We start from the raw sequence: 72,089 nt of genomic DNA, 5'->3' as shown, positions 1-72,089 counted from the left end.
CATTTAGCACTGATAAGTTGTCACACTCTTGCTTAATATGTTAACATTCTGTCTGTAAACTGTATATGCATAGCTACCTTTTTGAAGCAATATTGAGATTTACTTAAGAACGTGGGGCCCAATAAATACCATCAATGGTGCCCAGTCCAAGAGATAGTGGATCCTATAGGTAAACACCACCTCATCATGCACTAAAACTTACTAAAAAAAAAAAAGATGTGAAGTTCACACATATAGAAAATGGACATTTTGTGAATACATATTACACGTATTGTAAAATAGATAGAGCTCATATGTAGAGTTTGTTTGATAAACTTTCCTACTACTTTGTCTAAATTAGAAGCAAATTGGTTGAACATTACTTCTACCTAAAATGGCAGAAAACGCACCTATCTTGGTGATGGACAGGACAGCTAGAGGGGATATGGAGGAGGCTGTTATTTTTTTTTTAATAGGTGTACTTTCACCAATTTGCTGATAATTCATTGAAAGTAGATGATCGGTACAATTGCTGCCAATGCATTTTTTAAAGCTGTATTGTCATGAGTCAAATTTGATCATGTTAGGTTCTTGCATAGGTCCTATAGCATTGATAAGTTTCCACCCTCTTTCCTACATACACACATCTCTCCTGCATACACACAACTCTACTACTATCACACACGCAATTTTCCGAAATACACACACAACTCTCCTCCATACACAAACACAGTTCTAACACATATAGCTTTTCTACAGCTTTGAAGTATGCATTCACACCTCTGTTACATACACGCACTGTTTTGCTACATACTTGTACACAGCTTTCTTACATACACCAACAGCTCTCTTATATACTCATGCAGCTCCACACACACAAACACTTATATATATATATATATATATATATATATATATGTACACTCATCCATCGTATACATTACCACATCCTGAAATTCCTTCCAGGAATGTGACTGATCACATGACCTGAAAGGTTCAATGGCTAATCAACAACTTTGTTTGATTGGGACCCTATCCATGCCACCTCACATATCAGGAGTGTCGTTCTTCTTTTCATAAAGAGGTCCAAGGGCTAGTCTTGCAGAAGTTTTTTCAGCTACACAGGATGCGCAACATCCGTGCAAGTCCTGGTGACTTTCTCCCCTGCACTGCACCGATCAGATAGATCAGTGTGGGGCAGGAGAAAGGAGAACAGTTCTTTCAGTGATCATGAAGGATGCTGTCAGTGTTTTCCTCCATCAGAATAAGCAGCCTCTAGACTGTAAGAAACACACACATTTTAACATCATTTTGATTGTCTAAAATTTACTGCAGCTAAAAATTACATTTGGTTTACAATGCATTTTGCCAGATATGTTGTCACTTGTCAAAGCTAAGAATTTTACATGCTGGGTTTTTTTATGGCACATTTAGCACTGATAAGTTGTCACACTCTTGCTTAATATGTTAACATTCTGTCTGTAAACTGTATATGCATAGCTACCTTTTTGAAGCAATATTGAGATTTACTTAAGAACGTGGGGCCCAATAAATACCATCAATGGTGCCCAGTCCAAGAGATGGTGGATCCTATAGGTAAACACCACCTCATCATGCACTAAAACTTACTAAAAAAAAAAAAGATGTGAAGTTCACACATATAGAAAATGGACATTTTGTGAATACATATTACACGTATTGTAAAATAGATAGAGCTCATATGTAGAGTTTGTTTGATAAACTTTCCTACTACTTTGTCTAAATTAGAAGCAAATTGGTTGAACATTACTTCTACCTAAAATGGCAGAAAACGCACCTATCTTGGTGATGGACAGGACAGCTAGAGGGGATATGGAGGAGGCTGTTATTTTTTTTTTAATAGGTGTACTTTCACCAATTTGCTGATAATTCATTGAAAGTAGATGATCGGTACAATTGCTGCCAATGCATTTTTTAAAGCTGTATTGTCATGAGTCAAATTTGATCATGTTAGGTTCTTGCATAGGTCCTATAGCATTGATAAGTTTCCACCCTCTTTCCTACATACACACATCTCTCCTGCATACACACAACTCTACTACTATCACACACGCAATTTTCCGAAATACACACACAACTCTCCTCCATACACAAACACAGTTCTAACACATATAGCTTTTCTACAGCTTTGAAGTATGCACTCACACCTCTGTTACATACACGCACTGTTTTGCTACATACTTGTACACAGCTTTCTTACATACACCAACAGCTCTCTTATATACTCATGCAGCTCCACACACACAAACACTTATATATATATATATATATATATGTACACTCATCCATCGTATACATTACCACATCTTGAAATTCCTTCCAGGAATGTGACTGATCACATGACCTGAAAGGTTCAATGGCTAATCAACAACTTTGTTTGATTGGGACCCTATCCATGCCACCTCACATATCAGGAGTGTCGTTCTTCTTTTCATAAAGAGGTCCAAGGGCTAGTCTTGCAGAAGTTTTTTCAGCTACACAGGATGCGCAACATCCGTGCAAGTCCTGGTGACTTTCTCCCCTGCACTGCACCGATCAGATAGATCAGTGTGGGGCAGGAGAAAGGAGAACAGTTCTTTCAGTGATCATGAAGGATGCTGTCAGTGTTTTCCTCCATCAGAATAAGCAGCCTCTAGACTGTAAGAAACACACACATTTTAACATCATTTTGATTGTCTAAAATTTACTGCAGCTAAAAATTACATTTGGTTTACAATGCATTTTGCCAGATATGTTGTCACTTGTCAAAGCTAAGAATTTTACATGCTGGGTTTTTTTATGGCACATTTAGCACTGATAAGTTGTCACACTCTTGCTTAATATGTTAACATTCTGTCTGTAAACTGTATATGCATAGCTACCTTTTTGAAGCAATATTGAGATTTACTTAAGAACGTGGGGCCCAATAAATACCATCAATGGTGCCCAGTCCAAGAGATGGTGGATCCTATAGGTAAACACCACCTCATCATGCACTAAAACTTACTAAAAAAAAAAAAGATGTGAAGTTCACACATATAGAAAATGGACATTTTGTGAATACATATTACACGTATTGTAAAATAGATAGAGCTCATATGTAGAGTTTGTTTGATAAACTTTCCTACTACTTTGTCTAAATTAGAAGCAAATTGGTTGAACATTACTTCTACCTAAAATGGCAGAAAACGCACCTATCTTGGTGATGGACAGGACAGCTAGAGGGGATATGGAGGAGGCTGTTATTTTTTTTTTAATAGGTGTACTTTCACCAATTTGCTGATAATTCATTGAAAGTAGATGATCGGTACAATTGCTGCCAATGCATTTTTTAAAGCTGTATTGTCATGAGTCAAATTTGATCATGTTAGGTTCTTGCATAGGTCCTATAGCATTGATAAGTTTCCACCCTCTTTCCTACATACACACATCTCTCCTGCATACACACAACTCTACTACTATCACACACGCAATTTTCCGAAATACACACACAACTCTCCTCCATACACAAACACAGTTCTAACACATATAGCTTTTCTACAGCTTTGAAGTATGCACTCACACCTCTGTTACATACACGCACTGTTTTGCTACATACTTGTACACAGCTTTCTTACATACACCAACAGCTCTCTTATATACTCATGCAGCTCCACACACACAAACACTTATATATATATATATATATATATGTACACTCATCCATCGTATACATTACCACATCTTGAAATTCCTTCCAGGAATGTGACTGATCACATGACCTGAAAGGTTCAATGGCTAATCAACAACTTTGTTTGATTGGGACCCTATCCATGCCACCTCACATATCAGGAGTGTCGTTCTTCTTTTCATAAAGAGGTCCAAGGGCTAGTCTTGCAGAAGTTTTTTCAGCTACACAGGATGCGCAACATCCGTGCAAGTCCTGGTGACTTTCTCCCCTGCACTGCACCGATCAGATAGATCAGTGTGGGGCAGGAGAAAGGAGAACAGTTCTTTCAGTGATCATGAAGGATGCTGTCAGTGTTTTCCTCCATCAGAATAAGCAGCCTCTAGACTGTAAGAAACACACACATTTTAACATCATTTTGATTGTCTAAAATTTACTGCAGCTAAAAATTACATTTGGTTTACAATGCATTTTGCCAGATATGTTGTCACTTGTCAAAGCTAAGAATTTTACATGCTGGGTTTTTTTATGGCACATTTAGCACTGATAAGTTGTCACACTCTTGCTTAATATGTTAACATTCTGTCTGTAAACTGTATATGCATAGCTACCTTTTTGAAGCAATATTGAGATTTACTTAAGAACGTGGGGCCCAATAAATACCATCAATGGTGCCCAGTCCAAGAGATGGTGGATCCTATAGGTAAACACCACCTCATCATGCACTAAAACTTACTAAAAAAAAAAAAGATGTGAAGTTCACACATATAGAAAATGGACATTTTGTGAATACATATTACACGTATTGTAAAATAGATAGAGCTCATATGTAGAGTTTGTTTGATAAACTTTCCTACTACTTTGTCTAAATTAGAAGCAAATTGGTTGAACATTACTTCTACCTAAAATGGCAGAAAACGCACCTATCTTGGTGATGGACAGGACAGCTAGAGGGGATATGGAGGAGGCTGTTATTTTTTTTTTAATAGGTGTACTTTCACCAATTTGCTGATAATTCATTGAAAGTAGATGATCGGTACAATTGCTGCCAATGCATTTTTTAAAGCTGTATTGTCATGAGTCAAATTTGATCATGTTAGGTTCTTGCATAGGTCCTATAGCATTGATAAGTTTCCACCCTCTTTCCTACATACACACATCTCTCCTGCATACACACAACTCTACTACTATCACACACGCAATTTTCCGAAATACACACACAACTCTCCTCCATACACAAACACAGTTCTAACACATATAGCTTTTCTACAGCTTTGAAGTATGCACTCACACCTCTGTTACATACACGCACTGTTTTGCTACATACTTGTACACAGCTTTCTTACATACACCAACAGCTCTCTTATATACTCATGCAGCTCCACACACACAAACACTTATATATATATATATATATATATATATGTACACTCATCCATCGTATACATTACCACATCTTGAAATTCCTTCCAGGAATGTGACTGATCACATGACCTGAAAGGTTCAATGGCTAATCAACAACTTTGTTTGATTGGGACCCTATCCATGCCACCTCACATATCAGGAGTGTCGTTCTTCTTTTCATAAAGAGGTCCAAGGGCTAGTCTTGCAGAAGTTTTTTCAGCTACACAGGATGCGCAACATCCGTGCAAGTCCTGGTGACTTTCTCCCCTGCACTGCACCGATCAGATAGATCAGTGTGGGGCAGGAGAAAGGAGAACAGTTCTTTCAGTGATCATGAAGGATGCTGTCAGTGTTTTCCTCCATCAGAATAAGCAGCCTCTAGACTGTAAGAAACACACACATTTTAACATCATTTTGATTGTCTAAAATTTACTGCAGCTAAAAATTACATTTGGTTTACAATGCATTTTGCCAGATATGTTGTCACTTGTCAAAGCTAAGAATTTTACATGCTGGGTTTTTTTATGGCACATTTAGCACTGATAAGTTGTCACACTCTTGCTTAATATGTTAACATTCTGTCTGTAAACTGTATATGCATAGCTACCTTTTTGAAGCAATATTGAGATTTACTTAAGAACGTGGGGCCCAATAAATACCATCAATGGTGCCCAGTCCAAGAGATAGTGGATCCTATAGGTAAACACCACCTCATCATGCACTAAAACTTACTAAAAAAAAAAAAGATGTGAAGTTCACACATATAGAAAATGGACATTTTGTGAATACATATTACACGTATTGTAAAATAGATAGAGCTCATATGTAGAGTTTGTTTGATAAACTTTCCTACTACTTTGTCTAAATTAGAAGCAAATTGGTTGAACATTACTTCTACCTAAAATGGCAGAAAACGCACCTATCTTGGTGATGGACAGGACAGCTAGAGGGGATATGGAGGAGGCTGTTATTTTTTTTTTAATAGGTGTACTTTCACCAATTTGCTGATAATTCATTGAAAGTAGATGATCGGTACAATTGCTGCCAATGCATTTTTTAAAGCTGTATTGTCATGAGTCAAATTTGATCATGTTAGGTTCTTGCATAGGTCCTATAGCATTGATAAGTTTCCACCCTCTTTCCTACATACACACATCTCTCCTGCATACACACAACTCTACTACTATCACACACGCAATTTTCCGAAATACACACACAACTCTCCTCCATACACAAACACAGTTCTAACACATATAGCTTTTCTACAGCTTTGAAGTATGCATTCACACCTCTGTTACATACACGCACTGTTTTGCTACATACTTGTACACAGCTTTCTTACATACACCAACAGCTCTCTTATATACTCATGCAGCTCCACACACACAAACACTTATATATATATATATATATATATATATATATATGTACACTCATCCATCGTATACATTACCACATCCTGAAATTCCTTCCAGGAATGTGACTGATCACATGACCTGAAAGGTTCAATGGCTAATCAACAACTTTGTTTGATTGGGACCCTATCCATGCCACCTCACATATCAGGAGTGTCGTTCTTCTTTTCATAAAGAGGTCCAAGGGCTAGTCTTGCAGAAGTTTTTTCAGCTACACAGGATGCGCAACATCCGTGCAAGTCCTGGTGACTTTCTCCCCTGCACTGCACCGATCAGATAGATCAGTGTGGGGCAGGAGAAAGGAGAACAGTTCTTTCAGTGATCATGAAGGATGCTGTCAGTGTTTTCCTCCATCAGAATAAGCAGCCTCTAGACTGTAAGAAACACACACATTTTAACATCATTTTGATTGTCTAAAATTTACTGCAGCTAAAAATTACATTTGGTTTACAATGCATTTTGCCAGATATGTTGTCACTTGTCAAAGCTAAGAATTTTACATGCTGGGTTTTTTTATGGCACATTTAGCACTGATAAGTTGTCACACTCTTGCTTAATATGTTAACATTCTGTCTGTAAACTGTATATGCATAGCTACCTTTTTGAAGCAATATTGAGATTTACTTAAGAACGTGGGGCCCAATAAATACCATCAATGGTGCCCAGTCCAAGAGATGGTGGATCCTATAGGTAAACACCACCTCATCATGCACTAAAACTTACTAAAAAAAAAAAAGATGTGAAGTTCACACATATAGAAAATGGACATTTTGTGAATACATATTACACGTATTGTAAAATAGATAGAGCTCATATGTAGAGTTTGTTTGATAAACTTTCCTACTACTTTGTCTAAATTAGAAGCAAATTGGTTGAACATTACTTCTACCTAAAATGGCAGAAAACGCACCTATCTTGGTGATGGACAGGACAGCTAGAGGGGATATGGAGGAGGCTGTTATTTTTTTTTTAATAGGTGTACTTTCACCAATTTGCTGATAATTCATTGAAAGTAGATGATCGGTACAATTGCTGCCAATGCATTTTTTAAAGCTGTATTGTCATGAGTCAAATTTGATCATGTTAGGTTCTTGCATAGGTCCTATAGCATTGATAAGTTTCCACCCTCTTTCCTACATACACACATCTCTCCTGCATACACACAACTCTACTACTATCACACACGCAATTTTCCGAAATACACACACAACTCTCCTCCATACACAAACACAGTTCTAACACATATAGCTTTTCTACAGCTTTGAAGTATGCACTCACACCTCTGTTACATACACGCACTGTTTTGCTACATACTTGTACACAGCTTTCTTACATACACCAACAGCTCTCTTATATACTCATGCAGCTCCACACACACAAACACTTATATATATATATATATATATATATATGTACACTCATCCATCGTATACATTACCACATCTTGAAATTCCTTCCAGGAATGTGACTGATCACATGACCTGAAAGGTTCAATGGCTAATCAACAACTTTGTTTGATTGGGACCCTATCCATGCCACCTCACATATCAGGAGTGTCGTTCTTCTTTTCATAAAGAGGTCCAAGGGCTAGTCTTGCAGAAGTTTTTTCAGCTACACAGGATGCGCAACATCCGTGCAAGTCCTGGTGACTTTCTCCCCTGCACTGCACCGATCAGATAGATCAGTGTGGGGCAGGAGAAAGGAGAACAGTTCTTTCAGTGATCATGAAGGATGCTGTCAGTGTTTTCCTCCATCAGAATAAGCAGCCTCTAGACTGTAAGAAACACACACATTTTAACATCATTTTGATTGTCTAAAATTTACTGCAGCTAAAAATTACATTTGGTTTACAATGCATTTTGCCAGATATGTTGTCACTTGTCAAAGCTAAGAATTTTACATGCTGGGTTTTTTTATGGCACATTTAGCACTGATAAGTTGTCACACTCTTGCTTAATATGTTAACATTCTGTCTGTAAACTGTATATGCATAGCTACCTTTTTGAAGCAATATTGAGATTTACTTAAGAACGTGGGGCCCAATAAATACCATCAATGGTGCCCAGTCCAAGAGATAGTGGATCCTATAGGTAAACACCACCTCATCATGCACTAAAACTTACTAAAAAAAAAAAAGATGTGAAGTTCACACATATAGAAAATGGACATTTTGTGAATACATATTACACGTATTGTAAAATAGATAGAGCTCATATGTAGAGTTTGTTTGATAAACTTTCCTACTACTTTGTCTAAATTAGAAGCAAATTGGTTGAACATTACTTCTACCTAAAATGGCAGAAAACGCACCTATCTTGGTGATGGACAGGACAGCTAGAGGGGATATGGAGGAGGCTGTTATTTTTTTTTTAATAGGTGTACTTTCACCAATTTGCTGATAATTCATTGAAAGTAGATGATCGGTACAATTGCTGCCAATGCATTTTTTAAAGCTGTATTGTCATGAGTCAAATTTGATCATGTTAGGTTCTTGCATAGGTCCTATAGCATTGATAAGTTTCCACCCTCTTTCCTACATACACACATCTCTCCTGCATACACACAACTCTACTACTATCACACACGCAATTTTCCGAAATACACACACAACTCTCCTCCATACACAAACACAGTTCTAACACATATAGCTTTTCTACAGCTTTGAAGTATGCACTCACACCTCTGTTACATACACGCACTGTTTTGCTACATACTTGTACACAGCTTTCTTACATACACCAACAGCTCTCTTATATACTCATGCAGCTCCACACACACAAACACTTATATATATATATATATATATATATATATATATGTACACTCATCCATCGTATACATTACCACATCCTGAAATTCCTTCCAGGAATGTGACTGATCACATGACCTGAAAGGTTCAATGGCTAATCAACAACTTTGTTTGATTGGGACCCTATCCATGCCACCTCACATATCAGGAGTGTCGTTCTTCTTTTCATAAAGAGGTCCAAGGGCTAGTCTTGCAGAAGTTTTTTCAGCTACACAGGATGCGCAACATCCGTGCAAGTCCTGGTGACTTTCTCCCCTGCACTGCACCGATCAGATAGATCAGTGTGGGGCAGGAGAAAGGAGAACAGTTCTTTCAGTGATCATGAAGGATGCTGTCAGTGTTTTCCTCCATCAGAATAAGCAGCCTCTAGACTGTAAGAAACACACACATTTTAACATCATTTTGATTGTCTAAAATTTACTGCAGCTAAAAATTACATTTGGTTTACAATGCATTTTGCCAGATATGTTGTCACTTGTCAAAGCTAAGAATTTTACATGCTGGGTTTTTTTATGGCACATTTAGCACTGATAAGTTGTCACACTCTTGCTTAATATGTTAACATTCTGTCTGTAAACTGTATATGCATAGCTACCTTTTTGAAGCAATATTGAGATTTACTTAAGAACGTGGGGCCCAATAAATACCATCAATGGTGCCCAGTCCAAGAGATGGTGGATCCTATAGGTAAACACCACCTCATCATGCACTAAAACTTACTAAAAAAAAAAAAGATGTGAAGTTCACACATATAGAAAATGGACATTTTGTGAATACATATTACACGTATTGTAAAATAGATATAGATAGAGCTCATATGTAGAGTTTGTTTGATAAACTTTCCTACTACTTTGTCTAAATTAGAAGCAAATTGGTTGAACATTACTTCTACCTAAAATGGCAGAAAACGCACCTATCTTGGTGATGGACAGGACAGCTAGAGGGGATATGGAGGAGGCTGTTATTTTTTTTTTAATAGGTGTACTTTCACCAATTTGCTGATAATTCATTGAAAGTAGATGATCGGTACAATTGCTGCCAATGCATTTTTTAAAGCTGTATTGTCATGAGTCAAATTTGATCATGTTAGGTTCTTGCATAGGTCCTATAGCATTGATAAGTTTCCACCCTCTTTCCTACATACACACATCTCTCCTGCATACACACAACTCTACTACTATCACACACGCAATTTTCCGAAATACACACACAACTCTCCTCCATACACAAACACAGTTCTAACACATATAGCTTTTCTACAGCTTTGAAGTATGCACTCACACCTCTGTTACATACACGCACTGTTTTGCTACATACTTGTACACAGCTTTCTTACATACACCAACAGCTCTCTTATATACTCATGCAGCTCCACACACACAAACACTTATATATATATATATATATATATATATATATGTACACTCATCCATCGTATACATTACCACATCTTGAAATTCCTTCCAGGAATGTGACTGATCACATGACCTGAAAGGTTCAATGGCTAATCAACAACTTTGTTTGATTGGGACCCTATCCATGCCACCTCACATATCAGGAGTGTCGTTCTTCTTTTCATAAAGAGGTCCAAGGGCTAGTCTTGCAGAAGTTTTTTCAGCTACACAGGATGCGCAACATCCGTGCAAGTCCTGGTGACTTTCTCCCCTGCACTGCACCGATCAGATAGATCAGTGTGGGGCAGAAGAAAGGAGAACAGTTCTTTCAGTGATCATGAAGGATGCTGTCAGTGTTTTCCTCCATCAGAATAAGCAGCCTCTAGACTGTAAGAAACACACACATTTTAACATCATTTTGATTGTCTAAAATTTACTGCAGCTAAAAATTACATTTGGTTTACAATGCATTTTGCCAGATATGTTGTCACTTGTCAAAGCTAAGAATTTTACATGCTGGGTTTTTTTATGGCACATTTAGCACTGATAAGTTGTCACACTCTTGCTTAATATGTTAACATTCTGTCTGTAAACTGTACATGCATAGCTACCTTTTTGAAGCAATATTGAGATTTACTTAAGAACGTGGGGCCCAATAAATACCATCAATGGTGCCCAGTCCAAGAGATGGTGGATCCTATAGGTAAACACCACCTCATCATGCACTAAAACTTACTAAAAAAAAAAAAGATGTGAAGTTCACACATATAGAAAATGGACATTTTGTGAATACATATTACACGTATTGTAAAATAGATAGAGCTCATATGTAGAGTTTGTTTGATAAACTTTCCTACTACTTTGTCTAAATTAGAAGCAAATTGGTTGAACATTACTTCTACCTAAAATGGCAGAAAACGCACCTATCTTGGTGATGGACAGGACAGCTAGAGGGGATATGGAGGAGGCTGTTATTTTTTTTTTAATAGGTGTACTTTCACCAATTTGCTGATAATTCATTGAAAGTAGATGATGGTACAATTGCTGCCAATGCATTTTTTAAAGCTGTATTGTCATGAGTCAAATTTGATCATGTTAGGTTCTTGCATAGGTCCTATAGCATTGATAAGTTTCCACCCTCTTTCCTACATACACACATCTCTCCTGCATACACACAACTCTACTACTATCACACACGCAATTTTCCGAAATACACACACAACTCTCCTCCATACACAAACACAGTTCTAACACATATAGCTTTTCTACAGCTTTGAAGTATGCACTCACACCTCTGTTACATACACGCACTGTTTTGCTACATACTTGTACACAGCTTTCTTACATACACCAACAGCTCTCTTATATACTCATGCAGCTCCACACACACAAACACTTATATATATATATATATATATATATATATATATGTACACTCATCCATCGTATACATTACCACATCCTGAAATTCCTTCCAGGAATGTGACTGATCACATGACCTGAAAGGTTCAATGGCTAATCAACAACTTTGTTTGATTGGGACCCTATCCATGCCACCTCACATATCAGGAGTGTCGTTCTTCTTTTCATAAAGAGGTCCAAGGGCTAGTCTTGCAGAAGTTTTTTCAGCTACACAGGATGCGCAACATCCGTGCAAGTCCTGGTGACTTTCTCCCCTGCACTGCACCGATCAGATAGATCAGTGTGGGGCAGGAGAAAGGAGAACAGTTCTTTCAGTGATCATGAAGGATGCTGTCAGTGTTTTCCTCCATCAGAATAAGCAGCCTCTAGACTGTAAGAAACACACACATTTTAACATCATTTTGATTGTCTAAAATTTACTGCAGCTAAAAATTACATTTGGTTTACAATGCATTTTGCCAGATATGTTGTCACTTGTCAAAGCTAAGAATTTTACATGCTGGGTTTTTTTATGGCACATTTAGCACTGATAAGTTGTCACACTCTTGCTTAATATGTTAACATTCTGTCTGTAAACTGTATATGCATAGCTACCTTTTTGAAGCAATATTGAGATTTACTTAAGAACGTGGGGCCCAATAAATACCATCAATGGTGCCCAGTCCAAGAGATGGTGGATCCTATAGGTAAACACCACCTCATCATGCACTAAAACTTACTAAAAAAAAAAAAGATGTGAAGTTCACACATATAGAAAATGGACATTTTGTGAATACATATTACACGTATTGTAAAATAGATATAGATAGAGCTCATATGTAGAGTTTGTTTGATAAACTTTCCTACTACTTTGTCTAAATTAGAAGCAAATTGGTTGAACATTACTTCTACCTAAAATGGCAGAAAACGCACCTATCTTGGTGATGGACAGGACAGCTAGAGGGGATATGGAGGAGGCTGTTATTTTTTTTTTAATAGGTGTACTTTCACCAATTTGCTGATAATTCATTGAAAGTAGATGATCGGTACAATTGCTGCCAATGCATTTTTTAAAGCTGTATTGTCATGAGTCAAATTTGATCATGTTAGGTTCTTGCATAGGTCCTATAGCATTGATAAGTTTCCACCCTCTTTCCTACATACACACATCTCTCCTGCATACACACAACTCTACTACTATCACACACGCAATTTTCCGAAATACACACACAACTCTCCTCCATACACAAACACAGTTCTAACACATATAGCTTTTCTACAGCTTTGAAGTATGCACTCACACCTCTGTTACATACACGCACTGTTTTGCTACATACTTGTACACAGCTTTCTTACATACCATACACCAACAGCTCTCTTATATACTCATGCAGCTCCACACACACAAACACTTATATATATATATATATATGTACACTCATCCATCGTATACATTACCACATCTTGAAATTCCTTCCAGGAATGTGACTGATCACATGACCTGAAAGGTTCAATGGCTAATCAACAACTTTGTTTGATTGGGACCCTATCCATGCCACCTCACATATCAGGAGTGTCGTTCTTCTTTTCATAAAGAGGTCCAAGGGCTAGTCTTGCAGAAGTTTTTTCAGCTACACAGGATGCGCAACATCCGTGCAAGTCCTGGTGACTTTCTCCCCTGCACTGCACCGATCAGATAGATCAGTGTGGGGCAGGAGAAAGGAGAACAGTTCTTTCAGTGATCATGAAGGATGCTGTCAGTGTTTTCCTCCATCAGAATAAGCAGCCTCTAGACTGTAAGAAACACACACATTTTAACATCATTTTGATTGTCTAAAATTTACTGCAGCTAAAAATTACATTTGGTTTACAATGCATTTTGCCAGATATGTTGTCACTTGTCAAAGCTAAGAATTTTACATGCTGGGTTTTTTTATGGCACATTTAGCACTGATAAGTTGTCACACTCTTGCTTAATATGTTAACATTCTGTCTGTAAACTGTATATGCATAGCTACCTTTTTGAAGCAATATTGAGATTTACTTAAGAACGTGGGGCCCAATAAATACCATCAATGGTGCCCAGTCCAAGAGATGGTGGATCCTATAGGTAAACACCACCTCATCATGCACTAAAACTTACTAAAAAAAAAAAAGATGTGAAGTTCACACATATAGAAAATGGACATTTTGTGAATACATATTACACGTATTGTAAAATAGATAGAGCTCATATGTAGAGTTTGTTTGATAAACTTTCCTACTACTTTGTCTAAATTAGAAGCAAATTGGTTGAACATTACTTCTACCTAAAATGGCAGAAAACGCACCTATCTTGGTGATGGACAGGACAGCTAGAGGGGATATGGAGGAGGCTGTTATTTTTTTTTTAATAGGTGTACTTTCACCAATTTGCTGATAATTCATTGAAAGTAGATGATCGGTACAATTGCTGCCAATGCATTTTTTAAAGCTGTATTGTCATGAGTCAAATTTGATCATGTTAGGTTCTTGCATAGGTCCTATAGCATTGATAAGTTTCCACCCTCTTTCCTACATACACACATCTCTCCTGCATACACACAACTCTACTACTATCACACACGCAATTTTCCGAAATACACACACAACTCTCCTCCATACACAAACACAGTTCTAACACATATAGCTTTTCTACAGCTTTGAAGTATGCACTCACACCTCTGTTACATACACGCACTGTTTTGCTACATACTTGTACACAGCTTTCTTACATACACCAACAGCTCTCTTATATACTCATGCAGCTCCACACACACAAACACTTATATATATATATATATATATATATATATATATATATGTACACTCATCCATCGTATACATTACCACATCTTGAAATTCCTTCCAGGAATGTGACTGATCACATGACCTGAAAGGTTCAATGGCTAATCAACAACTTTGTTTGATTGGGACCCTATCCATGCCACCTCACATATCAGGAGTGTCGTTCTTCTTTTCATAAAGAGGTCCAAGGGCTAGTCTTGCAGAAGTTTTTTCAGCTACACAGGATGCGCAACATCCGTGCAAGTCCTGGTGACTTTCTCCCCTGCACTGCACCGATCAGATAGATCAGTGTGGGGCAGAAGAAAGGAGAACAGTTCTTTCAGTGATCATGAAGGATGCTGTCAGTGTTTTCCTCCATCAGAATAAGCAGCCTCTAGACTGTAAGAAACACACACATTTTAACATCATTTTGATTGTCTAAAATTTACTGCAGCTAAAAATTACATTTGGTTTACAATGCATTTTGCCAGATATGTTGTCACTTGTCAAAGCTAAGAATTTTACATGCTGGGTTTTTTTATGGCACATTTAGCACTGATAAGTTGTCACACTCTTGCTTAATATGTTAACATTCTGTCTGTAAACTGTATATGCATAGCTACCTTTTTGAAGCAATATTGAGATTTACTTAAGAACGTGGGGCCCAATAAATACCATCAATGGTGCCCAGTCCAAGAGATGGTGGATCCTATAGGTAAACACCACCTCATCATGCACTAAAACTTACTAAAAAAAAAAAAGATGTGAAGTTCACACATATAGAAAATGGACATTTTGTGAATACATATTACACGTATTGTAAAATAGATAGAGCTCATATGTAGAGTTTGTTTGATAAACTTTCCTACTACTTTGTCTAAATTAGAAGCAAATTGGTTGAACATTACTTCTACCTAAAATGGCAGAAAACGCACCTATCTTGGTGATGGACAGGACAGCTAGAGGGGATATGGAGGAGGCTGTTATTTTTTTTTTAATAGGTGTACTTTCACCAATTTGCTGATAATTCATTGAAAGTAGATGATGGTACAATTGCTGCCAATGCATTTTTTAAAGCTGTATTGTCATGAGTCAAATTTGATCATGTTAGGTTCTTGCATAGGTCCTATAGCATTGATAAGTTTCCACCCTCTTTCCTACATACACACATCTCTCCTGCATACACACAACTCTACTACTATCACACACGCAATTTTCCGAAATACACACACAACTCTCCTCCATACACAAACACAGTTCTAACACATATAGCTTTTCTACAGCTTTGAAGTATGCACTCACACCTCTGTTACATACACGCACTGTTTTGCTACATACTTGTACACAGCTTTCTTACATACACCAACAGCTCTCTTATATACTCATGCAGCTCCACACACACAAACACTTATATATATATATATATATATATATATATATATGTACACTCATCCATCGTATACATTACCACATCCTGAAATTCCTTCCAGGAATGTGACTGATCACATGACCTGAAAGGTTCAATGGCTAATCAACAACTTTGTTTGATTGGGACCCTATCCATGCCACCTCACATATCAGGAGTGTCGTTCTTCTTTTCATAAAGAGGTCCAAGGGCTAGTCTTGCAGAAGTTTTTTCAGCTACACAGGATGCGCAACATCCGTGCAAGTCCTGGTGACTTTCTCCCCTGCACTGCACCGATCAGATAGATCAGTGTGGGGCAGGAGAAAGGAGAACAGTTCTTTCAGTGATCATGAAGGATGCTGTCAGTGTTTTCCTCCATCAGAATAAGCAGCCTCTAGACTGTAAGAAACACACACATTTTAACATCATTTTGATTGTCTAAAATTTACTGCAGCTAAAAATTACATTTGGTTTACAATGCATTTTGCCAGATATGTTGTCACTTGTCAAAGCTAAGAATTTTACATGCTGGGTTTTTTTATGGCACATTTAGCACTGATAAGTTGTCACACTCTTGCTTAATATGTTAACATTCTGTCTGTAAACTGTATATGCATAGCTACCTTTTTGAAGCAATATTGAGATTTACTTAAGAACGTGGGGCCCAATAAATACCATCAATGGTGCCCAGTCCAAGAGATGGTGGATCCTATAGGTAAACACCACCTCATCATGCACTAAAACTTACTAAAAAAAAAAAAGATGTGAAGTTCACACATATAGAAAATGGACATTTTGTGAATACATATTACACGTATTGTAAAATAGATATAGATAGAGCTCATATGTAGAGTTTGTTTGATAAACTTTCCTACTACTTTGTCTAAATTAGAAGCAAATTGGTTGAACATTACTTCTACCTAAAATGGCAGAAAACGCACCTATCTTGGTGATGGACAGGACAGCTAGAGGGGATATGGAGGAGGCTGTTATTTTTTTTTTAATAGGTGTACTTTCACCAATTTGCTGATAATTCATTGAAAGTAGATGATCGGTACAATTGCTGCCAATGCATTTTTTAAAGCTGTATTGTCATGAGTCAAATTTGATCATGTTAGGTTCTTGCATAGGTCCTATAGCATTGATAAGTTTCCACCCTCTTTCCTACATACACACATCTCTCCTGCATACACACAACTCTACTACTATCACACACGCAATTTTCCGAAATACACACACAACTCTCCTCCATACACAAACACAGTTCTAACACATATAGCTTTTCTACAGCTTTGAAGTATGCACTCACACCTCTGTTACATACACGCACTGTTTTGCTACATACTTGTACACAGCTTTCTTACATACCATACACCAACAGCTCTCTTATATACTCATGCAGCTCCACACACACAAACACTTATATATATATATATATATGTACACTCATCCATCGTATACATTACCACATCTTGAAATTCCTTCCAGGAATGTGACTGATCACATGACCTGAAAGGTTCAATGGCTAATCAACAACTTTGTTTGATTGGGACCCTATCCATGCCACCTCACATATCAGGAGTGTCGTTCTTCTTTTCATAAAGAGGTCCAAGGGCTAGTCTTGCAGAAGTTTTTTCAGCTACACAGGATGCGCAACATCCGTGCAAGTCCTGGTGACTTTCTCCCCTGCACTGCACCGATCAGATAGATCAGTGTGGGGCAGGAGAAAGGAGAACAGTTCTTTCAGTGATCATGAAGGATGCTGTCAGTGTTTTCCTCCATCAGAATAAGCAGCCTCTAGACTGTAAGAAACACACACATTTTAACATCATTTTGATTGTCTAAAATTTACTGCAGCTAAAAATTACATTTGGTTTACAATGCATTTTGCCAGATATGTTGTCACTTGTCAAAGCTAAGAATTTTACATGCTGGGTTTTTTTATGGCACATTTAGCACTGATAAGTTGTCACACTCTTGCTTAATATGTTAACATTCTGTCTGTAAACTGTATATGCATAGCTACCTTTTTGAAGCAATATTGAGATTTACTTAAGAACGTGGGGCCCAATAAATACCATCAATGGTGCCCAGTCCAAGAGATGGTGGATCCTATAGGTAAACACCACCTCATCATGCACTAAAACTTACTAAAAAAAAAAAAGATGTGAAGTTCACACATATAGAAAATGGACATTTTGTGAATACATATTACACGTATTGTAAAATAGATAGAGCTCATATGTAGAGTTTGTTTGATAAACTTTCCTACTACTTTGTCTAAATTAGAAGCAAATTGGTTGAACATTACTTCTACCTAAAATGGCAGAAAACGCACCTATCTTGGTGATGGACAGGACAGCTAGAGGGGATATGGAGGAGGCTGTTATTTTTTTTTTAATAGGTGTACTTTCACCAATTTGCTGATAATTCATTGAAAGTAGATGATCGGTACAATTGCTGCCAATGCATTTTTTAAAGCTGTATTGTCATGAGTCAAATTTGATCATGTTAGGTTCTTGCATAGGTCCTATAGCATTGATAAGTTTCCACCCTCTTTCCTACATACACACATCTCTCCTGCATACACACAACTCTACTACTATCACACACGCAATTTTCCGAAATACACACACAACTCTCCTCCATACACAAACACAGTTCTAACACATATAGCTTTTCTACAGCTTTGAAGTATGCACTCACACCTCTGTTACATACACGCACTGTTTTGCTACATACTTGTACACAGCTTTCTTACATACACCAACAGCTCTCTTATATACTCATGCAGCTCCACACACACAAACACTTATATATATATATATATATGTACACTCATCCATCGTATACATTACCACATCTTGAAATTCCTTCCAGGAATGTGACTGATCACATGACCTGAAAGGTTCAATGGCTAATCAACAACTTTGTTTGATTGGGACCCTATCCATGCCACCTCACATATCAGGAGTGTCGTTCTTCTTTTCATAAAGAGGTCCAAGGGCTAGTCTTGCAGAAGTTTTTTCAGCTACACAGGATGCGCAACATCCGTGCAAGTCCTGGTGACTTTCTCCCCTGCACTGCACCGATCAGATAGATCAGTGTGGGGCAGGAGAAAGGAGAACAGTTCTTTCAGTGATCATGAAGGATGCTGTCAGTGTTTTCCTCCATCAGAATAAGCAGCCTCTAGACTGTAAGAAACACACACATTTTAACATCATTTTGATTGTCTAAAATTTACTGCAGCTAAAAATTACATTTGGTTTACAATGCATTTTGCCAGATATGTTGTCACTTGTCAAAGCTAAGAATTTTACATGCTGGGTTTTTTTATGGCACATTTAGCACTGATAAGTTGTCACACTCTTGCTTAATATGTTAACATTCTGTCTGTAAACTGTATATGCATAGCTACCTTTTTGAAGCAATATTGAGATTTACTTAAGAACGTGGGGCCCAATAAATACCATCAATGGTGCCCAGTCCAAGAGATGGTGGATCCTATAGGTAAACACCACCTCATCATGCACTAAAACTTACTAAAAAAAAAAAAGATGTGAAGTTCACACATATAGAAAATGGACATTTTGTGAATACATATTACACGTATTGTAAAATAGATAGAGCTCATATGTAGAGTTTGTTTGATAAACTTTCCTACTACTTTGTCTAAATTAGAAGCAAATTGGTTGAACATTACTTCTACCTAAAATGGCAGAAAACGCACCTATCTTGGTGATGGACAGGACAGCTAGAGGGGATATGGAGGAGGCTGTTATTTTTTTTTTAATAGGTGTACTTTCACCAATTTGCTGATAATTCATTGAAAGTAGATGATCGGTACAATTGCTGCCAATGCATTTTTTAAAGCTGTATTGTCATGAGTCAAATTTGATCATGTTAGGTTCTTGCATAGGTCCTATAGCATTGATAAGTTTCCACCCTCTTTCCTACATACACACATCTCTCCTGCATACACACAACTCTACTACTATCACACACGCAATTTTCCGAAATACACACACAACTCTCCTCCATACACAAACACAGTTCTAACACATATAGCTTTTCTACAGCTTTGAAGTATGCACTCACACCTCTGTTACATACACGCACTGTTTTGCTACATACTTGTACACAGCTTTCTTACATACACCAACAGCTCTCTTATATACTCATGCAGCTCCACACACACAAACACTTATATATATATATATATATATATATATGTACACTCATCCATCGTATACATTACCACATCTTGAAATTCCTTCCAGGAATGTGACTGATCACATGACCTGAAAGGTTCAATGGCTAATCAACAACTTTGTTTGATTGGGACCCTATCCATGCCACCTCACATATCAGGAGTGTCGTTCTTCTTTTCATAAAGAGGTCCAAGGGCTAGTCTTGCAGAAGTTTTTTCAGCTACACAGGATGCGCAACATCCGTGCAAGTCCTGGTGACTTTCTCCCCTGCACTGCACCGATCAGATAGATCAGTGTGGGGCAGAAGAAAGGAGAACAGTTCTTTCAGTGATCATGAAGGATGCTGTCAGTGTTTTCCTCCATCAGAATAAGCAGCCTCTAGACTGTAAGAAACACACACATTTTAACATCATTTTGATTGTCTAAAATTTACTGCAGCTAAAAATTACATTTGGTTTACAATGCATTTTGCCAGATATGTTGTCACTTGTCAAAGCTAAGAATTTTACATGCTGGGTTTTTTTATGGCACATTTAGCACTGATAAGTTGTCACACTCTTGCTTAATATGTTAACATTCTGTCTGTAAACTGTATATGCATAGCTACCTTTTTGAAGCAATATTGAGATTTACTTAAGAACGTGGGGCCCAATAAATACCATCAATGGTGCCCAGTCCAAGAGATGGTGGATCCTATAGGTAAACACCACCTCATCATGCACTAAAACTTACTAAAAAAAAAAAAGATGTGAAGTTCACACATATAGAAAATGGACATTTTGTGAATACATATTACACGTATTGTAAAATAGATAGAGCTCATATGTAGAGTTTGTTTGATAAACTTTCCTACTACTTTGTCTAAATTAGAAGCAAATTGGTTGAACATTACTTCTACCTAAAATGGCAGAAAACGCACCTATCTTGGTGATGGACAGGACAGCTAGAGGGGATATGGAGGAGGCTGTTATTTTTTTTTTAATAGGTGTACTTTCACCAATTTGCTGATAATTCATTGAAAGTAGATGATGGTACAATTGCTGCCAATGCATTTTTTAAAGCTGTATTGTCATGAGTCAAATTTGATCATGTTAGGTTCTTGCATAGGTCCTATAGCATTGATAAGTTTCCACCCTCTTTCCTACATACACACATCTCTCCTGCATACACACAACTCTACTACTATCACACACGCAATTTTCCGAAATACACACACAACTCTCCTCCATACACAAACACAGTTCTAACACATATAGCTTTTCTACAGCTTTGAAGTATGCACTCACACCTCTGTTACATACACGCACTGTTTTGCTACATACTTGTACACAGCTTTCTTACATACACCAACAGCTCTCTTATATACTCATGCAGCTCCACACACACAAACACTTATATATATATATATATATATATATGTACACTCATCCATCGTATACATTACCACATCTTGAAATTCCTTCCAGGAATGTGACTGATCACATGACCTGAAAGGTTCAATGGCTAATCAACAACTTTGTTTGATTGGGACCCTATCCATGCCACCTCACATATCAGGAGTGTCGTTCTTCTTTTCATAAAGAGGTCCAAGGGCTAGTCTTGCAGAAGTTTTTTCAGCTACACAGGATGCGCAACATCCGTGCAAGTCCTGGTGACTTTCTCCCCTGCACTGCACCGATCAGATAGATCAGTGTGGGGCAGGAGAAAGGAGAACAGTTCTTTCAGTGATCATGAAGGATGCTGTCAGTGTTTTCCTCCATCAGAATAAGCAGCCTCTAGACTGTAAGAAACACACACATTTTAACATCATTTTGATTGTCTAAAATTTACTGCAGCTAAAAATTACATTTGGTTTACAATGCATTTTGCCAGATATGTTGTCACTTGTCAAAGCTAAGAATTTTACATGCTGGGTTTTTTTATGGCACATTTAGCACTGATAAGTTGTCACACTCTTGCTTAATATGTTAACATTCGGTCTGTAAACTGTATATGCATAGCTACCTTTTTGAAGCAATATTGAGATTTACTTAAGAACGTGGGGCCCAATAAATACCATCAATGGTGCCCAGTCCAAGAGATGGTGGATCCTATAGGTAAACACCACCTCATCATGCACTAAAACTTACTAAAAAAAAAAAAGATGTGAAGTTCACACATATAGAAAATGGACATTTTGTGAATACATATTACACGTATTGTAAAATAGATAGAGCTCATATGTAGAGTTTGTTTGATAAACTTTCCTACTACTTTGTCTAAATTAGAAGCAAATTGGTTGAACATTACTTCTACCTAAAATGGCAGAAAACGCACCTATCTTGGTGATGGACAGGACAGCTAGAGGGGATATGGAGGAGGCTGTTATTTTTTTTTTAATAGGTGTACTTTCACCAATTTGCTGATAATTCATTGAAAGTAGATGATCGGTACAATTGCTGCCAATGCATTTTTTAAAGCTGTATTGTCATGAGTCAAATTTGATCATGTTAGGTTCTTGCATAGGTCCTATAGCATTGATAAGTTTCCACCCTCTTTCCTACATACACACATCTCTCCTGCATACACACAACTCTACTACTATCACACACGCAATTTTCCGAAATACACACACAACTCTCCTCCATACACAAACACAGTTCTAACACATATAGCTTTTCTACAGCTTTGAAGTATGCACTCACACCTCTGTTACATACACGCACTGTTTTGCTACATACTTGTACACAGCTTTCTTACATACACCAACAGCTCTCTTATATACTCATGCAGCTCCACACACACAAACACTTATATATATATATATATATATATATATATATGTACACTCATCCATCGTATACATTACCACATCTTGAAATTCCTTCCAGGAATGTGACTGATCACATGACCTGAAAGGTTCAATGGCTAATCAACAACTTTGTTTGATTGGGACCCTATCCATGCCACCTCACATATCAGGAGTGTCGTTCTTCTTTTCATAAAGAGGTCCAAGGGCTAGTCTTGCAGAAGTTTTTTCAGCTACACAGGATGCGCAACATCCGTGCAAGTCCTGGTGACTTTCTCCCCTGCACTGCACCGATCAGATAGATCAGTGTGGGGCAGGAGAAAGGAGAACAGTTCTTTCAGTGATCATGAAGGATGCTGTCAGTGTTTTCCTCCATCAGAATAAGCAGCCTCTAGACTGTAAGAAACACACACATTTTAACATCATTTTGATTGTCTAAAATTTACTGCAGCTAAAAATTACATTTGGTTTACAATGCATTTTGCCAGATATGTTGTCACTTGTCAAAGCTAAGAATTTTACATGCTGGGTTTTTTTATGGCACATTTAGCACTGATAAGTTGTCACACTCTTGCTTAATATGTTAACATTCTGTCTGTAAACTGTATATGCATAGCTACCTTTTTGAAGCAATATTGAGATTTACTTAAGAACGTGGGGCCCAATAAATACCATCAATGGTGCCCAGTCCAAGAGATGGTGGATCCTATAGGTAAACACCACCTCATCATGCACTAAAACTTACTAAAAAAAAAAAAGATGTGAAGTTCACACATATAGAAAATGGACATTTTGTGAATACATATTACACGTATTGTAAAATAGATAGAGCTCATATGTAGAGTTTGTTTGATAAACTTTCCTACTACTTTGTCTAAATTAGAAGCAAATTGGTTGAACATTACTTCTACCTAAAATGGCAGAAAACGCACCTATCTTGGTGATGGACAGGACAGCTAGAGGGGATATGGAGGAGGCTGTTATTTTTTTTTTAATAGGTGTACTTTCACCAATTTGCTGATAATTCATTGAAAGTAGATGATGGTACAATTGCTGCCAATGCATTTTTTAAAGCTGTATTGTCATGAGTCAAATTTGATCATGTTAGGTTCTTGCATAGGTCCTATAGCATTGATAAGTTTCCACCCTCTTTCCTACATACACACATCTCTCCTGCATACACACAACTCTACTACTATCACACACGCAATTTTCCGAAATACACACACAACTCTCCTCCATACACAAACACAGTTCTAACACATATAGCTTTTCTACAGCTTTGAAGTATGCACTCACACCTCTGTTACATACACGCACTGTTTTGCTACATACTTGTACACAGCTTTCTTACATACACCAACAGCTCTCTTATATACTCATGCAGCTCCACACACACAAACACTTATATATATATATATATATATATATATGTACACTCATCCATCGTATACATTACCACATCTTGAAATTCCTTCCAGGAATGTGACTGATCACATGACCTGAAAGGTTCAATGGCTAATCAACAACTTTGTTTGATTGGGACCCTATCCATGCCACCTCACATATCAGGAGTGTCGTTCTTCTTTTCATAAAGAGGTCCAAGGGCTAGTCTTGCAGAAGTTTTTTCAGCTACACAGGATGCGCAACATCCGTGCAAGTCCTGGTGACTTTCTCCCCTGCACTGCACCGATCAGATAGATCAGTGTGGGGCAGGAGAAAGGAGAACAGTTCTTTCAGTGATCATGAAGGATGCTGTCAGTGTTTTCCTCCATCAGAATAAGCAGCCTCTAGACTGTAAGAAACACACACATTTTAACATCATTTTGATTGTCTAAAATTTACTGCAGCTAAAAATTACATTTGGTTTACAATGCATTTTGCCAGATATGTTGTCACTTGTCAAAGCTAAGAATTTTACATGCTGGGTTTTTTTATGGCACATTTAGCACTGATAAGTTGTCACACTCTTGCTTAATATGTTAACATTCTGTCTGTAAACTGTATATGCATAGCTACCTTTTTGAAGCAATATTGAGATTTACTTAAGAACGTGGGGCCCAATAAATACCATCAATGGTGCCCAGTCCAAGAGATGGTGGATCCTATAGGTAAACACCACCTCATCATGCACTAAAACTTACTAAAAAAAAAAAAGATGTGAAGTTCACACATATAGAAAATGGACATTTTGTGAATACATATTACACGTATTGTAAAATAGATAGAGCTCATATGTAGAGTTTGTTTGATAAACTTTCCTACTACTTTGTCTAAATTAGAAGCAAATTGGTTGAACATTACTTCTACCTAAAATGGCAGAAAACGCACCTATCTTGGTGATGGACAGGACAGCTAGAGGGGATATGGAGGAGGCTGTTATTTTTTTTTTAATAGGTGTACTTTCACCAATTTGCTGATAATTCATTGAAAGTAGATGATGGTACAATTGCTGCCAATGCATTTTTTAAAGCTGTATTGTCATGAGTCAAATTTGATCATGTTAGGTTCTTGCATAGGTCCTATAGCATTGATAAGTTTCCACCCTCTTTCCTACATACACACATCTCTCCTGCATACACACAACTCTACTACTATCACACACGCAATTTTCCGAAATACACACACAACTCTCCTCCATACACAAACACAGTTCTAACACATATAGCTTTTCTACAGCTTTGAAGTATGCACTCACACCTCTGTTACATACACGCACTGTTTTGCTACATACTTGTACACAGCTTTCTTACATACACCAACAGCTCTCTTATATACTCATGCAGCTCCACACACACAAACACTTATATATATATATATATATATATATGTACACTCATCCATCGTATACATTACCACATCTTGAAATTCCTTCCAGGAATGTGACTGATCACATGACCTGAAAGGTTCAATGGCTAATCAACAACTTTGTTTGATTGGGACCCTATCCATGCCACCTCACATATCAGGAGTGTCGTTCTTCTTTTCATAAAGAGGTCCAAGGGCTAGTCTTGCAGAAGTTTTTTCAGCTACACAGGATGCGCAACATCCGTGCAAGTCCTGGTGACTTTCTCCCCTGCACTGCACCGATCAGATAGATCAGTGTGGGGCAGGAGAAAGGAGAACAGTTCTTTCAGTGATCATGAAGGATGCTGTCAGTGTTTTCCTCCATCAGAATAAGCAGCCTCTAGACTGTAAGAAACACACACATTTTAACATCATTTTGATTGTCTAAAATTTACTGCAGCTAAAAATTACATTTGGTTTACAATGCATTTTGCCAGATATGTTGTCACTTGTCAAAGCTAAGAATTTTACATGCTGGGTTTTTTTATGGCACATTTAGCACTGATAAGTTGTCACACTCTTGCTTAATATGTTAACATTCTGTCTGTAAACTGTATATGCATAGCTACCTTTTTGAAGCAATATTGAGATTTACTTAAGAACGTGGGGCCCAATAAATACCATCAATGGTGCCCAGTCCAAGAGATGGTGGATCCTATAGGTAAACACCACCTCATCATGCACTAAAACTTACTAAAAAAAAAAAAGATGTGAAGTTCACACATATAGAAAATGGACATTTTGTGAATACATATTACACGTATTGTAAAATAGATAGAGCTCATATGTAGAGTTTGTTTGATAAACTTTCCTACTACTTTGTCTAAATTAGAAGCAAATTGGTTGAACATTACTTCTACCTAAAATGGCAGAAAACGCACCTATCTTGGTGATGGACAGGACAGCTAGAGGGGATATGGAGGAGGCTGTTATTTTTTTTTTAATAGGTGTACTTTCACCAATTTGCTGATAATTCATTGAAAGTAGATGATCGGTACAATTGCTGCCAATGCATTTTTTAAAGCTGTATTGTCATGAGTCAAATTTGATCATGTTAGGTTCTTGCATAGGTCCTATAGCATTGATAAGTTTCCACCCTCTTTCCTACATACACACATCTCTCCTGCATACACACAACTCTACTACTATCACACACGCAATTTTCCGAAATACACACACAACTCTCCTCCATACACAAACACAGTTCTAACACATATAGCTTTTCTACAGCTTTGAAGTATGCACTCACACCTCTGTTACATACACGCACTGTTTTGCTACATACTTGTACACAGCTTTCTTACATACACCAACAGCTCTCTTATATACTCATGCAGCTCCACACACACAAACACTTATATATATATATATATATATATATATGTACACTCATCCATCGTATACATTACCACATCTTGAAATTCCTTCCAGGAATGTGACTGATCACATGACCTGAAAGGTTCAATGGCTAATCAACAACTTTGTTTGATTGGGACCCTATCCATGCCACCTCACATATCAGGAGTGTCGTTCTTCTTTTCATAAAGAGGTCCAAGGGCTAGTCTTGCAGAAGTTTTTTCAGCTACACAGGATGCGCAACATCCGTGCAAGTCCTGGTGACTTTCTCCCCTGCACTGCACCGATCAGATAGATCAGTGTGGGGCAGGAGAAAGGAGAACAGTTCTTTCAGTGATCATGAAGGATGCTGTCAGTGTTTTCCTCCATCAGAATAAGCAGCCTCTAGACTGTAAGAAACACACACATTTTAACATCATTTTGATTGTCTAAAATTTACTGCAGCTAAAAATTACATTTGGTTTACAATGCATTTTGCCAGATATGTTGTCACTTGTCAAAGCTAAGAATTTTACATGCTGGGTTTTTTTATGGCACATTTAGCACTGATAAGTTGTCACACTCTTGCTTAATATGTTAACATTCTGTCTGTAAACTGTATATGCATAGCTACCTTTTTGAAGCAATATTGAGATTTACTTAAGAACGTGGGGCCCAATAAATACCATCAATGGTGCCCAGTCCAAGAGATGGTGGATCCTATAGGTAAACACCACCTCATCATGCACTAAAACTTACTAAAAAAAAAAAAGATGTGAAGTTCACACATATAGAAAATGGACATTTTGTGAATACATATTACACGTATTGTAAAATAGATAGAGCTCATATGTAGAGTTTGTTTGATAAACTTTCCTACTACTTTGTCTAAATTAGAAGCAAATTGGTTGAACATTACTTCTACCTAAAATGGCAGAAAACGCACCTATCTTGGTGATGGACAGGACAGCTAGAGGGGATATGGAGGAGGCTGTTATTTTTTTTTTAATAGGTGTACTTTCACCAATTTGCTGATAATTCATTGAAAGTAGATGATCGGTACAATTGCTGCCAATGCATTTTTTAAAGCTGTATTGTCATGAGTCAAATTTGATCATGTTAGGTTCTTGCATAGGTCCTATAGCATTGATAAGTTTCCACCCTCTTTCCTACATACACACATCTCTCCTGCATACACACAACTCTACTACTATCACACACGCAATTTTCCGAAATACACACACAACTCTCCTCCATACACAAACACAGTTCTAACACATATAGCTTTTCTACAGCTTTGAAGTATGCACTCACACCTCTGTTACATACACGCACTGTTTTGCTACATACTTGTACACAGCTTTCTTACATACACCAACAGCTCTCTTATATACTCATGCAGCTCCACACACACAAACACTTATATATATATATATATATATATATATATGTACACTCATCCATCGTATACATTACCACATCTTGAAATTCCTTCCAGGAATGTGACTGATCACATGACCTGAAAGATTCAATGGCTAATCAACAACTTTGTTTGATTGGGACCCTATCCATGCCACCTCACATATCAGGAGTGTCGTTCTTCTTTTCATAAAGAGGTCCAAGGGCTAGTCTTGCAGAAGTTTTTTCAGCTACACAGGATGCGCAACATCCGTGCAAGTCCTGGTGACTTTCTCCCCTGCACTGCACCGATCAGATAGATCAGTGTGGGGCAGGAGAAAGGAGAACAGTTCTTTCAGTGATCATGAAGGATGCTGTCAGTGTTTTCCTCCATCAGAATAAGCAGCCTCTAGACTGTAAGAAACACACACATTTTAACATCATTTTGATTGTCTAAAATTTACTGCAGCTAAAAATTACATTTGGTTTACAATGCATTTTGCCAGATATGTTGTCACTTGTCAAAGCTAAGAATTTTACATGCTGGGTTTTTTTATGGCACATTTAGCACTGATAAGTTGTCACACTCTTGCTTAATATGTTAACATTCTGTCTGTAAACTGTATATGCATAGCTACCTTTTTGAAGCAATATTGAGATTTACTTAAAAACGTGGGGCCCAATAAATACCATCAATGGTGCCCAGTCCAAGAGATGGTGGATCCTATAGGTAAACACCACCTCATCATGCACTAAAACTTACTAAAAAAAAAAAAGATGTGAAGTTCACACATATAGAAAATGGACATTTTGTGAATACATATTACACGTATTGTAAAATAGATAGAGCTCATATGTAGAGTTTGTTTGATAAACTTTCCTACTACTTTGTCTAAATTAGAAGCAAATTGGTTGAACATTACTTCTACCTAAAATGGCAGAAAACGCACCTATCTTGGTGATGGACAGGACAGCTAGAGGGGATATGGAGGAGGCTGTTATTTTTTTTTTAATAGGTGTACTTTCACCAATTTGCTGATAATTCATTGAAAGTAGATGATCGGTACAATTGCTGCCAATGCATTTTTTAAAGCTGTATTGTCATGAGTCAAATTTGATCATGTTAGGTTCTTGCATAGGTCCTATAGCATTGATAAGTTTCCACCCTCTTTCCTACATACACACATCTCTCCTGCATACACACAACTCTACTACTATCACACACGCAATTTTCCGAAATACACACACAACTCTCCTCCATACACAAACACAGTTCTAACACATATAGCTTTTCTACAGCTTTGAAGTATGCACTCACACCTCTGTTACATACACGCACTGTTTTGCTACATACTTGTACACAGCTTTCTTACATACACCAACAGCTCTCTTATATACTCATGCAGCTCCACACACACAAACACTTATATATATATATATATATATATATATATGTACACTCATCCATCGTATACATTACCACATCTTGAAATTCCTTCCAGGAATGTGACTGATCACATGACCTGAAAGGTTCAATGGCTAATCAACAACTTTGTTTGATTGGGACCCTATCCATGCCACCTCACATATCAGGAGTGTCGTTCTTCTTTTCATAAAGAGGTCCAAGGGCTAGTCTTGCAGAAGTTTTTTCAGCTACACAGGATGCGCAACATCCGTGCAAGTCCTGGTGACTTTCTCCCCTGCACTGCACCGATCAGATAGATCAGTGTGGGGCAGGAGAAAGGAGAACAGTTCTTTCAGTGATCATGAAGGATGCTGTCAGTGTTTTCCTCCATCAGAATAAGCAGCCTCTAGACTGTAAGAAACACACACATTTTAACATCATTTTGATTGTCTAAAATTTACTGCAGCTAAAAATTACATTTGGTTTACAATGCATTTTGCCAGATATGTTGTCACTTGTCAAAGCTAAGAATTTTACATGCTGGGTTTTTTTATGGCACATTTAGCACTGATAAGTTGTCACACTCTTGCTTAATATGTTAACATTCTGTCTGTAAACTGTATATGCATAGCTACCTTTTTGAAGCAATATTGAGATTTACTTAAAAACGTGGGGCCCAATAAATACCATCAATGGTGCCCAGTCCAAGAGATGGTGGATCCTATAGGTAAACACCACCTCATCATGCACTAAAACTTACTAAAAAAAAAAAAGATGTGAAGTTCACACATATAGAAAATGGACATTTTGTGAATACATATTACACGTATTGTAAAATAGATAGAGCTCATATGTAGAGTTTGTTTGATAAACTTTCCTACTACTTTGTCTAAATTAGAAGCAAATTGGTTGAACATTACTTCTACCTAAAATGGCAGAAAACGCACCTATCTTGGTGATGGACAGGACAGCTAGAGGGGATATGGAGGAGGCTGTTATTTTTTTTTTAATAGGTGTACTTTCACCAATTTGCTGATAATTCATTGAAAGTAGATGATCGGTACAATTGCTGCCAATGCATTTTTTAAAGCTGTATTGTCATGAGTCAAATTTGATCATGTTAGGTTCTTGCATAGGTCCTATAGCATTGATAAGTTTCCACCCTCTTTCCTACATACACACATCTCTCCTGCATACACACAACTCTACTACTATCACACACGCAATTTTCCGAAATACACACACAACTCTCCTCCATACACAAACACAGTTCTAACACATATAGCTTTTCTACAGCTTTGAAGTATGCACTCACACCTCTGTTACATACACGCACTGTTTTGCTACATACTTGTACACAGCTTTCTTACATACACCAACAGCTCTCTTATATACTCATGCAGCTCCACACACACAAACACTTATATATATATATATATATATATATATGTACACTCATCCATCGTATACATTACCACATCTTGAAATTCCTTCCAGGAATGTGACTGATCACATGACCTGAAAGGTTCAATGGCTAATCAACAACTTTGTTTGATTGGGACCCTATCCATGCCACCTCACATATCAGGAGTGTCGTTCTTCTTTTCATAAAGAGGTCCAAGGGCTAGTCTTGCAGAAGTTTTTTCAGCTACACAGGATGCGCAACATCCGTGCAAGTCCTGGTGACTTTCTCCCCTGCACTGCACCGATCAGATAGATCAGTGTGGGGCAGGAGAAAGGAGAACAGTTCTTTCAGTGATCATGAAGGATGCTGTCAGTGTTTTCCTCCATCAGAATAAGCAGCCTCTAGACTGTAAGAAACACACACATTTTAACATCATTTTGATTGTCTAAAATTTACTGCAGCTAAAAATTACATTTGGTTTACAATGCATTTTGCCAGATATGTTGTCACTTGTCAAAGCTAAGAATTTTACATGCTGGGTTTTTTTATGGCACATTTAGCACTGATAAGTTGTCACACTCTTGCTTAATATGTTAACATTCGGTCTGTAAACTGTATATGCATAGCTACCTTTTTGAAGCAATATTGAGATTTACTTAAGAACGTGGGGCCCAATAAATACCATCAATGGTGCCCAGTCCAAGAGATGGTGGATCCTATAGGTAAACACCACCTCATCATGCACTAAAACTTACTAAAAAAAAAAAAGATGTGAAGTTCACACATATAGAAAATGGACATTTTGTGAATACATATTACACGTATTGTAAAATAGATAGAGCTCATATGTAGAGTTTGTTTGATAAACTTTCCTACTACTTTGTCTAAATTAGAAGCAAATTGGTTGAACATTACTTCTACCTAAAATGGCAGAAAACGCACCTATCTTGGTGATGGACAGGACAGCTAGAGGGGATATGGAGGAGGCTGTTATTTTTTTTTTAATAGGTGTACTTTCACCAATTTGCTGATAATTCATTGAAAGTAGATGATCGGTACAATTGCTGCCAATGCATTTTTTAAAGCTGTATTGTCATGAGTCAAATTTGATCATGTTAGGTTCTTGCATAGGTCCTATAGCATTGATAAGTTTCCACCCTCTTTCCTACATACACACATCTCTCCTGCATACACACAACTCTACTACTATCACACACGCAATTTTCCGAAATACACACACAACTCTCCTCCATACACAAACACAGTTCTAACACATATAGCTTTTCTACAGCTTTGAAGTATGCACTCACACCTCTGTTACATACACGCACTGTTTTGCTACATACTTGTACACAGCTTTCTTACATACACCAACAGCTCTCTTATATACTCATGCAGCTCCACACACACAAACACTTATATATATATATATATATATATATATATATGTACACTCATCCATCGTATACATTACCACATCTTGAAATTCCTTCCAGGAATGTGACTGATCACATGACCTGAAAGGTTCAATGGCTAATCAACAACTTTGTTTGATTGGGACCCTATCCATGCCACCTCACATATCAGGAGTGTCGTTCTTCTTTTCATAAAGAGGTCCAAGGGCTAGTCTTGCAGAAGTTTTTTCAGCTACACAGGATGCGCAACATCCGTGCAAGTCCTGGTGACTTTCTCCCCTGCACTGCACCGATCAGATAGATCAGTGTGGGGCAGGAGAAAGGAGAACAGTTCTTTCAGTGATCATGAAGGATGCTGTCAGTGTTTTCCTCCATCAGAATAAGCAGCCTCTAGACTGTAAGAAACACACACATTTTAACATCATTTTGATTGTCTAAAATTTACTGCAGCTAAAAATTACATTTGGTTTACAATGCATTTTGCCAGATATGTTGTCACTTGTCAAAGCTAAGAATTTTACATGCTGGGTTTTTTTATGGCACATTTAGCACTGATAAGTTGTCACACTCTTGCTTAATATGTTAACATTCTGTCTGTAAACTGTATATGCATAGCTACCTTTTTGAAGCAATATTGAGATTTACTTAAGAACGTGGGGCCCAATAAATACCATCAATGGTGCCCAGTCCAAGAGATGGTGGATCCTATAGGTAAACACCACCTCATCATGCACTAAAACTTACTAAAAAAAAAAAAGATGTGAAGTTCACACATATAGAAAATGGACATTTTGTGAATACATATTACACGTATTGTAAAATAGATAGAGCTCATATGTAGAGTTTGTTTGATAAACTTTCCTACTACTTTGTCTAAATTAGAAGCAAATTGGTTGAACATTACTTCTACCTAAAATGGCAGAAAACGCACCTATCTTGGTGATGGACAGGACAGCTAGAGGGGATATGGAGGAGGCTGTTATTTTTTTTTTAATAGGTGTACTTTCACCAATTTGCTGATAATTCATTGAAAGTAGATGATGGTACAATTGCTGCCAATGCATTTTTTAAAGCTGTATTGTCATGAGTCAAATTTGATCATGTTAGGTTCTTGCATAGGTCCTATAGCATTGATAAGTTTCCACCCTCTTTCCTACATACACACATCTCTCCTGCATACACACAACTCTACTACTATCACACACGCAATTTTCCGAAATACACACACAACTCTCCTCCATACACAAACACAGTTCTAACACATATAGCTTTTCTACAGCTTTGAAGTATGCACTCACACCTCTGTTACATACACGCACTGTTTTGCTACATACTTGTACACAGCTTTCTTACATACACCAACAGCTCTCTTATATACTCATGCAGCTCCACACACACAAACACTTATATATATATATATATATATATATATGTACACTCATCCATCGTATACATTACCACATCTTGAAATTCCTTCCAGGAATGTGACTGATCACATGACCTGAAAGGTTCAATGGCTAATCAACAACTTTGTTTGATTGGGACCCTATCCATGCCACCTCACATATCAGGAGTGTCGTTCTTCTTTTCATAAAGAGGTCCAAGGGCTAGTCTTGCAGAAGTTTTTTCAGCTACACAGGATGCGCAACATCCGTGCAAGTCCTGGTGACTTTCTCCCCTGCACTGCACCGATCAGATAGATCAGTGTGGGGCAGGAGAAAGGAGAACAGTTCTTTCAGTGATCATGAAGGATGCTGTCAGTGTTTTCCTCCATCAGAATAAGCAGCCTCTAGACTGTAAGAAACACACACATTTTAACATCATTTTGATTGTCTAAAATTTACTGCAGCTAAAAATTACATTTGGTTTACAATGCATTTTGCCAGATATGTTGTCACTTGTCAAAGCTAAGAATTTTACATGCTGGGTTTTTTTATGGCACATTTAGCACTGATAAGTTGTCACACTCTTGCTTAATATGTTAACATTCTGTCTGTAAACTGTATATGCATAGCTACCTTTTTGAAGCAATATTGAGATTTACTTAAGAACGTGGGGCCCAATAAATACCATCAATGGTGCCCAGTCCAAGAGATGGTGGATCCTATAGGTAAACACCACCTCATCATGCACTAAAACTTACTAAAAAAAAAAAAGATGTGAAGTTCACACATATAGAAAATGGACATTTTGTGAATACATATTACACGTATTGTAAAATAGATAGAGCTCATATGTAGAGTTTGTTTGATAAACTTTCCTACTACTTTGTCTAAATTAGAAGCAAATTGGTTGAACATTACTTCTACCTAAAATGGCAGAAAACGCACCTATCTTGGTGATGGACAGGACAGCTAGAGGGGATATGGAGGAGGCTGTTATTTTTTTTTTAATAGGTGTACTTTCACCAATTTGCTGATAATTCATTGAAAGTAGATGATGGTACAATTGCTGCCAATGCATTTTTTAAAGCTGTATTGTCATGAGTCAAATTTGATCATGTTAGGTTCTTGCATAGGTCCTATAGCATTGATAAGTTTCCACCCTCTTTCCTACATACACACATCTCTCCTGCATACACACAACTCTACTACTATCACACACGCAATTTTCCGAAATACACACACAACTCTCCTCCATACACAAACACAGTTCTAACACATATAGCTTTTCTACAGCTTTGAAGTATGCACTCACACCTCTGTTACATACACGCACTGTTTTGCTACATACTTGTACACAGCTTTCTTACATACACCAACAGCTCTCTTATATACTCATGCAGCTCCACACACACAAACACTTATATATATATATATATATATATATATGTACACTCATCCATCGTATACATTACCACATCTTGAAATTCCTTCCAGGAATGTGACTGATCACATGACCTGAAAGGTTCAATGGCTAATCAACAACTTTGTTTGATTGGGACCCTATCCATGCCACCTCACATATCAGGAGTGTCGTTCTTCTTTTCATAAAGAGGTCCAAGGGCTAGTCTTGCAGAAGTTTTTTCAGCTACACAGGATGCGCAACATCCGTGCAAGTCCTGGTGACTTTCTCCCCTGCACTGCACCGATCAGATAGATCAGTGTGGGGCAGGAGAAAGGAGAACAGTTCTTTCAGTGATCATGAAGGATGCTGTCAGTGTTTTCCTCCATCAGAATAAGCAGCCTCTAGACTGTAAGAAACACACACATTTTAACATCATTTTGATTGTCTAAAATTTACTGCAGCTAAAAATTACATTTGGTTTACAATGCATTTTGCCAGATATGTTGTCACTTGTCAAAGCTAAGAATTTTACATGCTGGGTTTTTTTATGGCACATTTAGCACTGATAAGTTGTCACACTCTTGCTTAATATGTTAACATTCTGTCTGTAAACTGTATATGCATAGCTACCTTTTTGAAGCAATATTGAGATTTACTTAAGAACGTGGGGCCCAATAAATACCATCAATGGTGCCCAGTCCAAGAGATGGTGGATCCTATAGGTAAACACCACCTCATCATGCACTAAAACTTACTAAAAAAAAAAAAGATGTGAAGTTCACACATATAGAAAATGGACATTTTGTGAATACATATTACACGTATTGTAAAATAGATAGAGCTCATATGTAGAGTTTGTTTGATAAACTTTCCTACTACTTTGTCTAAATTAGAAGCAAATTGGTTGAACATTACTTCTACCTAAAATGGCAGAAAACGCACCTATCTTGGTGATGGACAGGACAGCTAGAGGGGATATGGAGGAGACTGTTATTTTTTTTTTAATAGGTGTACTTTCACCAATTTGCTGATAATTCATTGAAAGTAGATGATCGGTACAATTGCTGCCAATGCATTTTTTAAAGCTGTATTGTCATGAGTCAAATTTGATCATGTTAGGTTCTTGCATAGGTCCTATAGCATTGATAAGTTTCCACCCTCTTTCCTACATACACACATCTCTCCTGCATACACACAACTCTACTACTATCACACACGCAATTTTCCGAAATACACACACAACTCTCCTCCATACACAAACACAGTTCTAACACATATAGCTTTTCTACAGCTTTGAAGTATGCACTCACACCTCTGTTACATACACGCACTGTTTTGCTACATACTTGTACACAGCTTTCTTACATACACCAACAGCTCTCTTATATACTCATGCAGCTCCACACACACAAACACTTATATATATATATATATATATATATATATGTACACTCATCCATCGTATACATTACCACATCTTGAAATTCCTTCCAGGAATGTGACTGATCACATGACCTGAAAGGTTCAATGGCTAATCAACAACTTTGTTTGATTGGGACCCTATCCATGCCACCTCACATATCAGGAGTGTCGTTCTTCTTTTCATAAAGAGGTCCAAGGGCTAGTCTTGCAGAAGTTTTTTCAGCTACACAGGATGCGCAACATCCGTGCAAGTCCTGGTGACTTTCTCCCCTGCACTGCACCGATCAGATAGATCAGTGTGGGGCAGGAGAAAGGAGAACAGTTCTTTCAGTGATCATGAAGGATGCTGTCAGTGTTTTCCTCCATCAGAATAAGCAGCCTCTAGACTGTAAGAAACACACACATTTTAACATCATTTTGATTGTCTAAAATTTACTGCAGCTAAAAATTACATTTGGTTTACAATGCATTTTGCCAGATATGTTGTCACTTGTCAAAGCTAAGAATTTTACATGCTGGGTTTTTTTATGGCACATTTAGCACTGATAAGTTGTCACACTCTTGCTTAATATGTTAACATTCTGTCTGTAAACTGTATATGCATAGCTACCTTTTTGAAGCAATATTGAGATTTACTTAAAAACGTGGGGCCCAATAAATACCATCAATGGTGCCCAGTCCAAGAGATGGTGGATCCTATAGGTAAACACCACCTCATCATGCACTAAAACTTACTAAAAAAAAAAAAGATGTGAAGTTCACACATATAGAAAATGGACATTTTGTGAATACATATTACACGTATTGTAAAATAGATAGAGCTCATATGTAGAGTTTGTTTGATAAACTTTCCTACTACTTTGTCTAAATTAGAAGCAAATTGGTTGAACATTACTTCTACCTAAAATGGCAGAAAACGCACCTATCTTGGTGATGGACAGGACAGCTAGAGGGGATATGGAGGAGGCTGTTATTTTTTTTTTAATAGGTGTACTTTCACCAATTTGCTGATAATTCATTGAAAGTAGATGATCGGTACAATTGCTGCCAATGCATTTTTTAAAGCTGTATTGTCATGAGTCAAATTTGATCATGTTAGGTTCTTGCATAGGTCCTATAGCATTGATAAGTTTCCACCCTCTTTCCTACATACACACATCTCTCCTGCATACACACAACTCTACTACTATCACACACGCAATTTTCCGAAATACACACACAACTCTCCTCCATACACAAACACAGTTCTAACACATATAGCTTTTCTACAGCTTTGAAGTATGCACTCACACCTCTGTTACATACACGCACTGTTTTGCTACATACTTGTACACAGCTTTCTTACATACACCAACAGCTCTCTTATATACTCATGCAGCTCCACACACACAAACACTTATATATATATATATATATATATATATGTACACTCATCCATCGTATACATTACCACATCTTGAAATTCCTTCCAGGAATGTGACTGATCACATGACCTGAAAGGTTCAATGGCTAATCAACAACTTTGTTTGATTGGGACCCTATCCATGCCACCTCACATATCAGGAGTGTCGTTCTTCTTTTCATAAAGAGGTCCAAGGGCTAGTCTTGCAGAAGTTTTTTCAGCTACACAGGATGCGCAACATCCGTGCAAGTCCTGGTGACTTTCTCCCCTGCACTGCACCGATCAGATAGATCAGTGTGGGGCAGGAGAAAGGAGAACAGTTCTTTCAGTGATCATGAAGGATGCTGTCAGTGTTTTCCTCCATCAGAATAAGCAGCCTCTAGACTGTAAGAAACACACACATTTTAACATCATTTTGATTGTCTAAAATTTACTGCAGCTAAAAATTACATTTGGTTTACAATGCATTTTGCCAGATATGTTGTCACTTGTCAAAGCTAAGAATTTTACATGCTGGGTTTTTTTATGGCACATTTAGCACTGATAAGTTGTCACACTCTTGCTTAATATGTTAACATTCTGTCTGTAAACTGTATATGCATAGCTACCTTTTTGAAGCAATATTGAGATTTACTTAAGAACGTGGGGCCCAATAAATACCATCAATGGTGCCCAGTCCAAGAGATGGTGGATCCTATAGGTAAACACCACCTCATCATGCACTAAAACTTACTAAAAAAAAAAAAGATGTGAAGTTCACACATATAGAAAATGGACATTTTGTGAATACATATTACACGTATTGTAAAATAGATAGAGCTCATATGTAGAGTTTGTTTGATAAACTTTCCTACTACTTTGTCTAAATTAGAAGCAAATTGGTTGAACATTACTTCTACCTAAAATGGCAGAAAACGCACCTATCTTGGTGATGGACAGGACAGCTAGAGGGGATATGGAGGAGGCTGTTATTTTTTTTTTAATAGGTGTACTTTCACCAATTTGCTGATAATTCATTGAAAGTAGATGATCGGTACAATTGCTGCCAATGCATTTTTTAAAGCTGTATTGTCATGAGTCAAATTTGATCATGTTAGGTTCTTGCATAGGTCCTATAGCATTGATAAGTTTCCACCCTCTTTCCTACATACACACATCTCTCCTGCATACACACAACTCTACTACTATCACACACGCAATTTTCCGAAATACACACACAACTCTCCTCCATACACAAACACAGTTCTAACACATATAGCTTTTCTACAGCTTTGAAGTATGCACTCACACCTCTGTTACATACACGCACTGTTTTGCTACATACTTGTACACAGCTTTCTTACATACACCAACAGCTCTCTTATATACTCATGCAGCTCCACACACACAAACACTTATATATATATATATATATATATATATGTACACTCATCCATCGTATACATTACCACATCTTGAAATTCCTTCCAGGAATGTGACTGATCACATGACCTGAAAGGTTCAATGGCTAATCAACAACTTTGTTTGATTGGGACCCTATCCATGCCACCTCACATATCAGGAGTGTCGTTCTTCTTTTCATAAAGAGGTCCAAGGGCTAGTCTTGCAGAAGTTTTTTCAGCTACACAGGATGCGCAACATCCGTGCAAGTCCTGGTGACTTTCTCCCCTGCACTGCACCGATCAGATAGATCAGTGTGGGGCAGGAGAAAGGAGAACAGTTCTTTCAGTGATCATGAAGGATGCTGTCAGTGTTTTCCTCCATCAGAATAAGCAGCCTCTAGACTGTAAGAAACACACACATTTTAACATCATTTTGATTGTCTAAAATTTACTGCAGCTAAAAATTACATTTGGTTTACAATGCATTTTGCCAGATATGTTGTCACTTGTCAAAGCTAAGAATTTTACATGCTGGGTTTTTTTATGGCACATTTAGCACTGATAAGTTGTCACACTCTTGCTTAATATGTTAACATTCTGTCTGTAAACTGTATATGCATAGCTACCTTTTTGAAGCAATATTGAGATTTACTTAAGAACGTGGGGCCCAATAAATACCATCAATGGTGCCCAGTCCAAGAGATGGTGGATCCTATAGGTAAACACCACCTCATCATGCACTAAAACTTACTAAAAAAAAAAAAGATGTGAAGTTCACACATATAGAAAATGGACATTTTGTGAATACATATTACACGTATTGTAAAATAGATAGAGCTCATATGTAGAGTTTGTTTGATAAACTTTCCTACTACTTTGTCTAAATTAGAAGCAAATTGGTTGAACATTACTTCTACCTAAAATGGCAGAAAACGCACCTATCTTGGTGATGGACAGGACAGCTAGAGGGGATATGGAGGAGGCTGTTATTTTTTTTTTAATAGGTGTACTTTCACCAATTTGCTGATAATTCATTGAAAGTAGATGATCGGTACAATTGCTGCCAATGCATTTTTTAAAGCTGTATTGTCATGAGTCAAATTTGATCATGTTAGGTTCTTGCATAGGTCCTATAGCATTGATAAGTTTCCACCCTCTTTCCTACATACACACATCTCTCCTGCATACACACAACTCTACTACTATCACACACGCAATTTTCCGAAATACACACACAACTCTCCTCCATACACAAACACAGTTCTAACACATATAGCTTTTCTACAGCTTTGAAGTATGCACTCACACCTCTGTTACATACACGCACTGTTTTGCTACATACTTGTACACAGCTTTCTTACATACACCAACAGCTCTCTTATATACTCATGCAGCTCCACACACACAAACACTTATATATATATATATATATATATATATGTACACTCATCCATCGTATACATTACCACATCTTGAAATTCCTTCCAGGAATGTGACTGATCACATGACCTGAAAGGTTCAATGGCTAATCAACAACTTTGTTTGATTGGGACCCTATCCATGCCACCTCACATATCAGGAGTGTCGTTCTTCTTTTCATAAAGAGGTCCAAGGGCTAGTCTTGCAGAAGTTTTTTCAGCTACACAGGATGCGCAACATCCGTGCAAGTCCTGGTGACTTTCTCCCCTGCACTGCACCGATCAGATAGATCAGTGTGGGGCAGGAGAAAGGAGAACAGTTCTTTCAGTGATCATGAAGGATGCTGTCAGTGTTTTCCTCCATCAGAATAAGCAGCCTCTAGACTGTAAGAAACACACACATTTTAACATCATTTTGATTGTCTAAAATTTACTGCAGCTAAAAATTACATTTGGTTTACAATGCATTTTGCCAGATATGTTGTCACTTGTCAAAGCTAAGAATTTTACATGCTGGGTTTTTTTATGGCACATTTAGCACTGATAAGTTGTCACACTCTTGCTTAATATGTTAACATTCTGTCTGTAAACTGTATATGCATAGCTACCTTTTTGAAGCAATATTGAGATTTACTTAAGAACGTGGGGCCCAATAAATACCATCAATGGTGCCCAGTCCAAGAGATGGTGGATCCTATAGGTAAACACCACCTCATCATGCACTAAAACTTACTAAAAAAAAAAAAGATGTGAAGTTCACACATATAGAAAATGGACATTTTGTGAATACATATTACACGTATTGTAAAATAGATAGAGCTCATATGTAGAGTTTGTTTGATAAACTTTCCTACTACTTTGTCTAAATTAGAAGCAAATTGGTTGAACATTACTTCTACCTAAAATGGCAGAAAACGCACCTATCTTGGTGATGGACAGGACAGCTAGAGGGGATATGGAGGAGGCTGTTATTTTTTTTTTAATAGGTGTACTTTCACCAATTTGCTGATAATTCATTGAAAGTAGATGATCGGTACAATTGCTGCCAATGCATTTTTTAAAGCTGTATTGTCATGAGTCAAATTTGATCATGTTAGGTTCTTGCATAGGTCCTATAGCATTGATAAGTTTCCACCCTCTTTCCTACATACACACATCTCTCCTGCATACACACAACTCTACTACTATCACACACGCAATTTTCCGAAATACACACACAACTCTCCTCCATACACAAACACAGTTCTAACACATATAGCTTTTCTACAGCTTTGAAGTATGCACTCACACCTCTGTTACATACACGCACTGTTTTGCTACATACTTGTACACAGCTTTCTTACATACACCAACAGCTCTCTTATATACTCATGCAGCTCCACACACACAAACACTTATATATATATATATATATATATATATATGTACACTCATCCATCGTATACATTACCACATCTTGAAATTCCTTCCAGGAATGTGACTGATCACATGACCTGAAAGGTTCAATGGCTAATCAACAACTTTGTTTGATTGGGACCCTATCCATGCCACCTCACATATCAGGAGTGTCGTTCTTCTTTTCATAAAGAGGTCCAAGGGCTAGTCTTGCAGAAGTTTTTTCAGCTACACAGGATGCGCAACATCCGTGCAAGTCCTGGTGACTTTCTCCCCTGCACTGCACCGATCAGATAGATCAGTGTGGGGCAGGAGAAAGGAGAACAGTTCTTTCAGTGATCATGAAGGATGCTGTCAGTGTTTTCCTCCATCAGAATAAGCAGCCTCTAGACTGTAAGAAACACACACATTTTAACATCATTTTGATTGTCTAAAATTTACTGCAGCTAAAAATTACATTTGGTTTACAATGCATTTTGCCAGATATGTTGTCACTTGTCAAAGCTAAGAATTTTACATGCTGGGTTTTTTTATGGCACATTTAGCACTGATAAGTTGTCACACTCTTGATAATTTGTTAACATTCTGTCTGTAAACTGTATATGCATAGCTACCTTTTTGAAGCAATATTGAGATTTACTTAAGAACGTGGGGCCCAATAAATACCATCAATGGTGCCCAGTCCAAGAGATGGTGGATCCTATAGGTAAACACCACCTCATCATGCACTAAAACTTACTAAAAAAAAAAAAGATGTGAAGTTCACACATATAGAAAATGGACATTTTGTGAATACATATTACACATATTGTAAAATAGATAGAGCTCATATGTAGAGTTTGTTTGATAAACTTTCCTACTACTTTGTCTAAATTAGAAGCAAATTGGTTGAACATTACTTCTACCTAAAATGGCAGAAAACGCACCTATCTTGGTGATGGACAGGACAGCTAGAGGGGATATGGAGGAGGCTGTTATTTTTTTTTTAATAGGTGTACTTTCACCAATTTGCTGATAATTCATTGAAAGTAGATGATCGGTACAATTGCTGCCAATGCATTTTTTAAAGCTGTATTGTCATGAGTCAAATTTGATCATGTTAGGTTCTTGCATAGGTCCTATAGCATTGATAAGTTTCCACCCTCTTTCCTACATACACACATCTCTCCTGCATACACACAACTCTACTACTATCACACACGCAATTTTCCGAAATACACACACAACTCTCCTCCATACACAATCACAGTTCTAACACATATAGCTTTTCTACAGCTTTGAAGTATGCACTCACACCTCTGTTACATACACGCACTGTTTTGCTACATACTTGTACACAGCTTTCTTACATACACCAACAGCTCTCTTATATACTCATGCAGCTCCACACACACAAACACTTATATATATATATATATATATGTACACTCATCCATCGTATACATTACCACATCTTGAAATTCCTTCCAGGAATGTGACTGATCACATGACCTGAAAGGTTCAATGGCTAATCAACAACTTTGTTTGATTGGGACCCTATCCATGCCACCTCACATATCAGGAGTGTCGTTCTTCTTTTCATAAAGAGGTCCAAGGGCTAGTCTTGCAGAAGTTTTTTCAGCTACACAGGATGCGCAACATCCGTGCAAGTCCTGGTGACTTTCTCCCCTGCACTGCACCGATCAGATAGATCAGTGTGGGGCAGGAGAAAGGAGAACAGTTCTTTCAGTGATCATGAAGGATGCTGTCAGTGTTTTCCTCCATCAGAATAAGCAGCCTCTAGACTGTAAGAAACACACACATTTTAACATCATTTTGATTGTCTAAAATTTACTGCAGCTAAAAATTACATTTGGTTTACAATGCATTTTGCCAGATATGTTGTCACTTGTCAAAGCTAAGAATTTTACATGCTGGGTTTTTTTATGGCACATTTAGCACTGATAAGTTGTCACACTCTTGCTTAATATGTTAACATTCTGTCTGTAAACTGTATATGCATAGCTACCTTTTTGAAGCAATATTGAGATTTACTTAAGAACGTGGGGCCCAATAAATACCATCAATGGTGCCCAGTCCAAGAGATGGTGGATCCTATAGGTAAACACCACCTCATCATGCACTAAAACTTACTAAAAAAAAAAAAGATGTGAAGTTCACACATATAGAAAATGGACATTTTGTGAATACATATTACACGTATTGTAAAATAGATAGAGCTCATATGTAGAGTTTGTTTGATAAACTTTCCTACTACTTTGTCTAAATTAGAAGCAAATTGGTTGAACATTACTTCTACCTAAAATGGCAGAAAACGCACCTATCTTGGTGATGGACAGGACAGCTAGAGGGGATATGGAGGAGGCTGTTATTTTTTTTTTAATAGGTGTACTTTCACCAATTTGCTGATAATTCATTGAAAGTAGATGATCGGTACAATTGCTGCCAATGCATTTTTTAAAGCTGTATTGTCATGAGTCAAATTTGATCATGTTAGGTTCTTGCATAGGTCCTATAGCATTGATAAGTTTCCACCCTCTTTCCTACATACACACATCTCTCCTGCATACACACAACTCTACTACTATCACACACGCAATTTTCCGAAATACACACACAACTCTCCTCCATACACAAACACAGTTCTAACACATATAGCTTTTCTACAGCTTTGAAGTATGCACTCACACCTCTGTTACATACACGCACTGTTTTGCTACATACTTGTACACAGCTTTCTTACATACACCAACAGCTCTCTTATATACTCATGCAGCTCCACACACACAAACACTTATATATATATATATATATATATATATATGTACACTCATCCATCGTATACATTACCACATCTTGAAATTCCTTCCAGGAATGTGACTGATCACATGACCTGAAAGGTTCAATGGCTAATCAACAACTTTGTTTGATTGGGACCCTATCCATGCCACCTCACATATCAGGAGTGTCGTTCTTCTTTTCATAAAGAGGTCCAAGGGCTAGTCTTGCAGAAGTTTTTTCAGCTACACAGGATGCGCAACATCCGTGCAAGTCCTGGTGACTTTCTCCCCTGCACTGCACCGATCAGATAGATCAGTGTGGGGCAGGAGAAAGGAGAACAGTTCTTTCAGTGATCATGAAGGATGCTGTCAGTGTTTTCCTCCATCAGAATAAGCAGCCTCTAGACTGTAAGAAACACACACATTTTAACATCATTTTGATTGTCTAAAATTTACTGCAGCTAAAAATTACATTTGGTTTACAATGCATTTTGCCAGATATGTTGTCACTTGTCAAAGCTAAGAATTTTACATGCTGGGTTTTTTTATGGCACATTTAGCACTGATAAGTTGTCACACTCTTGATAATTTGTTAACATTCTGTCTGTAAACTGTATATGCATAGCTACCTTTTTGAAGCAATATTGAGATTTACTTAAGAACGTGGGGCCCAATAAATACCATCAATGGTGCCCAGTCCAAGAGATGGTGGATCCTATAGGTAAACACCACCTCATCATGCACTAAAACTTACTAAAAAAAAAAAAGATGTGAAGTTCACACATATAGAAAATGGACATTTTGTGAATACATATTACACATATTGTAAAATAGATAGAGCTCATATGTAGAGTTTGTTTGATAAACTTTCCTACTACTTTGTCTAAATTAGAAGCAAATTGGTTGAACATTACTTCTACCTAAAATGGCAGAAAACGCACCTATCTTGGTGATGGACAGGACAGCTAGAGGGGATATGGAGGAGGCTGTTATTTTTTTTTTAATAGGTGTACTTTCACCAATTTGCTGATAATTCATTGAAAGTAGATGATCGGTACAATTGCTGCCAATGCATTTTTTAAAGCTGTATTGTCATGAGTCAAATTTGATCATGTTAGGTTCTTGCATAGGTCCTATAGCATTGATAAGTTTCCACCCTCTTTCCTACATACACACATCTCTCCTGCATACACACAACTCTACTACTATCACACACGCAATTTTCCGAAATACACACACAACTCTCCTCCATACACAATCACAGTTCTAACACATATAGCTTTTCTACAGCTTTGAAGTATGCACTCACACCTCTGTTACATACACGCACTGTTTTGCTACATACTTGTACACAGCTTTCTTACATACACCAACAGCTCTCTTATATACTCATGCAGCTCCACACACACAAACACTTATATATATATATATATATATATGTACACTCATCCATCGTATACATTACCACATCTTGAAATTCCTTCCAGGAATGTGACTGATCACATGACCTGAAAGGTTCAATGGCTAATCAACAACTTTGTTTGATTGGGACCCTATCCATGCCACCTCACATATCAGGAGTGTCGTTCTTCTTTTCATAAAGAGGTCCAAGGGCTAGTCTTGCAGAAGTTTTTTCAGCTACACAGGATGCGCAACATCCGTGCAAGTCCTGGTGACTTTCTCCCCTGCACTGCACCGATCAGATAGATCAGTGTGGGGCAGGAGAAAGGAGAACAGTTCTTTCAGTGATCATGAAGGATGCTGTCAGTGTTTTCCTCCATCAGAATAAGCAGCCTCTAGACTGTAAGAAACACACACATTTTAACATCATTTTGATTGTCTAAAATTTACTGCAGCTAAAAATTACATTTGGTTTACAATGCATTTTGCCAGATATGTTGTCACTTGTCAAAGCTAAGAATTTTACATGCTGGGTTTTTTTATGGCACATTTAGCACTGATAAGTTGTCACACTCTTGCTTAATATGTTAACATTCTGTCTGTAAACTGTATATGCATAGCTACCTTTTTGAAGCAATATTGAGATTTACTTAAGAACGTGGGGCCCAATAAATACCATCAATGGTGCCCAGTCCAAGAGATGGTGGATCCTATAGGTAAACACCACCTCATCATGCACTAAAACTTACTAAAAAAAAAAAAGATGTGAAGTTCACACATATAGAAAATGGACATTTTGTGAATACATATTACACGTATTGTAAAATAGATAGAGCTCATATGTAGAGTTTGTTTGATAAACTTTCCTACTACTTTGTCTAAATTAGAAGCAAATTGGTTGAACATTACTTCTACCTAAAATGGCAGAAAACGCACCTATCTTGGTGATGGACAGGACAGCTAGAGGGGATATGGAGGAGGCTGTTATTTTTTTTTTAATAGGTGTACTTTCACCAATTTGCTGATAATTCATTGAAAGTAGATGATCGGTACAATTGCTGCCAATGCATTTTTTAAAGCTGTATTGTCATGAGTCAAATTTGATCATGTTAGGTTCTTGCATAGGTCCTATAGCATTGATAAGTTTCCACCCTCTTTCCTACATACACACATCTCTCCTGCATACACACAACTCTACTACTATCACACACGCAATTTTCCGAAATACACACACAACTCTCCTCCATACACAAACACAGTTCTAACACATATAGCTTTTCTACAGCTTTGAAGTATGCACTCACACCTCTGTTACATACACGCACTGTTTTGCTACATACTTGTACACAGCTTTCTTACATACACCAACAGCTCTCTTATATACTCATGCAGCTCCACACACACAAACACTTATATATATATATATATATATATATATATGTACACTCATCCATCGTATACATTACCACATCTTGAAATTCCTTCCAGGAATGTGACTGATCACATGACCTGAAAGGTTCAATGGCTAATCAACAACTTTGTTTGATTGGGACCCTATCCATGCCACCTCACATATCAGGAGTGTCGTTCTTCTTTTCATAAAGAGGTCCAAGGGCTAGTCTTGCAGAAGTTTTTTCAGCTACACAGGATGCGCAACATCCGTGCAAGTCCTGGTGACTTTCTCCCCTGCACTGCACCGATCAGATAGATCAGTGTGGGGCAGGAGAAAGGAGAACAGTTCTTTCAGTGATCATGAAGGATGCTGTCAGTGTTTTCCTCCATCAGAATAAGCAGCCTCTAGACTGTAAGAAACACACACATTTTAACATCATTTTGATTGTCTAAAATTTACTGCAGCTAAAAATTACATTTGGTTTACAATGCATTTTGCCAGATATGTTGTCACTTGTCAAAGCTAAGAATTTTACATGCTGGGTTTTTTTATGGCACATTTAGCACTGATAAGTTGTCACACTCTTGCTTAATATGTTAACATTCTGTCTGTAAACTGTATATGCATAGCTACATTTTTGAAGCAATATTGAGATTTACTTAAGAACGTGGGGCCCAATAAATACCATCAATGGTGCCCAGTCCAAGAGATGGTGGATCCTATAGGTAAACACCACCTCATCATGCACTAAAACTTACTAAAAAAAAAAAAGATGTGAAGTTCACACATATAGAAAATGGACATTTTGTGAATACATATTACACGTATTGTAAAATAGATAGAGCTCATATGTAGAGTTTGTTTGATAAACTTTCCTACTACTTTGTCTAAATTAGAAGCAAATTGGTTGAACATTACTTCTACCTAAAATGGCAGAAAACGCACCTATCTTGGTGATGGACAGGACAGCTAGAGGGGATATGGAGGAGGCTGTTATTTTTTTTTTAATAGGTGTACTTTCACCAATTTGCTGATAATTCATTGAAAGTAGATGATCGGTACAATTGCTGCCAATGCATTTTTTAAAGCTGTATTGTCATGAGTCAAATTTGATCATGTTAGGTTCTTGCATAGGTCCTATAGCATTGATAAGTTTCCACCCTCTTTCCTACATACACACATCTCTCCTGCATACACACAACTCTACTACTATCACACACGCAATTTTCCGAAATACACACACAACTCTCCTCCATACACAAACACAGTTCTAACACATATAGCTTTTCTACAGCTTTGAAGTATGCACTCACACCTCTGTTACATACACGCACTGTTTTGCTACATACTTGTACACAGCTTTCTTACATACACCAACAGCTCTCTTATATACTCATGCAGCTCCACACACACAAACACTTATATATATATATATATATATATATGTACACTCATCCATCGTATACATTACCACATCTTGAAATTCCTTCCAGGAATGTGACTGATCACATGACCTGAAAGGTTCAATGGCTAATCAACAACTTTGTTTGATTGGGACCCTATCCATGCCACCTCACATATCAGGAGTGTCGTTCTTCTTTTCATAAAGAGGTCCAAGGGCTAGTCTTGCAGAAGTTTTTTCAGCTACACAGGATGCGCAACATCCGTGCAAGTCCTGGTGACTTTCTCCCCTGCACTGCACCGATCAGATAGATCAGTGTGGGGCAGGAGAAAGGAGAACAGTTCTTTCAGTGATCATGAAGGATGCTGTCAGTGTTTTCCTCCATCAGAATAAGCAGCCTCTAGACTGTAAGAAACACACACATTTTAACATCATTTTGATTGTCTAAAATTTACTGCAGCTAAAAATTACATTTGGTTTACAATGCATTTTGCCAGATATGTTGTCACTTGTCAAAGCTAAGAATTTTACATGCTGGGTTTTTTTATGGCACATTTAGCACTGATAAGTTGTCACACTCTTGATAATTTGTTAACATTCTGTCTGTAAACTGTATATGCATAGCTACCTTTTTGAAGCAATATTGAGATTTACTTAAGAACGTGGGGCCCAATAAATACCATCAATGGTGCCCAGTCCAAGAGATGGTGGATCCTATAGGTAAACACCACCTCATCATGCACTAAAACTTACTAAAAAAAAAAAAGATGTGAAGTTCACACATATAGAAAATGGACATTTTGTGAATACATATTACACATATTGTAAAATAGATAGAGCTCATATGTAGAGTTTGTTTGATAAACTTTCCTACTACTTTGTCTAAATTAGAAGCAAATTGGTTGAACATTACTTCTACCTAAAATGGCAGAAAACGCACCTATCTTGGTGATGGACAGGACAGCTAGAGGGGATATGGAGGAGGCTGTTATTTTTTTTTTAATAGGTGTACTTTCACCAATTTGCTGATAATTCATTGAAAGTAGATGATCGGTACAATTGCTGCCAATGCATTTTTTAAAGCTGTATTGTCATGAGTCAAATTTGATCATGTTAGGTTCTTGCATAGGTCCTATAGCATTGATAAGTTTCCACCCTCTTTCCTACATACACACATCTCTCCTGCATACACACAACTCTACTACTATCACACACGCAATTTTCCGAAATACACACACAACTCTCCTCCATACACAATCACAGTTCTAACACATATAGCTTTTCTACAGCTTTGAAGTATGCACTCACACCTCTGTTACATACACGCACTGTTTTGCTACATACTTGTACACAGCTTTCTTACATACACCAACAGCTCTCTTATATACTCATGCAGCTCCACACACACAAACACTTATATATATATATATATATATATGTACACTCATCCATCGTATACATTACCACATCTTGAAATTCCTTCCAGGAATGTGACTGATCACATGACCTGAAAGGTTCAATGGCTAATCAACAACTTTGTTTGATTGGGACCCTATCCATGCCACCTCACATATCAGGAGTGTCGTTCTTCTTTTCATAAAGAGGTCCAAGGGCTAGTCTTGCAGAAGTTTTTTCAGCTACACAGGATGCGCAACATCCGTGCAAGTCCTGGTGACTTTCTCCCCTGCACTGCACCGATCAGATAGATCAGTGTGGGGCAGGAGAAAGGAGAACAGTTCTTTCAGTGATCATGAAGGATGCTGTCAGTGTTTTCCTCCATCAGAATAAGCAGCCTCTAGACTGTAAGAAACACACACATTTTAACATCATTTTGATTGTCTAAAATTTACTGCAGCTAAAAATTACATTTGGTTTACAATGCATTTTGCCAGATATGTTGTCACTTGTCAAAGCTAAGAATTTTACATGCTGGGTTTTTTTATGGCACATTTAGCACTGATAAGTTGTCACACTCTTGCTTAATATGTTAACATTCTGTCTGTAAACTGTATATGCATAGCTACCTTTTTGAAGCAATATTGAGATTTACTTAAGAACGTGGGGCCCAATAAATACCATCAATGGTGCCCAGTCCAAGAGATGGTGGATCCTATAGGTAAACACCACCTCATCATGCACTAAAACTTACTAAAAAAAAAAAAGATGTGAAGTTCACACATATAGAAAATGGACATTTTGTGAATACATATTACACGTATTGTAAAATAGATAGAGCTCATATGTAGAGTTTGTTTGATAAACTTTCCTACTACTTTGTCTAAATTAGAAGCAAATTGGTTGAACATTACTTCTACCTAAAATGGCAGAAAACGCACCTATCTTGGTGATGGACAGGACAGCTAGAGGGGATATGGAGGAGGCTGTTATTTTTTTTTTAATAGGTGTACTTTCACCAATTTGCTGATAATTCATTGAAAGTAGATGATCGGTACAATTGCTGCCAATGCATTTTTTAAAGCTGTATTGTCATGAGTCAAATTTGATCATGTTAGGTTCTTGCATAGGTCCTATAGCATTGATAAGTTTCCACCCTCTTTCCTACATACACACATCTCTCCTGCATACACACAACTCTACTACTATCACACACGCAATTTTCCGAAATACACACACAACTCTCCTCCATACACAAACACAGTTCTAACACATATAGCTTTTCTACAGCTTTGAAGTATGCACTCACACCTCTGTTACATACACGCACTGTTTTGCTACATACTTGTACACAGCTTTCTTACATACACCAACAGCTCTCTTATATACTCATGCAGCTCCACACACACAAACACTTATATATATATATATATATATATATATATGTACACTCATCCATCGTATACATTACCACATCTTGAAATTCCTTCCAGGAATGTGACTGATCACATGACCTGAAAGGTTCAATGGCTAATCAACAACTTTGTTTGATTGGGACCCTATCCATGCCACCTCACATATCAGGAGTGTCGTTCTTCTTTTCATAAAGAGGTCCAAGGGCTAGTCTTGCAGAAGTTTTTTCAGCTACACAGGATGCGCAACATCCGTGCAAGTCCTGGTGACTTTCTCCCCTGCACTGCACCGATCAGATAGATCAGTGTGGGGCAGGAGAAAGGAGAACAGTTCTTTCAGTGATCATGAAGGATGCTGTCAGTGTTTTCCTCCATCAGAATAAGCAGCCTCTAGACTGTAAGAAACACACACATTTTAACATCATTTTGATTGTCTAAAATTTACTGCAGCTAAAAATTACATTTGGTTTACAATGCATTTTGCCAGATATGTTGTCACTTGTCAAAGCTAAGAATTTTACATGCTGGGTTTTTTTATGGCACATTTAGCACTGATAAGTTGTCACACTCTTGCTTAATATGTTAACATTCTGTCTGTAAACTGTATATGCATAGCTACATTTTTGAAGCAATATTGAGATTTACTTAAGAACGTGGGGCCCAATAAATACCATCAATGGTGCCCAGTCCAAGAGATGGTGGATCCTATAGGTAAACACCACCTCATCATGCACTAAAACTTACTAAAAAAAAAAAAGATGTGAAGTTCACACATATAGAAAATGGACATTTTGTGAATACATATTACACGTATTGTAAAATAGATAGAGCTCATATGTAGAGTTTGTTTGATAAACTTTCCTACTACTTTGTCTAAATTAGAAGCAAATTGGTTGAACATTACTTCTACCTAAAATGGCAGAAAACGCACCTATCTTGGTGATGGACAGGACAGCTAGAGGGGATATGGAGGAGGCTGTTATTTTTTTTTTAATAGGTGTACTTTCACCAATTTGCTGATAATTCATTGAAAGTAGATGATCGGTACAATTGCTGCCAATGCATTTTTTAAAGCTGTATTGTCATGAGTCAAATTTGATCATGTTAGGTTCTTGCATAGGTCCTATAGCATTGATAAGTTTCCACCCTCTTTCCTACATACACACATCTCTCCTGCATACACACAACTCTACTACTATCACACACGCAATTTTCCGAAATACACACACAACTCTCCTCCATACACAAACACAGTTCTAACACATATAGCTTTTCTACAGCTTTGAAGTATGCACTCACACCTCTGTTACATACACGCACTGTTTTGCTACATACTTGTACACAGCTTTCTTACATACACCAACAGCTCTCTTATATACTCATGCAGCTCCACACACACAAACACTTATATATATATATATATATATATATGTACACTCATCCATCGTATACATTACCACATCTTGAAATTCCTTCCAGGAATGTGACTGATCACATGACCTGAAAGGTTCAATGGCTAATCAACAACTTTGTTTGATTGGGACCCTATCCATGCCACCTCACATATCAGGAGTGTCGTTCTTCTTTTCATAAAGAGGTCCAAGGGCTAGTCTTGCAGAAGTTTTTTCAGCTACACAGGATGCGCAACATCCGTGCAAGTCCTGGTGACTTTCTCCCCTGCACTGCACCGATCAGATAGATCAGTGTGGGGCAGGAGAAAGGAGAACAGTTCTTTCAGTGATCATGAAGGATGCTGTCAGTGTTTTCCTCCATCAGAATAAGCAGCCTCTAGACTGTAAGAAACACACACATTTTAACATCATTTTGATTGTCTAAAATTTACTGCAGCTAAAAATTACATTTGGTTTACAATGCATTTTGCCAGATATGTTGTCACTTGTCAAAGCTAAGAATTTTACATGCTGGGTTTTTTTATGGCACATTTAGCACTGATAAGTTGTCACACTCTTGATAATTTGTTAACATTCTGTCTGTAAACTGTATATGCATAGCTACCTTTTTGAAGCAATATTGAGATTTACTTAAGAACGTGGGGCCCAATAAATACCATCAATGGTGCCCAGTCCAAGAGATGGTGGATCCTATAGGTAAACACCACCTCATCATGCACTAAAACTTACTAAAAAAAAAAAAGATGTGAAGTTCACACATATAGAAAATGGACATTTTGTGAATACATATTACACGTATTGTAAAATAGATAGAGCTCATATGTAGAGTTTGTTTGATAAACTTTCCTACTACTTTGTCTAAATTAGAAGCAAATTGGTTGAACATTACTTCTACCTAAAATGGCAGAAAACGCACCTATCTTGGTGATGGACAGGACAGCTAGAGGGGATATGGAGGAGGCTGTTATTTTTTTTTTAATAGGTGTACTTTCACCAATTTGCTGATAATTCATTGAAAGTAGATGATCGGTACAATTGCTGCCAATGCATTTTTTAAAGCTGTATTGTCATGAGTCAAATTTGATCATGTTAGGTTCTTGCATAGGTCCTATAGCATTGATAAGTTTCCACCCTCTTTCCTACATACACACATCTCTCCTGCATACACACAACTCTACTACTATCACACACGCAATTTTCCGAAATACACACACAACTCTCCTCCATACACAATCACAGTTCTAACACATATAGCTTTTCTACAGCTTTGAAGTATGCACTCACACCTCTGTTACATACACGCACTGTTTTGCTACATACTTGTACACAGCTTTCTTACATACACCAACAGCTCTCTTATATACTCATGCAGCTCCACACACACAAACACTTATATATATATATATATATATGTACACTCATCCATCGTATACATTACCACATCTTGAAATTCCTTCCAGGAATGTGACTGATCACATGACCTGAAAGGTTCAATGGCTAATCAACAACTTTGTTTGATTGGGACCCTATCCATGCCACCTCACATATCAGGAGTGTCGTTCTTCTTTTCATAAAGAGGTCCAAGGGCTAGTCTTGCAGAAGTTTTTTCAGCTACACAGGATGCGCAACATCCGTGCAAGTCCTGGTGACTTTCTCCCCTGCACTGCACCGATCAGATAGATCAGTGTGGGGCAGGAGAAAGGAGAACAGTTCTTTCAGTGATCATGAAGGATGCTGTCAGTGTTTTCCTCCATCAGAATAAGCAGCCTCTAGACTGTAAGAAACACACACATTTTAACATCATTTTGATTGTCTAAAATTTACTGCAGCTAAAAATTACATTTGGTTTACAATGCATTTTGCCAGATATGTTGTCACTTGTCAAAGCTAAGAATTTTACATGCTGGGTTTTTTTATGGCACATTTAGCACTGATAAGTTGTCACACTCTTGATAATTTGTTAACATTCTGTCTGTAAACTGTATATGCATAGCTACCTTTTTGAAGCAATATTGAGATTTACTTAAGAACGTGGGGCCCAATAAATACCATCAATGGTGCCCAGTCCAAGAGATGGTGGATCCTATAGGTAAACACCACCTCATCATGCACTAAAACTTACTAAAAAAAAAAAAGATGTGAAGTTCACACATATAGAAAATGGACATTTTGTGAATACATATTACACGTATTGTAAAATAGATAGAGCTCATATGTAGAGTTTGTTTGATAAACTTTCCTACTACTTTGTCTAAATTAGAAGCAAATTGGTTGAACATTACTTCTACCTAAAATGGCAGAAAACGCACCTATCTTGGTGATGGACAGGACAGCTAGAGGGGATATGGAGGAGGCTGTTATTTTTTTTTTAATAGGTGTACTTTCACCAATTTGCTGATAATTCATTGAAAGTAGATGATCGGTACAATTGCTGCCAATGCATTTTTTAAAGCTGTATTGTCATGAGTCAAATTTGATCATGTTAGGTTCTTGCATAGGTCCTATAGCATTGATAAGTTTCCACCCTCTTTCCTACATACACACATCTCTCCTGCATACACACAACTCTACTACTATCACACACGCAATTTTCCGAAATACACACACAACTCTCCTCCATACACAATCACAGTTCTAACACATATAGCTTTTCTACAGCTTTGAAGTATGCACTCACACCTCTGTTACATACACGCACTGTTTTGCTACATACTTGTACACAGCTTTCTTACATACACCAACAGCTCTCTTATATACTCATGCAGCTCCACACACACAAACACTTATATATATATATATATATATGTACACTCATCCATCGTATACATTACCACATCTTGAAATTCCTTCCAGGAATGTGACTGATCACATGACCTGAAAGGTTCAATGGCTAATCAACAACTTTGTTTGATTGGGACCCTATCCATGCCACCTCACATATCAGGAGTGTCGTTCTTCTTTTCATAAAGAGGTCCAAGGGCTAGTCTTGCAGAAGTTTTTTCAGCTACACAGGATGCGCAACATCCGTGCAAGTCCTGGTGACTTTCTCCCCTGCACTGCACCGATCAGATAGATCAGTGTGGGGCAGGAGAAAGGAGAACAGTTCTTTCAGTGATCATGAAGGATGCTGTCAGTGTTTTCCTCCATCAGAATAAGCAGCCTCTAGACTGTAAGAAACACACACATTTTAACATCATTTTGATTGTCTAAAATTTACTGCAGCTAAAAATTACATTTGGTTTACAATGCATTTTGCCAGATATGTTGTCACTTGTCAAAGCTAAGAATTTTACATGCTGGGTTTTTTTATGGCACATTTAGCACTGATAAGTTGTCACACTCTTGCTTAATATGTTAACATTCTGTCTGTAAACTGTATATGCATAGCTACATTTTTGAAGCAATATTGAGATTTACTTAAGAACGTGGGGCCCAATAAATACCATCAATGGTGCCCAGTCCAAGAGATGGTGGATCCTATAGGTAAACACCACCTCATCATGCACTAAAACTTACTAAAAAAAAAAAAGATGTGAAGTTCACACATATAGAAAATGGACATTTTGTGAATACATATTACACGTATTGTAAAATAGATAGAGCTCATATGTAGAGTTTGTTTGATAAACTTTCCTACTACTTTGTCTAAATTAGAAGCAAATTGGTTGAACATTACTTCTACCTAAAATGGCAGAAAACGCACCTATCTTGGTGATGGACAGGACAGCTAGAGGGGATATGGAGGAGGCTGTTATTTTTTTTTTAATAGGTGTACTTTCACCAATTTGCTGATAATTCATTGAAAGTAGATGATCGGTACAATTGCTGCCAATGCATTTTTTAAAGCTGTATTGTCATGAGTCAAATTTGATCATGTTAGGTTCTTGCATAGGTCCTATAGCATTGATAAGTTTCCACCCTCTTTCCTACATACACACATCTCTCCTGCATACACACAACTCTACTACTATCACACACGCAATTTTCCGAAATACACACACAACTCTCCTCCATACACAAACACAGTTCTAACACATATAGCTTTTCTACAGCTTTGAAGTATGCACTCACACCTCTGTTACATACACGCACTGTTTTGCTACATACTTGTACACAGCTTTCTTACATACACCAACAGCTCTCTTATATACTCATGCAGCTCCACACACACAAACACTTATATATATATATATATATATATATGTACACTCATCCATCGTATACATTACCACATCTTGAAATTCCTTCCAGGAATGTGACTGATCACATGACCTGAAAGGTTCAATGGCTAATCAACAACTTTGTTTGATTGGGACCCTATCCATGCCACCTCACATATCAGGAGTGTCGTTCTTCTTTTCATAAAGAGGTCCAAGGGCTAGTCTTGCAGAAGTTTTTTCAGCTACACAGGATGCGCAACATCCGTGCAAGTCCTGGTGACTTTCTCCCCTGCACTGCACCGATCAGATAGATCAGTGTGGGGCAGGAGAAAGGAGAACAGTTCTTTCAGTGATCATGAAGGATGCTGTCAGTGTTTTCCTCCATCAGAATAAGCAGCCTCTAGACTGTAAGAAACACACACATTTTAACATCATTTTGATTGTCTAAAATTTACTGCAGCTAAAAATTACATTTGGTTTACAATGCATTTTGCCAGATATGTTGTCACTTGTCAAAGCTAAGAATTTTACATGCTGGGTTTTTTTATGGCACATTTAGCACTGATAAGTTGTCACACTCTTGATAATTTGTTAACATTCTGTCTGTAAACTGTATATGCATAGCTACCTTTTTGAAGCAATATTGAGATTTACTTAAGAACGTGGGGCCCAATAAATACCATCAATGGTGCCCAGTCCAAGAGATGGTGGATCCTATAGGTAAACACCACCTCATCATGCACTAAAACTTACTAAAAAAAAAAAAGATGTGAAGTTCACACATATAGAAAATGGACATTTTGTGAATACATATTACACGTATTGTAAAATAGATAGAGCTCATATGTAGAGTTTGTTTGATAAACTTTCCTACTACTTTGTCTAAATTAGAAGCAAATTGGTTGAACATTACTTCTACCTAAAATGGCAGAAAACGCACCTATCTTGGTGATGGACAGGACAGCTAGAGGGGATATGGAGGAGGCTGTTATTTTTTTTTTAATAGGTGTACTTTCACCAATTTGCTGATAATTCATTGAAAGTAGATGATCGGTACAATTGCTGCCAATGCATTTTTTAAAGCTGTATTGTCATGAGTCAAATTTGATCATGTTAGGTTCTTGCATAGGTCCTATAGCATTGATAAGTTTCCACCCTCTTTCCTACATACACACATCTCTCCTGCATACACACAACTCTACTACTATCACACACGCAATTTTCCGAAATACACACACAACTCTCCTCCATACACAATCACAGTTCTAACACATATAGCTTTTCTACAGCTTTGAAGTATGCACTCACACCTCTGTTACATACACGCACTGTTTTGCTACATACTTGTACACAGCTTTCTTACATACACCAACAGCTCTCTTATATACTCATGCAGCTCCACACACACAAACACTTATATATATATATATATATATGTACACTCATCCATCGTATACATTACCACATCTTGAAATTCCTTCCAGGAATGTGACTGATCACATGACCTGAAAGGTTCAATGGCTAATCAACAACTTTGTTTGATTGGGACCCTATCCATGCCACCTCACATATCAGGAGTGTCGTTCTTCTTTTCATAAAGAGGTCCAAGGGCTAGTCTTGCAGAAGTTTTTTCAGCTACACAGGATGCGCAACATCCGTGCAAGTCCTGGTGACTTTCTCCCCTGCACTGCACCGATCAGATAGATCAGTGTGGGGCAGGAGAAAGGAGAACAGTTCTTTCAGTGATCATGAAGGATGCTGTCAGTGTTTTCCTCCATCAGAATAAGCAGCCTCTAGACTGTAAGAAACACACACATTTTAACATCATTTTGATTGTCTAAAATTTACTGCAGCTAAAAATTACATTTGGTTTACAATGCATTTTGCCAGATATGTTGTCACTTGTCAAAGCTAAGAATTTTACATGCTGGGTTTTTTTATGGCACATTTAGCACTGATAAGTTGTCACACTCTTGATAATTTGTTAACATTCTGTCTGTAAACTGTATATGCATAGCTACCTTTTTGAAGCAATATTGAGATTTACTTAAGAACGTGGGGCCCAATAAATACCATCAATGGTGCCCAGTCCAAGAGATGGTGGATCCTATAGGTAAACACCACCTCATCATGCACTAAAACTTACTAAAAAAAAAAAAGATGTGAAGTTCACACATATAGAAAATGGACATTTTGTGAATACATATTACACGTATTGTAAAATAGATAGAGCTCATATGTAGAGTTTGTTTGATAAACTTTCCTACTACTTTGTCTAAATTAGAAGCAAATTGGTTGAACATTACTTCTACCTAAAATGGCAGAAAACGCACCTATCTTGGTGATGGACAGGACAGCTAGAGGGGATATGGAGGAGGCTGTTATTTTTTTTTTAATAGGTGTACTTTCACCAATTTGCTGATAATTCATTGAAAGTAGATGATCGGTACAATTGCTGCCAATGCATTTTTTAAAGCTGTATTGTCATGAGTCAAATTTGATCATGTTAGGTTCTTGCATAGGTCCTATAGCATTGATAAGTTTCCACCCTCTTTCCTACATACACACATCTCTCCTGCATACACACAACTCTACTACTATCACACACGCAATTTTCCGAAATACACACACAACTCTCCTCCATACACAATCACAGTTCTAACACATATAGCTTTTCTACAGCTTTGAAGTATGCACTCACACCTCTGTTACATACACGCACTGTTTTGCTACATACTTGTACACAGCTTTCTTACATACACCAACAGCTCTCTTATATACTCATGCAGCTCCACACACACAAACACTTATATATATATATATATATATGTACACTCATCCATCGTATACATTACCACATCTTGAAATTCCTTCCAGGAATGTGACTGATCACATGACCTGAAAGGTTCAATGGCTAATCAACAACTTTGTTTGATTGGGACCCTATCCATGCCACCTCACATATCAGGAGTGTCGTTCTTCTTTTCATAAAGAGGTCCAAGGGCTAGTCTTGCAGAAGTTTTTTCAGCTACACAGGATGCGCAACATCCGTGCAAGTCCTGGTGACTTTCTCCCCTGCACTGCACCGATCAGATAGATCAGTGTGGGGCAGGAGAAAGGAGAACAGTTCTTTCAGTGATCATGAAGGATGCTGTCAGTGTTTTCCTCCATCAGAATAAGCAGCCTCTAGACTGTAAGAAACACACACATTTTAACATCATTTTGATTGTCTAAAATTTACTGCAGCTAAAAATTACATTTGGTTTACAATGCATTTTGCCAGATATGTTGTCACTTGTCAAAGCTAAGAATTTTACATGCTGGGTTTTTTTATGGCACATTTAGCACTGATAAGTTGTCACACTCTTGATAATTTGTTAACATTCTGTCTGTAAACTGTATATGCATAGCTACCTTTTTGAAGCAATATTGAGATTTACTTAAGAACGTGGGGCCCAATAAATACCATCAATGGTGCCCAGTCCAAGAGATGGTGGATCCTATAGGTAAACACCACCTCATCATGCACTAAAACTTACTAAAAAAAAAAAAGATGTGAAGTTCACACATATAGAAAATGGACATTTTGTGAATACATATTACACATATTGTAAAATAGATAGAGCTCATATGTAGAGTTTGTTTGATAAACTTTCCTACTACTTTGTCTAAATTAGAAGCAAATTGGTTGAACATTACTTCTACCTAAAATGGCAGAAAACGCACCTATCTTGGTGATGGACAGGACAGCTAGAGGGGATATGGAGGAGGCTGTTATTTTTTTTTTAATAGGTGTACTTTCACCAATTTGCTGATAATTCATTGAAAGTAGATGATCGGTACAATTGCTGCCAATGCATTTTTTAAAGCTGTATTGTCATGAGTCAAATTTGATCATGTTAGGTTCTTGCATAGGTCCTATAGCATTGATAAGTTTCCACCCTCTTTCCTACATACACACATCTCTCCTGCATACACACAACTCTACTACTATCACACACGCAATTTTCCGAAATACACACACAACTCTCCTCCATACACAATCACAGTTCTAACACATATAGCTTTTCTACAGCTTTGAAGTATGCACTCACACCTCTGTTACATACACGCACTGTTTTGCTACATACTTGTACACAGCTTTCTTACATACACCAACAGCTCTCTTATATACTCATGCAGCTCCACACACACAAACACTTATATATATATATATATATATGTACACTCATCCATCGTATACATTACCACATCTTGAAATTCCTTCCAGGAATGTGACTGATCACATGACCTGAAAGGTTCAATGGCTAATCAACAACTTTGTTTGATTGGGACCCTATCCATGCCACCTCACATATCAGGAGTGTCGTTCTTCTTTTCATAAAGAGGTCCAAGGGCTAGTCTTGCAGAAGTTTTTTCAGCTACACAGGATGCGCAACATCCGTGCAAGTCCTGGTGACTTTCTCCCCTGCACTGCACCGATCAGATAGATCAGTGTGGGGCAGGAGAAAGGAGAACAGTTCTTTCAGTGATCATGAAGGATGCTGTCAGTGTTTTCCTCCATCAGAATAAGCAGCCTCTAGACTGTAAGAAACACACACATTTTAACATCATTTTGATTGTCTAAAATTTACTGCAGCTAAAAATTACATTTGGTTTACAATGCATTTTGCCAGATATGTTGTCACTTGTCAAAGCTAAGAATTTTACATGCTGGGTTTTTTTATGGCACATTTAGCACTGATAAGTTGTCACACTCTTGCTTAATATGTTAACATTCTGTCTGTAAACTGTATATGCATAGCTACCTTTTTGAAGCAATATTGAGATTTACTTAAGAACGTGGGGCCCAATAAATACCATCAATGGTGCCCAGTCCAAGAGATGGTGGATCCTATAGGTAAACACCACCTCATCATGCACTAAAACTTACTAAAAAAAAAAAAGATGTGAAGTTCACACATATAGAAAATGGACATTTTGTGAATACATATTACACGTATTGTAAAATAGATAGAGCTCATATGTAGAGTTTGTTTGATAAACTTTCCTACTACTTTGTCTAAATTAGAAGCAAATTGGTTGAACATTACTTCTACCTAAAATGGCAGAAAACGCACCTATCTTGGTGATGGACAGGACAGCTAGAGGGGATATGGAGGAGGCTGTTATTTTTTTTTTAATAGGTGTACTTTCACCAATTTGCTGATAATTCATTGAAAGTAGATGATCGGTACAATTGCTGCCAATGCATTTTTTAAAGCTGTATTGTCATGAGTCAAATTTGATCATGTTAGGTTCTTGCATAGGTCCTATAGCATTGATAAGTTTCCACCCTCTTTCCTACATACACACATCTCTCCTGCATACACACAACTCTACTACTATCACACACGCAATTTTCCGAAATACACACACAACTCTCCTCCATACACAAACACAGTTCTAACACATATAGCTTTTCTACAGCTTTGAAGTATGCACTCACACCTCTGTTACATACACGCACTGTTTTGCTACATACTTGTACACAGCTTTCTTACATACACCAACAGCTCTCTTATATACTCATGCAGCTCCACACACACAAACACTTATATATATATATATATATATATATATATATATGTACACTCATCCATCGTATACATTACCACATCTTGAAATTCCTTCCAGGAATGTGACTGATCACATGACCTGAAAGGTTCAATGGCTAATCAACAACTTTGTTTGATTGGGACCCTATCCATGCCACCTCACATATCAGGAGTGTCGTTCTTCTTTTCATAAAGAGGTCCAAGGGCTAGTCTTGCAGAAGTTTTTTCAGCTACACAGGATGCGCAACATCCGTGCAAGTCCTGGTGACTTTCTCCCCTGCACTGCACCGATCAGATAGATCAGTGTGGGGCAGGAGAAAGGAGAACAGTTCTTTCAGTGATCATGAAGGATGCTGTCAGTGTTTTCCTCCATCAGAATAAGCAGCCTCTAGACTGTAAGAAACACACACATTTTAACATCATTTTGATTGTCTAAAATTTACTGCAGCTAAAAATTACATTTGGTTTACAATGCATTTTGCCAGATATGTTGTCACTTGTCAAAGCTAAGAATTTTACATGCTGGGTTTTTTTATGGCACATTTAGCACTGATAAGTTGTCACACTCTTGCTTAATATGTTAACATTCTGTCTGTAAACTGTATATGCATAGCTACATTTTTGAAGCAATATTGAGATTTACTTAAGAACGTGGGGCCCAATAAATACCATCAATGGTGCCCAGTCCAAGAGATGGTGGATCCTATAGGTAAACACCACCTCATCATGCACTAAAACTTACTAAAAAAAAAAAAGATGTGAAGTTCACACATATAGAAAATGGACATTTTGTGAATACATATTACACGTATTGTAAAATAGATAGAGCTCATATGTAGAGTTTGTTTGATAAACTTTCCTACTACTTTGTCTAAATTAGAAGCAAATTGGTTGAACATTACTTCTACCTAAAATGGCAGAAAACGCACCTATCTTGGTGATGGACAGGACAGCTAGAGGGGATATGGAGGAGGCTGTTATTTTTTTTTTAATAGGTGTACTTTCACCAATTTGCTGATAATTCATTGAAAGTAGATGATCGGTACAATTGCTGCCAATGCATTTTTTAAAGCTGTATTGTCATGAGTCAAATTTGATCATGTTAGGTTCTTGCATAGGTCCTATAGCATTGATAAGTTTCCACCCTCTTTCCTACATACACACATCTCTCCTGCATACACACAACTCTACTACTATCACACACGCAATTTTCCGAAATACACACACAACTCTCCTCCATACACAAACACAGTTCTAACACATATAGCTTTTCTACAGCTTTGAAGTATGCACTCACACCTCTGTTACATACACGCACTGTTTTGCTACATACTTGTACACAGCTTTCTTACATACACCAACAGCTCTCTTATATACTCATGCAGCTCCACACACACAAACACTTATATATATATATATATATATATATGTACACTCATCCATCGTATACATTACCACATCTTGAAATTCCTTCCAGGAATGTGACTGATCACATGACCTGAAAGGTTCAATGGCTAATCAACAACTTTGTTTGATTGGGACCCTATCCATGCCACCTCACATATCAGGAGTGTCGTTCTTCTTTTCATAAAGAGGTCCAAGGGCTAGTCTTGCAGAAGTTTTTTCAGCTACACAGGATGCGCAACATCCGTGCAAGTCCTGGTGACTTTCTCCCCTGCACTGCACCGATCAGATAGATCAGTGTGGGGCAGGAGAAAGGAGAACAGTTCTTTCAGTGATCATGAAGGATGCTGTCAGTGTTTTCCTCCATCAGAATAAGCAGCCTCTAGACTGTAAGAAACACACACATTTTAACATCATTTTGATTGTCTAAAATTTACTGCAGCTAAAAATTACATTTGGTTTACAATGCATTTTGCCAGATATGTTGTCACTTGTCAAAGCTAAGAATTTTACATGCTGGGTTTTTTTATGGCACATTTAGCACTGATAAGTTGTCACACTCTTGATAATTTGTTAACATTCTGTCTGTAAACTGTATATGCATAGCTACCTTTTTGAAGCAATATTGAGATTTACTTAAGAACGTGGGGCCCAATAAATACCATCAATGGTGCCCAGTCCAAGAGATGGTGGATCCTATAGGTAAACACCACCTCATCATGCACTAAAACTTACTAAAAAAAAAAAAGATGTGAAGTTCACACATATAGAAAATGGACATTTTGTGAATACATATTACACGTATTGTAAAATAGATAGAGCTCATATGTAGAGTTTGTTTGATAAACTTTCCTACTACTTTGTCTAAATTAGAAGCAAATTGGTTGAACATTACTTCTACCTAAAATGGCAGAAAACGCACCTATCTTGGTGATGGACAGGACAGCTAGAGGGGATATGGAGGAGGCTGTTATTTTTTTTTTAATAGGTGTACTTTCACCAATTTGCTGATAATTCATTGAAAGTAGATGATCGGTACAATTGCTGCCAATGCATTTTTTAAAGCTGTATTGTCATGAGTCAAATTTGATCATGTTAGGTTCTTGCATAGGTCCTATAGCATTGATAAGTTTCCACCCTCTTTCCTACATACACACATCTCTCCTGCATACACACAACTCTACTACTATCACACACGCAATTTTCCGAAATACACACACAACTCTCCTCCATACACAATCACAGTTCTAACACATATAGCTTTTCTACAGCTTTGAAGTATGCACTCACACCTCTGTTACATACACGCACTGTTTTGCTACATACTTGTACACAGCTTTCTTACATACACCAACAGCTCTCTTATATACTCATGCAGCTCCACACACACAAACACTTATATATATATATATATATATGTACACTCATCCATCGTATACATTACCACATCTTGAAATTCCTTCCAGGAATGTGACTGATCACATGACCTGAAAGGTTCAATGGCTAATCAACAACTTTGTTTGATTGGGACCCTATCCATGCCACCTCACATATCAGGAGTGTCGTTCTTCTTTTCATAAAGAGGTCCAAGGGCTAGTCTTGCAGAAGTTTTTTCAGCTACACAGGATGCGCAACATCCGTGCAAGTCCTGGTGACTTTCTCCCCTGCACTGCACCGATCAGATAGATCAGTGTGGGGCAGGAGAAAGGAGAACAGTTCTTTCAGTGATCATGAAGGATGCTGTCAGTGTTTTCCTCCATCAGAATAAGCAGCCTCTAGACTGTAAGAAACACACACATTTTAACATCATTTTGATTGTCTAAAATTTACTGCAGCTAAAAATTACATTTGGTTTACAATGCATTTTGCCAGATATGTTGTCACTTGTCAAAGCTAAGAATTTTACATGCTGGGTTTTTTTATGGCACATTTAGCACTGATAAGTTGTCACACTCTTGATAATTTGTTAACATTCTGTCTGTAAACTGTATATGCATAGCTACCTTTTTGAAGCAATATTGAGATTTACTTAAGAACGTGGGGCCCAATAAATACCATCAATGGTGCCCAGTCCAAGAGATGGTGGATCCTATAGGTAAACACCACCTCATCATGCACTAAAACTTACTAAAAAAAAAAAAGATGTGAAGTTCACACATATAGAAAATGGACATTTTGTGAATACATATTACACGTATTGTAAAATAGATAGAGCTCATATGTAGAGTTTGTTTGATAAACTTTCCTACTACTTTGTCTAAATTAGAAGCAAATTGGTTGAACATTACTTCTACCTAAAATGGCAGAAAACGCACCTATCTTGGTGATGGACAGGACAGCTAGAGGGGATATGGAGGAGGCTGTTATTTTTTTTTTAATAGGTGTACTTTCACCAATTTGCTGATAATTCATTGAAAGTAGATGATCGGTACAATTGCTGCCAATGCATTTTTTAAAGCTGTATTGTCATGAGTCAAATTTGATCATGTTAGGTTCTTGCATAGGTCCTATAGCATTGATAAGTTTCCACCCTCTTTCCTACATACACACATCTCTCCTGCATACACACAACTCTACTACTATCACACACGCAATTTTCCGAAATACACACACAACTCTCCTCCATACACAATCACAGTTCTAACACATATAGCTTTTCTACAGCTTTGAAGTATGCACTCACACCTCTGTTACATACACGCACTGTTTTGCTACATACTTGTACACAGCTTTCTTACATACACCAACAGCTCTCTTATATACTCATGCAGCTCCACACACACAAACACTTATATATATATATATATATATATGTACACTCATCCATCGTATACATTACCACATCTTGAAATTCCTTCCAGGAATGTGACTGATCACATGACCTGAAAGGTTCAATGGCTAATCAACAACTTTGTTTGATTGGGACCCTATCCATGCCACCTCACATATCAGGAGTGTCGTTCTTCTTTTCATAAAGAGGTCCAAGGGCTAGTCTTGCAGAAGTTTTTTCAGCTACACAGGATGCGCAACATCCGTGCAAGTCCTGGTGACTTTCTCCCCTGCACTGCACCGATCAGATAGATCAGTGTGGGGCAGGAGAAAGGAGAACAGTTCTTTCAGTGATCATGAAGGATGCTGTCAGTGTTTTCCTCCATCAGAATAAGCAGCCTCTAGACTGTAAGAAACACACACATTTTAACATCATTTTGATTGTCTAAAATTTACTGCAGCTAAAAATTACATTTGGTTTACAATGCATTTTGCCAGATATGTTGTCACTTGTCAAAGCTAAGAATTTTACATGCTGGGTTTTTTTATGGCACATTTAGCACTGATAAGTTGTCACACTCTTGATAATTTGTTAACATTCTGTCTGTAAACTGTATATGCATAGCTACCTTTTTGAAGCAATATTGAGATTTACTTAAGAACGTGGGGCCCAATAAATACCATCAATGGTGCCCAGTCCAAGAGATGGTGGATCCTATAGGTAAACACCACCTCATCATGCACTAAAACTTACTAAAAAAAAAAAAGATGTGAAGTTCACACATATAGAAAATGGACATTTTGTGAATACATATTACACGTATTGTAAAATAGATAGAGCTCATATGTAGAGTTTGTTTGATAAACTTTCCTACTACTTTGTCTAAATTAGAAGCAAATTGGTTGAACATTACTTCTACCTAAAATGGCAGAAAACGCACCTATCTTGGTGATGGACAGGACAGCTAGAGGGGATATGGAGGAGGCTGTTATTTTTTTTTTAATAGGTGTACTTTCACCAATTTGCTGATAATTCATTGAAAGTAGATGATCGGTACAATTGCTGCCAATGCATTTTTTAAAGCTGTATTGTCATGAGTCAAATTTGATCATGTTAGGTTCTTGCATAGGTCCTATAGCATTGATAAGTTTCCACCCTCTTTCCTACATACACACATCTCTCCTGCATACACACAACTCTACTACTATCACACACGCAATTTTCCGAAATACACACACAACTCTCCTCCATACACAATCACAGTTCTAACACATATAGCTTTTCTACAGCTTTGAAGTATGCACTCACACCTCTGTTACATACACGCACTGTTTTGCTACATACTTGTACACAGCTTTCTTACATACACCAACAGCTCTCTTATATACTCATGCAGCTCCACACACACAAACACTTATATATATATATATATATATGTACACTCATCCATCGTATACATTACCACATCTTGAAATTCCTTCCAGGAATGTGACTGATCACATGACCTGAAAGGTTCAATGGCTAATCAACAACTTTGTTTGATTGGGACCCTATCCATGCCACCTCACATATCAGGAGTGTCGTTCTTCTTTTCATAAAGAGGTCCAAGGGCTAGTCTTGCAGAAGTTTTTTCAGCTACACAGGATGCGCAACATCCGTGCAAGTCCTGGTGACTTTCTCCCCTGCACTGCACCGATCAGATAGATCAGTGTGGGGCAGGAGAAAGGAGAACAGTTCTTTCAGTGATCATGAAGGATGCTGTCAGTGTTTTCCTCCATCAGAATAAGCAGCCTCTAGACTGTAAGAAACACACACATTTTAACATCATTTTGATTGTCTAAAATTTACTGCAGCTAAAAATTACATTTGGTTTACAATGCATTTTGCCAGATATGTTGTCACTTGTCAAAGCTAAGAATTTTACATGCTGGGTTTTTTTATGGCACATTTAGCACTGATAAGTTGTCACACTCTTGATAATTTGTTAACATTCTGTCTGTAAACTGTATATGCATAGCTACCTTTTTGAAGCAATATTGAGATTTACTTAAGAACGTGGGGCCCAATAAATACCATCAATGGTGCCCAGTCCAAGAGATGGTGGATCCTATAGGTAAACACCACCTCATCATGCACTAAAACTTACTAAAAAAAAAAAAGATGTGAAGTTCACACATATAGAAAATGGACATTTTGTGAATACATATTACACGTATTGTAAAATAGATAGAGCTCATATGTAGAGTTTGTTTGATAAACTTTCCTACTACTTTGTCTAAATTAGAAGCAAATTGGTTGAACATTACTTCTACCTAAAATGGCAGAAAACGCACCTATCTTGGTGATGGACAGGACAGCTAGAGGGGATATGGAGGAGGCTGTTATTTTTTTTTTAATAGGTGTACTTTCACCAATTTGCTGATAATTCATTGAAAGTAGATGATCGGTACAATTGCTGCCAATGCATTTTTTAAAGCTGTATTGTCATGAGTCAAATTTGATCATGTTAGGTTCTTGCATAGGTCCTATAGCATTGATAAGTTTCCACCCTCTTTCCTACATACACACATCTCTCCTGCATACACACAACTCTACTACTATCACACACGCAATTTTCCGAAATACACACACAACTCTCCTCCATACACAATCACAGTTCTAACACATATAGCTTTTCTACAGCTTTGAAGTATGCACTCACACCTCTGTTACATACACGCACTGTTTTGCTACATACTTGTACACAGCTTTCTTACATACACCAACAGCTCTCTTATATACTCATGCAGCTCCACACACACAAACACTTATATATATATATATATATATGTACACTCATCCATCGTATACATTACCACATCTTGAAATTCCTTCCAGGAATGTGACTGATCACATGACCTGAAAGGTTCAATGGCTAATCAACAACTTTGTTTGATTGGGACCCTATCCATGCCACCTCACATATCAGGAGTGTCGTTCTTCTTTTCATAAAGAGGTCCAAGGGCTAGTCTTGCAGAAGTTTTTTCAGCTACACAGGATGCGCAACATCCGTGCAAGTCCTGGTGACTTTCTCCCCTGCACTGCACCGATCAGATAGATCAGTGTGGGGCAGGAGAAAGGAGAACAGTTCTTTCAGTGATCATGAAGGATGCTGTCAGTGTTTTCCTCCATCAGAATAAGCAGCCTCTAGACTGTAAGAAACACACACATTTTAACATCATTTTGATTGTCTAAAATTTACTGCAGCTAAAAATTACATTTGGTTTACAATGCATTTTGCCAGATATGTTGTCACTTGTCAAAGCTAAGAATTTTACATGCTGGGTTTTTTTATGGCACATTTAGCACTGATAAGTTGTCACACTCTTGATAATTTGTTAACATTCTGTCTGTAAACTGTATATGCATAGCTACCTTTTTGAAGCAATATTGAGATTTACTTAAGAACGTGGGGCCCAATAAATACCATCAATGGTGCCCAGTCCAAGAGATGGTGGATCCTATAGGTAAACACCACCTCATCATGCACTAAAACTTACTAAAAAAAAAAAAGATGTGAAGTTCACACATATAGAAAATGGACATTTTGTGAATACATATTACACGTATTGTAAAATAGATAGAGCTCATATGTAGAGTTTGTTTGATAAACTTTCCTACTACTTTGTCTAAATTAGAAGCAAATTGGTTGAACATTACTTCTACCTAAAATGGCAGAAAACGCACCTATCTTGGTGATGGACAGGACAGCTAGAGGGGATATGGAGGAGGCTGTTATTTTTTTTTTAATAGGTGTACTTTCACCAATTTGCTGATAATTCATTGAAAGTAGATGATCGGTACAATTGCTGCCAATGCATTTTTTAAAGCTGTATTGTCATGAGTCAAATTTGATCATGTTAGGTTCTTGCATAGGTCCTATAGCATTGATAAGTTTCCACCCTCTTTCCTACATACACACATCTCTCCTGCATACACACAACTCTACTACTATCACACACGCAATTTTCCGAAATACACACACAACTCTCCTCCATACACAATCACAGTTCTAAC

This window comes from Phyllobates terribilis, unplaced genomic scaffold, assembly GCF_046119375.1.
Source record: "Phyllobates terribilis strain yellow unplaced genomic scaffold, ASM4611937v1 Scaffold_852__1_contigs__length_604992, whole genome shotgun sequence".
Lineage (NCBI taxonomy): Eukaryota > Metazoa > Chordata > Amphibia > Anura > Dendrobatidae > Phyllobates > Phyllobates terribilis.
This window is presented reverse-complemented; position numbering follows the sequence as displayed.